At 31.9% G+C, this 72,089-nt stretch overlaps 2 long non-coding RNA genes and 3 pseudogenes across 3 annotated transcripts; 1 reads left to right on the plus strand and 4 right to left on the minus strand.

Annotated features, from left to right (window-relative positions):
• Positions 1-979: 979 nt before the first annotated feature.
• On the minus strand, positions 980-35,102 carry LOC146912633 (UDP-glucose 6-dehydrogenase 1-like; annotated as a pseudogene).
• LOC146912634 (uncharacterized) lies at positions 8,985-13,977 on the minus strand. The gene is made up of 4 exons (XR_015016815.1): positions 12,279-13,977; positions 11,260-11,345; positions 10,174-10,281; positions 8,985-9,489 (listed from the first exon to the last, which is right to left on the minus strand). It is a non-coding gene; the product is annotated as an uncharacterized LOC146912634 (long non-coding RNA).
• Positions 9,380-10,525, plus strand: LOC146912635 (uncharacterized). 2 transcript variants are annotated; one of them, XR_015016811.1, is made up of 3 exons: positions 9,380-9,515; positions 9,711-9,822; positions 10,251-10,525. It is a non-coding gene; the product is annotated as an uncharacterized LOC146912635 (long non-coding RNA). The 2 variants fall into 2 exon arrangements; XR_015016810.1 differs by having other exon boundaries at positions 9,473-9,822.
• A 2,557-nt stretch (positions 35,103-37,659) lies between the features above and the next one.
• Positions 37,660-44,430, minus strand: LOC146912636 (UDP-glucose 6-dehydrogenase 1-like; annotated as a pseudogene).
• Positions 44,431-68,045: 23,615 nt separating this feature from the next.
• On the minus strand, positions 68,046-68,654 carry LOC146912637 (UDP-glucose 6-dehydrogenase 1-like; annotated as a pseudogene).
• Between the last annotated feature and the right edge of the window lie 3,435 nt (positions 68,655-72,089).

Consider the following 72,089-nt stretch of genomic DNA (forward strand, 5'->3'; position numbering starts at 1 on the left):
TTAGTCCATGTCATCACATTTCAACCCCTTACGACAATCAAACAAAAGGTTAGGTCATATTTTTTCAATCATTTGTTGATTAACTTGTAATTTATTTTTAGTATCGTATATGTTTGGATTATAATCTGAGAAAAAATTTCAATAAATTATAATTGGTTTTAATTGGTTCGTTAGAATTTGATTGTGATTCTTGTATTTATGCACCGTTATATATTACGGTTTAGATTGCATGTTTATGCACCATTATATCTCGATCAAACTAAATGTCGACTATATGAATGCGTGAGATTGTGGCTGCGTGCAATCCGAGTCCAACATTCACTCGAGAGACAAAACAATTTGAGATATTTCTATGTCTTTAAATTGGTCCCCCTATAGGTGGATGATGTGATTGGGACTACATATTAGTTGTTCCTTGAGTTAGATACATAGTTTTCAAAAAATAACAACTTGAGATTTATTTACCCTTAAATTACACAAGATCAAAGAAACGTGGGAAATGTTAACTAGTGCCCCCGGGACACTGGTTAAGGATCCAAAATAGTAACTTTTTATAAAAGTTTGTGTAATCAGTGCATTGGAAATTGAAAACTTTTAAATTTTGAAATTACTTTATTTAGCATGCTTAAAGAGTGCCCCGGGGGCACTCGTTAACAAGATTACCATACAAGAAACATAAAACTGAAGATATACTCCATCCGTCCCTTAATGTAACCCCCCTTTACTTTTTTCACATTTCTTATGAAAAGTTGTTAGCGTAATTATTATGTCTGTTTTGTGTGTTAATATTACCATATTGTCCTTTGTTTGTATATGTATTAAATTTGACTTTTTAAATTTCAAGATAAGTTAGTAGTATTAATTAGGGGTATGTTTAGGAAAAAAATAAATGCATCTAGTAATTTGAAAAGGGGTTTAGATTTAGGGACAAAAATAAAGTCAAATGGGTGGTTAGATATAGGGACGGAGGGAGTACAAATTTTACACAAATCAATAACTACCATTCAACCATTAACATATTAAAGGATGATTCAATTATTTAAACCACCAATGAGTGATTTATCTGTTAGAGCCAAAACAGGCATATCTTTGAGCCATGAATCAAGTGGCTTATTATTTATCACAATCAACAACGTTCCTTCCATCAAACACCGTGTGCATCTTTTGCTTTTTAAAATCAAGTTTCTTAAACTCATCTCATTCAGTTAAAATACAAACACTGTGTGCATCTTTTGTTTTGAATATTCAGAGATTTCTGGTAAACCATTGGAAGTAAGATTTTGAACTTCGGTCCAATTCTTGTGTCGGTACCAGCAACATAGAAAACTTGGTTAAAATTTACTCCAGTAGCTTCACAAAGGCTGACATTGCAATGACAGGTGAAATTCTTTGAGTCAAGGAAGCATTGGAAGCTAACATTTGGTGAAAACTTGGTTAACATTTGGGCAGGTAGCTTCGCAAACTGCTGACATTGCATTGATAGATGAAATCCTTTGAGCTAGGAATCCATTGCAGCCAAAGATATTTTCCTTGCGAACTATCAAGATTGGATATGTTACGTTTTAGATATGGGTCATAATGCAGACTAATGCGGAATCACTCAATAACGAAAGACAGGCATGTATGATTCATTGATCCATATATACATAGACGCCAAATGAAATTTGGGCAACATTCTTGATATTTTTATTCGGGTTAATAGTGTTTCATCCCTGTAATATATGTTATTTCCGGTGTATCCCCTGTAATTCTTTTATTTTATTTGAGATTTCATCTTTGTAAAATAAAGGTTCTAACATGCAACATACTTAACATTCTTGACAACAAAGAACCTGTTCGAAATTTAAAATTAACTTACAAACCCTCGTGTGATTATGCCCAAATCATATACATTACGAAGCTACATTCAAAATTGACATTGTTCTTATCCTCTTTATTTTATTTTCCACATTGGCCACAAATCAAGCTATACCATTACCTAATTCTAGCCCATCGACATCAATGATCCACATGTAGTCGATATTGGTAATTTTGTTGTTACCAAGTACAACAAGCAAAACAATGAGAAAAAACTGATTTTTGAGGAAGTCACCAATGGTGTAGTTGATATTGTGAACGATGAGATAAAATACCGCCTCAGCCTTTCTGCCAACAATGGTTCAGCTTCTAACAATTATGGAGCCATTGTGTTGGAAAAACCATTGGATCATTTGAGGAGCCACACAACCTTTGCATTTATTTCCCGTTTTATATGATCATTTAGAAATAAAAGTTATGTTTTGTATTTCACAAAGGATTGTGGGTCTAAAGTATATGATATGATTGTTTGACTATATTTAAACTTTCTCGTGGTTATTGTTAGTTTTGTTACTAATTCAAGTTTAGTTTAATGATAATTGTTGTTTTTGGATTTCCAAACTGTTGTATTTGGATTTCGAAATTCTATTATCTACCGAAGTTGTTACTAGGTTGAGTCACGACCAGGTCACTCTCTTTAAGACGTTTCGTGGCACTACCCAAAATTGTGCAAGGTAGACTATCAACCACGCCGCCTCCAGGATAAAATAAGTCCAACTACAACTGTTCGATTAACTACTGCACTGTAGAAAATCGTTCGAGAATTACACCGTCAAATATGGTACTAAGACCACTCTTTAATACTGAAACCACTTTAATATGGTATCATTACCATTCTATTATGGTGCTAAGACCACTCAAATATGGTGTTTCCACCATTCTAACCTTTAAGTTCTCTAAACTATCAATATGGTACTATGACCACTCAAATATGGTGTTACCACCATTTCTCCTCAAATAAAATTATTGAATAATTTTTATATACCGTTAAGATCATTCTTGATTCCGACGGGACATTGTTTATTCCAAATAGGGACTATGATCTTAAAAGTACTCTTTATTCCGAAGGGACATATATTATCGAAGGGACTATGAACTTAAGACCATTCTTAATTCTGAAGGGACATTAAACCGAAAAGGGACTATGGTCTTAAGAACACTCTTAATTCCGAAGGGACAGAAAGGAGTAGAAAAAGGAGAAGGACTTGTTAAACAAGTCGAAGGAGGGAGAAGAGATGAAAGACTCGTCAACACAAGTCAAAAAAGGGAGAAGAGAGAAAGAGTTCCCGACAACTCAATGAAACTCTTTGGTGTGTGGAATGCACTGTGTGAGCTCTCTATTTATAGAGAAAATTCACAACTAATAAGTGAGAAACTTTGGGAACAAGTAATATGATAAACTTTGGGAACAAGTAACATATTACTTTGCGATTAAGTAATTCACATATTAGATCTAGTACAAAAATATCTTAATTGAGTACTAAAATATATTAAATATAGTACAAAAATATATTATATTATGTACCAAAATATTTTAGCAAAACTTGGGGACTAAGAAAGCACTTTCTAATAATGATTAAATTAATTATTTAATTTATCATTTCCAAATAATAAAATATATATCAATATATATTTTTCTCTAGTGCTTATGTACCCCCATTAATTAGAGGTACACCCCCACTATATAAACACTACTAATGTGTGTGTTCCATCCGATGTGGGACTTCCACTTTTTTCAATTCACACAACACTAGTTCTACCCAACATGGGAATTTGTGTTTAGTCTTTTTACTCAATTTCCACACATGTTCCAACAATCTCCCACTTGAATTTAAAAAATGGTTTCAGAAGTAACGTCAAAAACGTCTCCATAAGATTTGCTAGTAAACAAAGGTGTCACCTACAACTTGAACCTTTGCATAGCGAGTAAAATTCTGATTAACAAGAGTTGCTTACATCATTGAACTCTATCTCAGACATAGAACCCACACACAAACCTTTTCATAAGGTGTATTCTAAAAGCTCGTGCGTTTATGGCCTTGCACGTGTATCCCGGTTTAACGAACGCTCTAGGTATTCTGCCCCGAATCCCATAGGAACCGGCCCTTAGTTCCACATTCGTATAGGTGAGTCTATCAAGAGTACTCCTGTAGCTATGTACTCCACTCCAAATAGAGTATAGATCTCATTAAGAGTTTCTATTATCTCATCCTTCTGTCGCTGCAGGAATCATGCTTTCTTACTTTTAACATAGCATGTTCTATCACTTGTGACTTGTTATTACTCATTGAACCTATTTCTTGGGATCTCCAGTCATGTAGGTCGGGTTACCATCACTTATGACCTTTAGGCATTAGTCCCATCCTATTGGATGTGTTTAGGACTTTCTTTTTAGTAATTCCTTTCGTCAAAGGATTGACTAATTTTTTATCAGTACGTACATGATCTACTTTAACCGTTCCTTTTGAGAGTAGCTAGCTCTCTAATCCTTTATGTGTTCATGCCTTAATTATCGTCTCTAACGATTCTCAATTTTTGTAATAGCTGCAGACTATCACAATGATTTAACACTTCTGGAAACGGTTTTATCCACTAAGGGATCTCAATTAGCAAGCATCTTGTCAACTTGCTTCTCCACTAGTTTTCTCTAGTGTTCTGATCTCAGATTCATTCCATAGTGGACTGAGTCAATATCATTTGTTTTAACAAACAACTCCTCTAGTGATGCTCAATATACAAACACTAATCGCTAAATATTCATCTGAAAGATGTTCTATTTTATATCTTGTACCATTTAAGTACAATAGGTTACTCCTAGTGAAGTAATCTTAGAGTCATAGTTTTCTTAAGACACCTCATGACTCTTTCTATAGCATGGCAATGCTTCTCATCCGTCTACTAGTAAACTTGCACAAGAGTTTCACGACATTAGCAATGTCGGGTCTAATACATTCAGTGGTTTACCTAAGGACTGCCAATGATGCTCGCATATTCTGTTTGTTTAACTCCATCTCAAGTGTTCTTACACTTGGATCATAATATATGATTGCAAGTTTACGGTGAAATAATAATATTTCCTTAAGAACTTCTCAACTTTGTGAGATTTATCAAAAAAAAAAAAAACTTTTTTCTGATCTAGTAATCTTGAAACCAAGAATTACTTCAACTTTGTCTAGGTCTTTCTTATCAATGTTATTGATAAACAATGATTTCACATAATTCATAACATGAATCTTTAAATCAAATATGAGCAAGTCGTCTTTATAGAGACTTATGATCGTGCAAATATTATTTGTCACTTTCATTCACTTTATACTCATTCGATAGCATTAGAATGTCAAATTTTTCATGTCATTCCTTAAGAGTTTATTTTAGACCATACAAATAATTATCTAACTTACAGACCTTGTTTTCTTGTCCATGAATCGCAAAACTTTCAGGTTGTTTCATATAGATTTCTTCTTCTAGTTCACCATAAAAAGAGGCAACTTTCACATCCATTTGGAGTACTATCGAGTTATGAACGACGACTAAAGGGACTAGTACTCTTATGGATATGATTTTCGTGACTGGTGAATGAATGACGAAGAAGTCTATATTTTTCTCTGTCTAAAACCTTTGACTACAAGGAGAGCCTTGTATTCATCAACCGTTCCATCAGGTTTTAGTTCCTTTTTCCAAAATCCAAATACAACCGATTGATTTTGCAACTATGAGACAAGTCAACCAAGTGTCATGTTTTGTTAGACTCTAGAAAATTCATTTAATCGTTTATTGCTTTTTGCCATAATGCAGCATCCAATGAGGATATAACTTCTTTAAGGCTTAATGAATCTTCTTCCAATGTATAAACCAAGTTCATACTCTTTAGCAATTTTAGCTTTTATTACCTCCTTGAGGTTCTATAACATCTCGTATGATGTTTTCATAACTATTTCTAATTACATGAATGTGATTAGATATAGTGCCCCCCACTAGTTCTTAATTTTTAAAGGGGAATTTATTTTGCCCCCACTAATGTCGTGCTCCCATTAGAGCCCCCACTATTCTTTAGTTAGAGGGGTAAATATTTACATAGAAAACGACATCTTTTAAATCTATGATCACTTTAATATTTAGGTCATAAAACCCATATGCTTCGTTATTTATAACATACCTAATGAATACACATTCATAGGCTCTACTAGTGAGTTTAACTCTCTTGGGGTCCTGAAGCCAAATATAGTCCGGACAATCCCAAGTTCAAAAATAAGACAAGTTGGATTGTCTTTTCTTCAAAAATTTCTTAATTAGAATTTTTGTTCTTAGACTTGGGTACTCTATAAATTTCAATTTTCGTTATAAAAATTGAACATTCAAGCATATCAATTTTATTTTCCAAAATTCACAGTCATCGATAAATATGATAAAAACATCATTTTATCATTTCTAATTTATGTGTCATCAAATTCACACATATCATAATTTATTATGTTTAGAGATTCATATTCTCTAAATTCTGATTTATATGAACTTTTGGTTCATATATCTTGACTGCAATAAATAAAATTGTCTAATCATATAACGTTGGAATTAAGTCCAAGTTACTCAAGTTTAAAATTAAACGCTTGTTCACACAATAAATTTTGATATGTCAAATATTAAAATCACACAACTAATAAAATAGAAGGACAGTTTAATTTTGAACATACCATCAAAGGTGCAATCTTTTTGAACAAGAATGTATGGTAGACAAGTCTCTCTTTAAGTCTGAGTCAACTTAGTCTTATTCAGTAGAAATCTGAAATTAAGATTCTTTCTTATTTAACATGCAACATGTCTATATACCCAATATGCCATAAAGTTTATGGCAATTCTTGTTATTGTTTTAAACAATAACTCACGTAAGTATCAGCCAAAAAAAAAAAACTTTATCAATTCTTGTTACTGTTTAGTAACAAACGGAACCAAACATTTTCTTTTCAGCTCACATCGCTTGTTACGTGACAGCTCGCATTTTTTTATTTTCAGCTCCAAACATTTTTTTTGGCTCGTTTCGTTTCTTTTGTTTTGTAACAAAATAAACTCGTTTGGTTCTGTAACAAATAATTTGTTTTGTAACAAATTATTGTTTCACTATATGGCTTTGATTTCGAAACCATATTTCAAACAAATTCAACTTATTTGAATTTTTTAGTGTTGTTATTTAAAACAACAATCACTTCATCGTTTCAGTCAAAAGATGTATTTCTATAACATGATTTATCATTAATATATATAGGGACAACTTAACCTTAATAAGTAACTTCTTCGGTAATCATAGTAGATCGAAACGTCTTAAAATTGTTGTTTTTGGATTTCCAAACTGTTGTATTTGGATTTCCAAATTCTATTATCTACCGAAGTTGTTACTAGGTTGAGTCACGACCAGGTCGCTCTCTTTAAGACGTTTCGTGGCACTACCCAAAATTGTGCAAGGTAGACTATCAACCACGCCGCCTCCAGGATAAAACAAGCCCAGCTACAACTGTTCGATTAACTACTGCACTGTAGAAAATCGTTCGAGAATTACACCGTCAAATATGGTACTAAGACCACTCTTTAATACTGAAACCACTTTAATATGGTATCATTAACATTCTATTATGGTGCTAAGACCACTCAAATATGGTGTTTCCACCATTCTAACCTTTAAGTTCTCCAAACTATCAATATGGTACTATGACCACTCAAATATGGTGTTACCACCATTTCTCCTCAAATAAAATTATTGAATAATTTTTATATACCGTTAAGATCATTCTTGATTCCTACGGGACATTGTTTATTCCAAATAGGGACTATGATCTTAAAAGTACTCTTTATTCCGAAGGGACATATATTATCGAAGGGACTATGAACTTAAGACCATTCTTAATTCCGAAGGGACGTTAAACCGAAAAGGGACTATGGTCTTAAGAACACTCTTAATTCCGAAGGGACAGAAATGAGTAGAAAAAGGAGAAGGACTTGTTAAACAAGTCGAAGGAGGGAGAAGAGATGAAAGACTCGTCAACACAAGTCAAAAAAGGGAGAAGAGAGAAAGAGTTCCCGACAACTCAATGAAACTCTTTGGTGTGTGGAATGCACTGTGTGAGCTCTCTATTTATAGAGAAAATTCACAACTAATAAGTGAGAAACTTTGGGAACAAGTAACATATTACTTTGCGATTAAGTAATTCACATATTAGATCTAGTACAAAAATATCTTAATTGAGTACTAAAATATATTAAATATAGTACAAAAATATATTATATTATGTACCAAAATATTTTAGCAAAACTTGGGGACTAAGAAAGCACTTTCTAATAATGATTAAATTAATTATTTAATTTATCATTTCCAAATAATAAAATATATATCAATACCAAATAATAAAATATATATCAATATATATTTTTCTCTAGTGCTTATGTACCCCCATTAATTAGAGGTACACCCCCACTATATAAACACTACTAATGTGTGTGTTTCATCCGATGTGGGACTTCCACTTTTTTCAATTCACACAACACTAGTTCTACCCAACATGAGAATTTGTGTTTAGTCTTTTTACTCAATTTCCACACATGTTCCAACAATAATCATGTTTAGATGATTAATCACAGTTTGTTTTAGTTTGTTTTAAAATTTGTTACAAGTTTGTTAGAGTGTAGCCAATAAGAGGTTAGGGTTGTTACATTGTTTGTGCTTCAAGCTACCTAACTAGTTGTGTATATAAGCTACAACTCATTGTACATATTTCAGATCAATCAATAAAAACTTTACTTTCATCAATTCATAATCTTTCTCTTCTCTCTATCTGTCTCTAACAAACTCACAAAACCCTTAAAACCAGAAACTGCTTCTGGTTACTGCTTCTGAAGTAGAAAACTGCTTCTGATAGAAAACTGCTTCTGATTTTCTGATTGCTTGTTCAACAAGCTTGCTGCGCTAACAGTTATGACTTTTTGATTCGTTAATACTACTAGTTATTTTGGCACCACCTTCATTAACTTTGAAACCTAATCTTCTAAATTGCATGATTAAGAACTAGTGTCATCCACACTGTCTTTTTGCACTGTCTCCAAGTTTTCATCTAATCCTCTCTTAATATAAGAATCTCCTATGCTGGTGAAAACTCAATTTTGACCTTTAATTAATGTTTGACACGTGTCCAATTTGAGGGTAAATGTTGTCCTAAATTTGCTTTTTGCAACCAAATCATTTCTGTTTGCAGCAATTCAGTTTGTTTGCCTTTTACAACACCTTTTCCTTGAGAAGTAACTAAATATTTGTCTTTTACAAAACAAATCCACTTTGAGAGGATATGTGGTTACAAGTTTGCACGGTTACCAATATTTACAGATTGGAATAATGCTTGGCTGTCAAATTTATTTTGGCTCTCAAATTTGAAATTCAAATTTATTTTGCTCAAACATAAGTTTCCCACAAATTTCAATCTTTCTTCACACTATTTATCTTTTTCAGTTTCTTTCTCTCTCTGCATCTCTTTCATTTCAAATTGCATTTGACTCCTTCCTTTTTGCTTTCATTTTCCTCCCTCTTTTGTAATTGTAAACTTCAATATCTAATAATTTTTTTTTTGCAGATAGCTTGAAAGATATACATCTCTGCACAACAAAGAAGAAGGAAACGGGTAAGTAAAAGACAATAACACCAATTTTTTTGCCTACACATATGCATTCTTCATTATTATTTTTTATTTTGTTCATATCATCTTTAACATACTACCATGTTATTTCTTACATTTTCTTGCTTAGGTTCATTAGCACACATATTACACATAAATGATAATCTTATACATATTTTCATTCTTCCTTACATGTAAAAGAAGCTTTTGTTTTTCTTCAACTTCAATATCAAAATTGTACAAAAAGATTTGAAGAGAATCTAGAAGGAAAAAAGATGCAAGTAAACACTCCAACTCAAGAAGAAGGAAACAGGTAAGTAAAAGACAATAACCGATTTTTTGACCTACACATGCATTCTTCATTATTATTTTTTTAGTTCATATCATCTTTAACATACTACTACCATGTTATTTCTTACTTTTTCTTGCTTAGGTTCATCAGCACACATATTATTCATAAAGGATAATCTTATATATATTTTCATTCTTCCTTACATGTAAAACAAGCTTTTATTTTTCTTCAACTATAAACACTCCAACACAAAATAACATCTATACTTCGGTAAAATACATTATAATTTCATTTGTAAGGAAAAAGAAATCCAGATCAATTGATTAACAAACAACAAGCATAAATAAATGATGGGGAAGAGAGTTACCGTACCTTTATTTTCATATTCATTATTTGCACATTTCATCTTCAAATGAAGTTCTTCTGCAACAAATGTTTTTTTTTTGCAGGAAACCCGAATGATGTTGTCCCTCCAAGAAACTACAAAAAAAGACATGCCTAAATAAATGATGAGGAAACAACGGGAGAGAGTTCGAAAATAGTTTGATTATGAGAGTTTGATTTTGTGGACATTATGTATCAGTGTCTTTTATGTTGCTAATAAGATTGAAAAATATTAAATTTTGCAGGAAAGTTGAATGATGTTCTTATCACTTTAACAAACTGCAAAAAAAGGGATGCTTAAATACAAGATAAAGGAAAACCGAGAAGAGTTTGATTAGTATATTCTTGTGTGATTTTATATTATTTTGATTCTGTTCATATCATCTTTAACAAACTACCATGTTTTTTTTCTTTTGCTTAGGTTCGTCACCCCACACATACTACTTACAAATCATCTTTTATGTAACTTTTTCAATTCTTTTTCTTCTTCAATACACAAGGACAAGGATAAGTAAAGTACAAATAACACCAATTTTTTATCTACACATGCATTCATCATTCTTTTTTTTTTTTTTTAATGTTGTTCATATCATCTTTAACAAACAACCATGTTTTTTTTCTTAGGTTCATCACCACACATATACTACATAAACGATAATCTTTTATCTAAATTTTTCAATGTGTTTTTTCTTCAATAGATGTAGTATATATGTGGTGATGAACCGACAAGGACAAAGGTAAGTAAAAGACAATAACACCAATTCTTTATCTACACATATGCATTCTCCATTATTTTTCTATTTTTTTCATATCATCTTTAACAAACTACCATACCAAATTTTTCACTTGCTCTGTACTGATTCTGTTAGTATAGAATGAAAGTATTTCAACTTCAAAAAAAATAATACCACCATATTTTTTTTCTTAGGTAGAAGTAAAACAAGCTTCTATTTTTCTTCAACTTCATTTTCAAAATTCTACAAAAATATTTGAAAAGAATTTAGAAACTAAATTGAACATAAAAGAGAACAAACTACAAGAATAAATAAATGATGAGGAAAATGGTTACTTTACCTTTTTGTTGATATTATATTTGCATATCTCATAACAAATGTTATTTGTCCAGGAAACTCGAATGATGTTGTTGTCCCTCCAGAAAACTACAAAGAAAGACATTCCTAAGTAAATGATGAGGAAATAGTTTGATTATGAGAGTTTCAATATGATATGTTTTTTGTGTGATTATAATTGTTATGAAAAACAGAGATATATAAGAAAAGAGTTTAGTTGTGGTGCATACAAATAGACCACAATGGCTTGAAAACAAAATTTACAAGTTAACTATTTTTTTTTTTTGAGAATTTGAATTGATAGAAACATGGAATGGAATGAGTTGATAAATAAATATTTGATTTGTCATTGATGAGGGAGATGAATTTGGTTTGGTAGAAAAATAGAAATAAATAGTTGATTTGTATGCAATTTCAATTCAATGTCAGACCAAAAAACACAATGTGTTTGCAAAAGAGAGATGAAGAAGGAAAGGCTTTTGAACTTGCAATAACATTATCAGAGATATAAATCTATGTCATCACCAGTACAAACAATGGTGATTTTAAACATAGAAACAAAATGAAGTAAAAATTATAATTATTATTTTCTGTAAAATATTTGTTAAAATTATTATTTTTTATTTGAAAAAAAAAATACCAAATGAAATCTGGGTATACATACATACTCATTTGAAAGAAAAAAAATATAAACATAATAATAAATAACAAAATTTAAAATGAATCATTTATTTTTTCATTAATAAGTTAAAATCTGTTTTTACTATCCACATAAATCAATTAAATGATAGAAAAAAAATATTAAATACAGTTTACACATGAAATTAAAAAAAAATCTGTTTTTTCTATCATGTAAACAAACCTACTTAGTTCTTAAACAATAGTCTTCATTTCAAGGAATTTGCAATATAAAAGGTTCTTTATCAAAGATTCGGTAAAAGTATTAACAAAAGAATACCAGTAGTAATAGATCTAAATAAAATCCTAAAACAGATTCATAAATCTACAAAATAATATTCTTACATCTCTTGAAGATACAAGAAAATCGCATCAAATTTCATCTTCTGAATTTGTTGCATGTTTGATGAAGCTATTGCTGTTGTCTCCAAAAACAGTTGCTCCGTCCTTAATTTTTGTGGGTTTTGTTGTGGATGTTAAGAGTAAGTAAAGTATCAGTTTGATTTTTTACATTGGAGGCTCACGGTGGCAGCAAAATCGGTGAAATAAAAAAGGGTGTTTTATAAAGAATGGAGAGATTAGTATAGTTGTGGTGGTGGTGCATCCAAATGTTGGCCGGAAACCTCATTTTTAAAAATGAGAAATTCTCAAGCTATTTCCTTTTGAAAATCTAATTTGATAGAAAGATAGAGGAGAATGAGGTGATGAATAATATGTAAAAAAAAATTAGTAAAGGTCGCCGGAAAGATGTAGATCTGGTCAGAAGTTGCGTTGACGGTGGTTCATGGTGGAGGAGAAAAAGATACGGATGGGGAGAGAGAGTGGGAGGGACGATTGAAATGAAATGGAGAAGAAAAAGATCTGATATGTTAAAAATAAAAAATTTATTAAATAAAATTAAATAAAAAAAATTAAAAACTAGAGAGAGACGTGTGAGGATTTGAGAAAGTGAATAGAATGTGTAGAGATTTGAAGTGGGGTGGTAGGCACGTGTTGTGTGGAACAAAATTTTTAAACTAGCATTAAAACAAATTTATAATTAATTAATATTTTTTAATGGGACAATTAAATAATGAATACAACAACAACTAAATTTTATTCCACTAAGTGGGGTCGGCTACATAGATCAAATGACGTCATAGTGTTCTATCAAAAACCATATTTGGATCTAACTTATTGACCTCTAAATAAAGAATAAATTTCCAATTTAATTTATGTCTTTGTAAGTCATTCTCAGGATTTTATTAATATTTCAAAAATAATTTTTATCAAAATTTTCTCAATTAAATCTTTATCTTTGTGTTTTGTCACACAACGAGTTACTTAATTGATAAACTTTTGACAAAAGTCGAGGGTATTTTGAAATATTATTAAAAGTTCTATATGTCATTTGAATTTTCGTCCATGAAATTACTCATACCATGGATGATAAAGGCCACTGAATTTGCAATAAAAGGTCTTAAGAGATCAACTTATTTATTTCAAAGAAACCAACAAACTAGGTATATGGTACACAAGAGAAATCAAATCAGTGTTGAATTAGTACTGAATAAATAATAAATTAATAGTTGATTTGTTATTGATGTGTGGTTAAATGTTATGACATACATCCCGTGAGAGTAGTTGAGAAATCTGATGTGCGATGACCAAACTTTCTTTTTATCATTTCCATATATTAAATGAATAAAAGAGTTTTAATTTCTGACAAAAAATAAAGTGGTGAAAATTAATTTTTTTGGTATAATCTGAGTTGTGATTTCTTACCAAAAAATTGAGTGGTGATAATTATATTTTTGTGGTATAATGTGTCGAAGGAACTTTGTTTTAGATTTCAATTAAACTTCAGACCAAAAAACACATGGTAGGTACAAAAGAGAGAAAAGGAAAGAGGAGAACTTACAATAGCATTAACCGAACTTAAATTCGTGTCATTACCACCAAAAAAGAATGGTGATTTTAAACCATAATGTCTAAGCAAGATGAGAGACAAAACGAGAGGGTCGATCAGAATTTTGTTGAAATAAAGTTCAGAGTCAACCATAGTATCTGCAATGAACGGTAATAAACTATTAGCAACACAAGAAACTCAAATTTTCTCAGGAAATCGATAATCTTCGGGTATGGACTAGACAAGGAATAAGGTCTCAATGAAACACTAGAAAGACACTTAGAAAGACACATATTAAGGTCTCAACCTACTTCTTTAAATATATTGATAATATATTTAACAAATTGTACAAAAAAAATAACATTATTGTTCTTTAAATTAAGAAGATGATGAAGAAGAAACATAGATCCAAAAACATTTTTAAGAAGGAAAAAAAAAAGATAAGTTGTCATTGACCAAACTAATCTTGATCTACATGACAAGCTGTCATTTAAAAATATTGTTCATGCTAAAATGTTTAAACTATTTAGACTATCATATTGCCTAATTCTTTAAAGATATCAAATAATTATCGAACATGTGTATAAATTAAGTAATTTTATTTTTTACAATTGTGTTTTTTTAGTTCACAACCACACGTGTGAACCCCGGACACCCCACTTATTCAAAAAATTGTCAAAAAAGAAACCACACGTGTGTATAATCCCTCAAAAAAAAAAACCACACGAGCTAAGTCTCCGGTGATAAAAATTTGGAAATAATTGTTATAAACATTACAAGTTGCCACTTTCTTTATTCAAAAAAAAAAAAAGTTGCCACTTCTTAAAATTTATAATTAATTATTATACAAATTTCATTATCTCCCATATTTTAAATTTGGCAAACATATTCCAAATCTAATAAGTCGATATTTTTTTTTGGAGAAAAATTATATAAGTTGATATCATTATTATTTTTTTGGTGGTGTCCGGGATTTGAACCCCGGATTATTATACACGGGACATGTTGACATTGACAAAAAATTTAAAATAATTATTATACACGAGCTAAGTCTCCGGTGATAAAAATTTGGAAGTAAATTTTTTTTTTTTTGACAAAAGAAATAATTGTTATAAACATTACAAGTTGCCACTTCTTAAAATTTATAATTAATTATTATACAAATTTCATTATCTCCCTTATTTTAAATTTGGCAAACATATTCCAAAATCTAATAAGTCGATATTGGTTTTTGGAGAAAAATTATATAAGTTGATATCATTATTGTTTTTTTGGTGGTGTCCGGGATTCGAACCCCGGATAATTATACACGGGACATGTTGACATTGATAAAAAGTTGAAAATAATTATTATACACGAGCTAAGTCTCCGGCGATAAAAATTTGGAAATAATTGTTTTTTTTTGACAAAAAAATAATTGTTATAAACATTACAAGTTGCCACTTCTTAAAATTTATAATTAATTATTATACAAATTTCCTTATCTCCCTTATTTTAAATTTGGCAAACATATTCCAAAATCTAATAAGTCGATATTGTTTTTTGGAGAAAAATTATATAAGTTGATATCATTATTGTTTTTTTGGTGGTGTCCGGGATTCGATCCTTATCTCCCTTATTTTAAATTTGACAAACATATTCCAAAATCTAATAAGTCGATATTGTTTTTTGGAGAAAAATTATATAAGTTGATATCATTATTGTTTTTTTGGTGGTGTCCGGGATTCGAACCCTAGATTATTATACATGGGACATGTTGACATTGATAAAAAATTTAAAATAATTATTATACATGAGCTAAGTCTCCGGTGATAAAAATTTGGAAATAATTGTTATAAACATTACAGGTTGCCACTTCTTAAAATTTATAATTAATTATTATACAAATTTCCTTATCTCCCTTATTTTAAAATTGGCAAACATATTCCAAAATCTAATAAGTCGATATTGTTTTTTGGAGAAAAATTATATAAGTTGATATCATTATTGTTTTTTTGGTGGTGTCCGGGATTCAAACCCCAGATTATTATACATGGGACATGTTGACATTGATAAAAAATTTAAAATAATTATTATACACGAGCTAAGTCTCCGGTGATAAAAATTTGGAAATAATTGTTTTTTTTGACAAAAGAAATAATTGTTATAAACATTACATGTTGCCACTTCTTAAAATTTATAATTAATTATTATACAAATTTCCTTATCTCCCTTATTTTAAATTTGGCAAACATATTCCAAAATCTAATAAGTCGATATTGTTTTTTGGAGAAAAATTATATAAGTTGATATCATTATTGTTTTTTTGGTGGTGTCCGGGATTCGAACCCCAGATTATTATACATGGGACATGTTGACATTGATAAAAAATTTAAAATAATTATTATACACGAGCTAAGTCTCCGGTGATAAAAATTTGGAAATAATTGTTTTTTTTGACAAAAGAAATAATTGTTATAAACATTACATGTTGCCACTTCTTAAAATTTATAATTAATTATTATACAAATTTCCTTATCTCCCTTATTTTAAATTTGGCAAACATATTCCAAAATCTAATAAGTCGATATTGTTTTTTGGAGAAAAATTATATAAGTTGATATCATTATTGTTTTTTTGGTGGTGTCCGGGATTCGAACCCCGGATTATTATATACGGGACATGTTGACATTGATAAAAAATTTAAAATAATTATTATACAAGAGCTAAGTCTCCGGTGATAAAAATTTGGAAATAATTGTTTTTTTTGACAAAAGAAATAATTGTTATAAACATTACAAGTTGCCACTTCTTAAAATTTATAATTAATTATTATACAAATTTCCTTATCTCCCTTATTTTAAAATTGGCAAACATATTCCAAAATCTAATAAGTCGATATTGTTTTTTGGAGAAAAATTATATAAGTTGATATCATTATTGTTTTTTTGGTGGTGTCCGGGATTCGAACCCCGGATTATTATACACATGACATGTTGACATTGATAAAAAATTTAAAATAATTATTATACACGAGCTAAGTCTCCGGTGATAAAAATATGGAAATAATTGTTTTTTTTTTTGACAAAAGAAATAATTGTTATAAACATTACAAGTTGACACTTCTTAAAATTTATAATTAATTATTATACAAATTTCCTTATCTACCTTATTTTAAATTTGGCAAACATATTCCTAAATCTAATAAGTCGATATTGTTTTTTGGAGAAAAATTATATAAGTTGATATCATTATTGTTTTTTTGGTGGTGTCCGGGATTCGAACCCCGGATTATTATACACGGGACATGTTGACATTGATAAAAACTTTAAAATAATTATTATACACGAGCTAAGTCTCCGGTGATAAAAATTTAGAAATAATTGTTTTTTTTTTTGACAAAAGAAACAATTGTTATGAACATTACAAGTTGCCACTTCTTAAAATTTATAATTAATTATTATACAAATTTCCTTATCTCCCTTATTTTAAATTTGGCAAACATAATCTAATAAGTCGATATTGTTTTTTGGAGAAAATTTATATAAGTTGATATCATTATTGTTTTTTTGGTGGTGTCCGGGATTCGAACCCTGGACCTTACCAACTGAGCTAACCTCACAGGGACATATAACATTTTTTTTTGAAAGAATATAACATTATTGTTTAAACTTTTATATACATTTTTTTTTTCATTTTTTAAACAATTGGTTTTTTAATACAACTTTTTTTAATCTATTTTCTATACTTTTCAAAGTTAATAATAATTAACCTTTAAATGGTCTAAATTTAAAATGTTAACAAATGCATATTGTCAAGTTCTAACTACAAAAAATCATCCACGACCAACCAGTACCCGTGCGGATGCACGGGTATGTTACTAGTTCATGCATGATAATTAATTTATCTTATTTGTGCCTACACATTCCCTGAATCAATTCATGTTGAGATACATTTTTTTTTACAAAATAGGGCAAAACTAAAAAGAAAAGAAAAAAAAATGCTATGCGCATTTGCTTTGTCAAACAAATTTAGAAGGATATATAGTTAGTCCCACATGGAAAATTTGAGAAGCTTATAGATGTAAAACTACGTTATATATGTAAAGTTTGAGTCAATGTTGTTTTGACATCCTAATTGTTGAGAAGCTTTTGTTTAATTTTTGGATTTGGATGAATTCAAAATTATTTATGTTTCTTTTGATCAAATGCCAAATTTAATTTAAATAAATTAAATTTGGCATTTTGTTTAGGGAACATGAATAAATCAATTTAATATTAATTATTTTAAAAAATCAAATTAGATTTACGCGTTGGTTTTATAAGTCATATTTGTGCATGTACAAATATCATTGCTCTATTTTAAAATTAAAAACTTATTTCTTCATTTCTAGCCCCCCCCCCCCCCCCCCCCCCCCCCCTGTAATTTTTCCTTCGCTTTTTGTTTGAAAAAAGTCTTTCGAATTATATGCATTGAAACATGCTTATAAGAAACTTCCCCAATAATATCAACCTAAAAGCCAAAAAAAAAAAAAAAAAATCCAAACCACCCAACAATGTGTCATTGATATCATCACATTTCAAACCTTTGCGACACCCAAATAAAAGGTTAGGTCACATTTTTTCAATCATTTGTTGTTTAATTTGTAACTTTTTTTTAGTACCGTATATGCTTGGATTATATAATCTGAAACAAAATTTTAATAATTTATACTTGGTTTTGATCGGCTCTTTAGAATTTGACCATGATTCTCGCATTTATGCAATTAGAGATAAAATATGACAGTCTAGATTGCATGTTTCCATTCTATCTTGATCCAATGGAATGTCGACTATATGAATGTGTGAGATTGTGACCGCGCGCAATACAAATCCAACATTTACTCGAGAAACAAAACAATTTGAGATATCGACGACTGCTTCTTCATCAGATGGAAACTTTAATGCAATAACTGCCATTGTTGGACTGATACTCACATTCCAACTTATGTCACAAAAAGTGACTTTATACTTTTTGAGTGGGATGTATGTCACAATCTGAGTGGTGTTTTTTTAATCAGTTAACATAATTTTTTTTTAGTTATTTCAAAGAAATGTTTGAGAAAGTGTCGGAATAAGGATCAAATACATCAATTTGACCTATTTGCAATGTCTCCTCCTATCAAAAGAGCTAGAGGTCTTAACTTTGAATTGTTTTTGGAAGTTAAGGGTGGATTTTGGGGAAAAGAAATTGTTATTGGATGGGTGAGGTGAATGCAATAGGTGGCAATTAATTAATTAGTGGAAATTGAAGAAAATTTAGTTGGAATTGAAAAAGAAAGAAAACTTAAAGTCTACATTTTAGTAAGTTATAGGATTTGGCCGGTGGTGTTGTATTCAATCAAACATAATTTGAGAAGCTAGAAGATATCAATCACAATACAAGCACCATGATATATCAATCCATTGTTCTTATCCTCTGTTTTATTTGCCTCATTGGCCATAAATCAAGCCATACCATCACCTAATTCTAGCCCCGTCGACATCAATGATCCACATGTGATCGATATTGGTAATTTTGATGTTACTGAGTACAACAAGCAAAATAACAAGTCAAAATTGATTTTTGAGGAAGTCACCATTGGTGTAGTTGATGTTGTGAACGATGAGACAAAATACCGTCTCACCCTTTCGGCCAACAATGATATACAATGTAATTTCCTGTGAATATGTGCTGACTGTATTCATTGATTAATCTTAACAAAGTCGCTAAGTAGATCTAATAGTATACAACAAGTGAATAGGATGATCGCAATCAAATTTATACAAATCAGAATCAAACAAATTAATCAGCAACAACTAAATTGACTCAATCAATAAGATATGCTCTACAACAATTTTGTCGGACTTTGAGACATTGGCTGTAACAGCCCTGCAGGGTGAGTCCCACATGCACACCTTGGTGGCACCGGCCTCGCCTTACGACCCCCGACACTGTTACTCACAAGCTTAATCACTACCCCCCTATAGTAGTGTTTTTGCCTCCCGTGGGAATCGAACCTAGTACCTGGGGTTAAGTACTAGTTCAATGCATTCTCACTACCAATTGAGCTTTATGTATGCATGAAAAGATGTTTTAAGTTGCAAGTAAGCACTGCAGGGCAAACCTGGGTTCCGGTAGGATTCCAGTTAAAAGGCAAATCCTGAGTGTTCAAGTTTAAGACAAGTTACTTATATGAATGGTTTATGTTAAGCGGGTAAGATACGAGTCCGAGACAATAAGTCTATGTGTAGCAAGGAAGGTTCCAAATCACGATATACTAAGATAACTCTAAATTGTGAGAAGGATACCAAGATTAAGAAGGCTATATATGTATCTTCATTAAGATAAGACATGTTAATGCTAATGTACGAATGCGTTTATTGTATAATGTATTTATTCGAAGATTTTTATGTTGTAAATTTTTAATGTATCCAATACTAAACTAACGCACATGCTAGACTTTCTAGATACGTCTAGTATGAGTGTTACATTGGCAATCATCCAAGCCACGCTCTCCCAATACGCCAAATCTGTAGCTTTGCCTACTCATAGACCGTGAGTTTTTGTTGGTGTATTGACAACATATACACACACAATGTAAGCTTCATAGACATGTTTTTTTGACATTAGTACTGAACTGAAGAAAAGGTTCTTGCCACGACATTGCTTTACTACATTATCAAGACGTGGTTCATAAATAGGAATTTGATCGTTGTTCCATGCTACATTGCGCGATTTCAAGACATCGATGACTACCCAAACCCATATCTTCGAAGGACGGACATTTTCTTTAATGCAATGACTTCCATTATCTTGGTGAAGTGTTTCAAGTTTAACCCTTGGTCATTTATCTGAGCTAAGTGCTGCTCATATCTCCTATTTGGGGTTTGTATATTGGGGATACATTTTTTTTAATATTTTCCTAATTTCCTAGTCTCCTTATTTTTATATGGGACTCATATGATTTGGTGGGGCCATGTGAATTTTAACCAATCAAAAAGAGTGTGTTAGAATGTGTGTTACTAACATTTCTCATTATACTTATGATCGGGGGATTGATGTCATAAAGAAGGATAGTGTGGTACTCACAAAAATTGCTAACATTATAATATTAGTGTCAGTAGTAATAATTGTTTTATCACAAAAAAAAAAAAAAAGAATAAAAAAACCTATGCAGATTTACTTTGTCAAACAAGTTTAGAACGAATATATATATATATATATATATAGTTAGTCCCACGTTGAAAGTTTGAGAAGCTTATAGATGTAAACTACATTATATATATAAAGCATACAACGAATGCTAAGGAACACAGTGAGTCAACGTTGTTTGGTATCCTAATTGTTGAGGAGCCTTTGTTTAATTATTGGATTTGGATAAATTCAAAAATAATTTATGTTTCCGACATCAAATGCTAAATTTAATTTGAATCAATTAAATTTGACATTTGTTTCGGAAACATGAATAAATCAGTTTAAGAATTTGATTGTAATTCTCATATTTATGCAATTAAAATGAAATATGACAGTCTAGATTGCATGTTTATGCACCATCATATCTCAATCCAACTAAATGTCGACTATATGAATGCGTGAGATTGTGACCGTGCGCAATCCAAGTCCAACATTCACTCGAGAAAAAACAATTTGAGATATTTCTATGTCTTTAAGGTCCCCTGTTAGTGGACGATGTGGTTGGTACAACATAATAGTTGTTCCTTGAGTTAGATACAAAGTTTTCAAAAAATAACAACTTGAGATTTATTTAACATTAAATTACACAAGATCCAAGAAATTTCGAAAGGGTTTTCAAATAGAACACCCAACAAACAAAATTGAATAACTTACCATACAAAAAACATAAAACTGAAGATATATAAATTTTACACAACACAATAACTACCACTCAATCATTAACGGATGATTCAATTATTCAAACCACCTATGAGTGATTTATCTATTACAGCACCTTTGCCTTTCAGGATTCACACTTGGGGACTGTTCTGGTACCCACGACTTGGAACCGAGAGGAGGAGATTTAGTTGATGCAACTGACTAGGAATACTAAAGGAGTCTTAGTAGTAGAAGAGTTTCTTTCGTACACAACATGTCATGTAGTATCCTTTCGTAGTCATCCAATCATAATAGTGATGGATATAAGGAGAAACTAAATCATAAACTTGACAACTATATTAGAAATGTCCGCTTTAGATAGAGAATGGACTACCATATTCACTTGGCGTCAAATAAACTTTACCTTAAAGTTATAATTCAAATCTAAAATTTTCCTAATATTTGTATTAATGGTACTAAACTCAGAAATGGCTACACCTCTAGAATGGACTGCAGCAATCACATTCAAATGTCATGTTGTGCATCCCCAAACCAGGGACCTAATTCAAAGCATTCCATAATCCCAACACTCACCTTCACGAACAGCTAATTTTGGATCCATCTAACCTGATAGAACTTTAATAAAATCACCATCGGAACCATGATCCACGGATACAACAGCCATAACTAGTTATGCTCATGGACCCCGGATCAGGCCTCTGCCAATGCGTGCTGCTTCTGCTATTCACCTCGGAATTTGCTCTGTCACGACGATTCTTGGCAGATTTCCACTTCACCCACTTTTGCTGAATGTTAATAAGGATTTGTTGTGCATTGAGTTGACATAAAAACGGGATGGAGTACACAGTAATATCCTACCATTGTTGGACCCCCCACATATCCAGCAGCAATGAAGAAAATCTTCACCATTTTTCATTTCCTAAGCCATCCACAATGGTGTTCAAATGTATCGGTAAATACAATTATGCAGCAAAAGCTAATTATATAGCACGGTAAGTTATCCCACATCGGACGTTTGAGAAGCATAGAGACTTAAACTACCATTATAAATAAAGCTTTCAACAATACGTCAAGGAACACAAATGTGTGATGCATACTAGTGTATGAAAAGACTACGAAGTACCAAGTTCAGCTGTGAAAATCATACGTCCATGTTCAGCAGTGACCTTACCATTCATGAATATGCAAAATATATAAGGAACATTGAGCCAGTCAAATTGTTTGTGGAGGAGGGGTAATCTGTACTATGCCTTATTAATAGCCGAAAATTTGTGCCACGTTGTAATGTCTTAATGTGTATCTATGTATCATGAATTATGATGGAAATCTATAGTTCCTTGCAACAGACACTAATCATGATGAAAATTAAAAGCTTTTAGTTTCTACCAAATATATAGATTTCTTATTTCGACTGACCATAGAGGGGAGGCCTAAGTAACTACCGCTACCAATATTCCTTATCACTTGCAGACAATTTGATATGCTAGTGATCACATCAGTCATAGCATATCAAATATCCATATTCGAATAATCCGTGAATTTATTTATACGTTCATATATGTGGAACCAATAAGCTTTGATCTTTGACAATTGTTTCATTTATACGTTCATATATGTGGACAAGCCTCGTGCTTGGGGGCTGTGGACCGGAGAAATCCGGATAAAGGTCATGACACCCTTCACAAGGGCCAAGGTTCCCTTCATAGGGGCCAAGGAGACCATAGGCTCCCCCTACGCGGGCGCTGCCTATGAAACCTTCTAGAAGCAGCTAGAAGCCTCGATGCATATCTCGGCCCAAGTAACTTAATTCCTAAGCTAGTGGTAATTTAAGTGATTGTTATTGTACTGAATCAAGTGAAAGAAAAACATAGTTCCTCTCCGCCATCTTTCCCATAATTTACACTCATTTATAACAATTGTGAAACAAACAAAGTAATTAACCAAATTGAATTAAACTGTAAGCCTCAAATTTTGACTTAAAAACAATTAAGTATCAAGTGGCTTACCAATTGAATATACAATGATCCCAATAAAATTTATTCACCAAGAAATCCCTTTGTATCTGTTCTTCAGTAAGAGGTTCGAATATACTCAAACGCACTTTATCATTAAGTACCCCTTTAAGCAAGTTCCCTTGTATCACTGGTATCTTTTATGAACCGAAGTTTTCTTTGGTATCTTTCTTGAAAGCATCATTACCAAAGAAAACATTGTAAGAAAGCATCAGTACTAAGAAAGTTCGGTTGACCAAAGAATTGTTAATAAGATTTTTTCCTTTGAGAATAAATTTTTTCCAACGTTTGAATTGCTTTCACAGGCCTTAAATCAAAACCCTCCAATAACTTGTTCACCTTCTAAAAAAAAGAGAGGTAGTCCGATAGTAACAAATATTATTGCAGAAAAACTATATTATAAATAAGCTCACCACTATTATGGCAGAAATATATAAGAGCGTACCACTATTGATCCACCTTCAATTGGTAGTCCCACATCGGAAGATTTTGAGACTTATAGAGTAAACTATATTATAAATAAGCTCACACAACTATTGCAGGATAGTAACTGGCCTGGAGCATTTTCTACAGTGATAATCTCCACGTTAGTTTTATTTTATTTCAGTTTATGTTTTTTGGGAAAAGTCTGCAAATTAATTAATTAAAGTTAATTTATATTTAAATTAATTAATTATATTTGTAGGTTTTCTCAAAAAATATAAATAAATTAGTTTAATACAAATTTTTTAGATTTGTCTTCCCCAAATGTAATTTAAAAAATAATAAGTGGTTGTAGTTGAAAAGTAAAAAAATTATTTAGTCTACATTAATTTTTCAAGCTTTCATTGTAATATCATTTTGATTGGTTAATCCCTGTAACAAAAAAAAAAAACATCATTGTTACTTATCTTAAGATGAAATTTAATTAAATTAAAAGTATAAATTATGAAACAAAAAATTTATATGTTAAATTTTCTTTTTCTTCTTTGGCTTCAACCCTCATCTCTTTCTCTCAACCCCCATCTTCAATATCAACATTATCTTACGTTAGAACTTCATCTTTCATCAGAGCTTCATCTTCGGTCACAACCTCTTCAATACAAAAAGATGTCATAAGTGACTCTTGACACTATACATTTGTAGTACCAAATGAATCATTAATGTTACCTTTGGATTGATGGTTAGTACCAAATGAATCATTAATGTTACCTTTGGATTGATGGTTAAAATAAAACATTCACCAGTATATTCTTTTTTAACCAATATTTGATAATAACATGTTAATTAAATAACAAAATGTTAATGAAAGAGTCTCTCGTGGTGAATTAAGAACAGCCAAACCATAGTGCATCCGAATTTCCCATAATTTACACTCATTTATATCAACCACTTAGGGAAAGTACAAAATTTCAAGTAAAATTGTGAAAGAAAAAGAAAATTGAATCAAACTTGAGGCCTCATTTTTTTACTTAAGAAAATGAAGTAATGTTTTAGGCCACATCCGACATATCTTTAAGACATGAATCAAGTGGCCGACCAATTGAATAAACAATGAAACCAATCTCGGGTAATTGGTTTTTGTTTTGTCCTAAAGTATTATTCCTAATTCCTATTCTAGTACAAGCTTTTATATGTGGTCATTATAAATTCAATGTTCACTTTTATATAGAAAGAATTTTAGTGTACTTTAACATGAACATCATTCAAACGCTACGATGTTTTTGTATGGAAGTATCATAGAAAGGAAAGGAAAAAAGCACCTTCGACAAATGAGATATGTTTTGCATTAAAGATCCCGCCGATACCAACGCTTGCATTCAAGACCTTTGGTCTGATTCTTGCGTCAGAACCAACAGCGTAATATTTCTGCCAGTAGCTTCGTAAAGTGCTGACATTGCATTGACAGATGAAATTCTTTGAGCTAAGAAAGCATTAGCAGCTAATTTAGGAAATTCTGCTGATCAAAGATTTGTTGTCAAGATTTTTTCTCTATATAGCTTCAGCAGTTTTGACAGAAACAGTTGATTTATCTATGACAATATTGTCGGACTTGGGAATATCGGCCATTATCCGAGCCGCGCTCTCCCAATAAGTCAATCTGCAGCTTTATCAGCTCCAAGGCCACGAGTTTTCGTCACTGTGTTGACAGATACAAACACAATCCCAGCTTCAGAGACATGATTTTCACCATCCAGTGCTAAAGAAAAGGTTCTTGCCACGACATCGCTGTACTACATCATCAAGACCAGGCTCAAATATTTGATGTTGATCGTTGTTTCACGCTGCTACTTCAATGGATGGACATTTAATGCAATGACAGCCATTGTTGGACCTCCCACATATCTAGCACCAAAACAGCAAATCTTCACCATTATGCAGCAAAAGCTAATTTGGTCGTTTTAAATAACAGTCACAGTGAAGTTTTGATAGGTGCTTTCTAATACTGTATAGTTCTTTCTAATAAGTAATTGAAAGCTTTATTTTTTTATAATCTTTAATTGAAACATGGCTTCTGCTCCTGCACCACCTTCAAAAGCAACACCTGCCTTACCCCCCAAGAAAATGCATCAACTCAACCTCCCTTGAAATGTCCAGTTGCTGGGACCTTTTACAGGAGCCCATGACTTGGTGAACCTCCATTTGTCAAGGTATGTGAACATACACAGTGAGGTGTCAATACTCGGCGCTTGCGAAAAAATACTTGGCTAAATTTATTCATCCACAAATCCCTTTGTATTTTATTCTTTGTAACTTGGGAGCAAGAACCTCTGAAACCAATGCTTGCATTCAAGAACTTAGTCTGATTCATGTGTCGGTGCTTAGATTGCATTGATAGATGAAGTTCTTTAAACTAAGAAAGTATTGGCAGCCAACTTTGAAAATTTTGCTAACCAAAGATTTATTGTCAAGATTTTTCCATCAGGAATCCAACTTTTTGATAATGTTTGAACAGCCATTTCACTTTCCCTGATTTCCCTGACCAAGACTGTCGACGTGTTGACGAATACAAACACTATTTCAACTTTGTAGACATGTTTTTCAACTTCAATGCTGAAGAAAAAGCTCTTGCTGCGACATTGCTTTACTACATCATCAAGACCGGGCTCATAGATAGGAAGTGATTGTTGCGATTTCGAGATATCAACGACAGCTACTTCAATGGATGCATGGACATATTAATGTAATGACTGCCATTGCGGGACCACCAATATATCCAGTTCCAAAAAAATAATTATTTGTTAACTTCATTCTATTGATTTATGACAAAAAAAAAAAAATTAAATTACTTCATTCTATGAGTATTTTACGTTTAAAAGAAAAAAGTGATATGCACACACATAGAGAAGGGTAACAAAGGGAAAGATCATATAGAGTGAGATGCTTATTTGTGTGAGAAGGGTAACTTGTCCCACATCGGAAGTTTGAGATGCTGAGAGATAACTACCATTATTAATAGGGAAACTTGATAAGAAACTTAAAGTAGTAACTTTATCTTGGAAATTGTGCATTCAACTTATTGAAATAGTAAAAAGCAACTTTTTCTACATGAAATTTCACAATTATTTCCTTTTTTGATTCCTTAATCATTGCCCTAAGGACATTGGTTAGCAAAACCCTTGTAAATAAAGCTTTACAACACACATTGCTTAAACAAACATCTGATACATGGAAAGTTTACATGCTATTCGTAGTGAAACCCTCTCTTTTAAAAAGTCGATTCATTTTTTCCTTTTTAAAGTGATGGTTTCCTTCCAAATATTGTGTAGTTCTTTCTAAAGGTTATAAATGGACAAACTTTCTTTGTGGAGGTGATGTTTGGTGGAAAGATGCTTTCGTTTTTGGAGGAATGCTTCCTCCATATAGTCACAATAACAAGTATTTTTGCACATTATTGGGAGAAGATATTGGGCCTAAGTTAATGGGCTAAAGATTCTTTGGGTCAATCCAGAACATACGCCATAAATATGTTTTTTAGTTAATTTAATACTGAATTCTAAGAAATGGTAAATAAAGGTTATAAATGGACAAACTTTCTTTGTGGAGGTGATGTTTGGTGGAAAGATGCTTTCGTTTTTGGAGGAAGGCTTCCTCCATATAGTCACAATAACAAGGCTTCCTCCATATTATTGGGAGAAGATATTGGACTTTAGAAGATATTGGGCCTAAGTTAATGGGTCAAAGATCCTTTGGGTTAATCCAGAACATACGCCATAAATATGTTTTTTAGTTAATTTAATACTGAATTCCATCAAAAGAATAACCATTTGAGAGAACCGAGTAATTTAATTCTTAGACAGAATAATTTTGTCAGACTTTTTTTACCTCTTGACTGAACTGCAGATATAAGCCTTCCTCCAGAAACTAGAGGGTTAAACAAAACAAAAAAATTAACTTCATCAAGCATAATTTGCATTTTCTTTTCTACTCACAAACATAACTTCAAACCAAAAAGAAAATCAATTGATAGTTTTTTTTAATGACAAATGTTATGGCAAGATTCGAACCATGTACCTTTACTCCTTACTTGAAACCAAAAAGAAAATCAATTGATAGTTTTTTTTAATGACAAATGTTAACTCCTTACTTGAAACCAAAAAGAAAATCAATTGATAGTTTTTTTTTAATGACAAATGTTATGGCAAGATTCGAACCACGTACCTTTACTCCTTACGAACCATGTACCTTTACTCCTTACCTTTGTTAAACCCTTAGCTCAACCAAGTGAGCTACCCATATCCTTATTTGATAGTTCTTTTAAAAACCACATTCCTACCCGTCACAGGAAAAGTGATAGTCCTAATGTCGCAACAAAATTAGTAATTTTAGTACTAGTAGTAATTCTAATTGTTAACTTCATTCTAATTGTTAACTTCATTCTCTATTTATCACAACGAATTTCACTCTATTAGTATTACGTTTAAAAATTATTAGTAATATTATGTGCTTTGTGAAACATATGTAGACTGATAGCTAGTCCCACATGGGACGTTTGAGAAGCTTAGAGATGTAAACTACCATTATAAATAAATAAAGTGTAGAACACAATTTTATCGAACACGAACACAGAAGTGGGATGCGAGTAGAAAAATGCTATGCGGCATTGCGACATGCAAGTCCTTTTAGAAAGTGACTTCAGACTTTTAAAAGGGAATTGTGTGTGACAATCCGAGTGGTTTTTTCTTTAAATAGTAAGAAATTTTAACAAAGTCTTAACTTTGAAAACTAGTTTTGTTATGTAATTTCGTGTGACTATGTGCTGACTATATTCATTGATCAATCTTAACAAAGACGCTTGGTAGATCAAACATTTAATTTGGATTGGTTGCAGCCACAATCTAATATAGAATCGCAAAACATTGTTAGATTAAGATTGGATGGTGCTCAATAGTATACACACACCATATGCATGTTTAATTTGTTGCTTTCAGAAGTTGGCTGCAAGTGAATATATAGGATGATCCCAATCAAATTTATACAAATCAGAATCAAACCAATTAATCGTACCAAAAATAAAATTCATTCAATAGATCATAGTAGTTCGCCATATATAAGTAAAAACTAAAAGGAAAAAAAAATGTTATGTAGATTTGCTTTGTCAAACAAACTTAGAACGATATGTAGTTAGTCCCATATGGAAATTAAGTTTAAGAAGATGTAGACTATATATTATATGTAAAGCATGTATATAAAGCATACAACGGATGCTTAGGAACACAGTGAGTCAATGTTGTTTTGACATCTTGATTATTGAGAAGCTTTTGTTTAATTTTTTGATTTGGATGAATTCAAAAATAATTTATGTTTTTTCGATCAAATGTTGAATTTAATTTGAATAAATTAATTTGGCATTTGTTCTGATATGTAAAGCATATATATAAAGCATACAACGGATGCTTAGGAACACAGTGAGTCAATGTTGTTTTGACATCTTGATTATTGAGAAGCTTTTGTTTAATTTTTTGATTTGGATGAATTCAAAAATAATTTATGTTTTTTCGATCAAATGTTGAATTTAATTTGAATAAATTAATTTGGCATTTGTTCTGAAAACATGAATAAATCAGTTTAATATTAATTATAAAATCCTAAATTTATTTCTTCATTTCGAGTCCTTGTAAATTTTCCTTCTTTTTGTTTATTTCTTCATTTCGAGTCCTTGTAAATTTTCCTTCTTTTTGAAGGAGTGATTACTTTTTAATATTGGTTAGTTTTTTATTATATAAATAATTTAATAATATAATATGAATAATATAATATAAATAATATATATAATTAAGAGCAATTACTTTTTTTTTTTTTGAAAAATCTAAAATAATAGATGTTTTCAACAAAAACTAAAATACTAGTATAAAAATGAACAAAAATACTAGTTTGTAATAGTATAAAAAGAATAAAATCTACGTTGGCATTAGATTTTAGTCATTTTATAATATAAACTAGTATGTGTACTACCTCTGACCCTTTTGATAAAAGTATAAAAAAAAAAAAATCAAGAAAAAAAAGTTCACCATCTAATATGACATCATTAGATATTAATCTTGTACAAAATATCCATACCAGAAAGTTGCTAAGTCCATCCAATCTTGTACAAGGCTTTGATGATAAATGATTAAAAAATATTAGTATATACAGTAATGCAACAAAAGATAATTTGATCGTCACATTTTGATCCTTAGTTACACATGATCCACAAAATAGCAACATGATCCATGAAATTTCGAAAGAGTTTCCAAACAGAACACCCAACATGATAGTGTAGGCCTTTCTTTTTGAGGAGTGATATTTGTACAACCCAAATTAGACAACTTTGAAGACAACCAATTTTCTTCTCTTGTGATTGGACAAAAACAATGGAGAGAGAAAAAAGAAGAGAGAGAATAAAAAACACATGTGAGTATGAGAGAGAGGGTTGTTTAAAGAGTTGTCAAAAAATGGTTGTACAAATATCATTTCTCTTCTTTTTCATGTAGAAATTTCCCAAACATTCACCAATCTCTGATTTCACCAATCTCTGATTGTAACATGGTAATAAAATATATAAACAAAATAAAAAATAAAAAATAAAGAGTCTAGCTTGTAAATTTAGCAGTATTGAAGTTGAGCTTTGCTATATGTCGAGAAACAAATTAACCCGAAATGATCCCGAGAAACAAATCAGCCAATGATAAAACAGTGTTTTGCGGAATTCAAGGCATGTTGGTGGGAATAAGGGGGAAGTCAACAAAGAAGACCAAATGGAATACACCTCGGGATAATTTCGTGTGCCTCAGTTTCGGGATAAATAGTATTTTTCATTGAAGTTATATTCATTTACAACATCGGTGCTGCAGAAAAGGTTCTTCCCGCGATATTGCTTTACTACATCATCAAGATCTGGCTCATAGATGAAAAAATTGATTGTTGTTCCACACTGCAATATGTGATTTCGAGATAGCAATGACTACTACTTCAATGGATGAACACTTTATTGTAATGACTGTTCCACATATCCAACACCAATGCAGCAAATCTTCATTATTTTCCCTTTTCTAACCTATTGACAATGGTGTTGAAATGTATCATTAAATACAATAATGCAGCAAAAGCTAATTTGATCGTTTTCTACACCAAATATTATTTTCCCTTTTCTAACCTATTTGACAGGAACATCTTTGAGAACTCAGCATGATATTTTCTAAAATAGCACCAAATTCCGATTGATGAAGAATGAAAACTATCTACCACAAATTTGGCATCCAACTCAAATAATATTCTTGATATTTAGCTCTATCAGGGAAAAACAAACTATATAGCCCAAAAACATCCCCTTCACAAAGGGTTAGAATGGACTGCATTAATCGTATTTTTAGAATCAATTCAAATGTCACATTGTGCAACCCCAAACTATGGACCAAAATCTTAGCATTCCATAATCCAACGCTCACCATCATGAATAGCGAATTCCGAAAACATCCAACACGATAGAGCTGTAGTAAAATCACCATTGCAGATACAGCAAATTCCGAAACCATTCCATGGATTTATGGAAACTCGACCCCAGATCAGGCCTCTGCCAATGTGTGTTGCTGCTGCTATTCACCTCAGAATTCGCTCTGTCACAACGGTTCTTGGCTGATTTCCACTCCTCTCACTTTTGCTGAACCATTGATACAATCTAAAGTCATTAGCTAGTGTCCAATTTCAAATCTTACTGAAATAACCATTGACCACCAATACCACAATAGAAACCATTTGATATAAAAGTGATTCTAATTTTTATACAGATTATATTATTATTATTATTATTATTATTATTATTATTATTATTATTATTATTATTATTATTATTAGAGAAATGTTAACGAGTGCCCCGGACACTCTTTAAGCACTATAAATGGTAAGTTTTTTTTATGAAAAGTCATGTATTCAATGCATTGAAAATTGTAACAGTTGACTTTTTAATAGAATAATTGCTAAATTTGGAATCCTTAAAGAGTGCCCGGGGACGCTCTTTAACAAGATTCTTATTATTATTATTAGTATTACTCCCTCCGTCCCTTAATGTAACCTCTCTTTGCTTTTTTCACATTTTTTAAGAAAAGCTGACAGTGTAATTTATTATGTCTGTTTTGTGTGTTAATATTACCATATTATCCTTTGTTTGTCTATGTATTAAATTTGACTTTTTAAATTTCAAAACAAGTTAGTAGTATTAATTAGGGGTATATTTAGGAAAAAATAATAAATGGATCTAGTAATTTGAAAAAGGGTTTAGATTCAGGAACGAAAATAAAGTCAAATGGATAGTTAGATACAGAGACGGAGGGAGCAGTAACAATTATCTTTTCGAGTGGTAGTAATTGTTAACTTCAATCTCTATGCACATATGTTTGGTCAAACATATATGTTGAACAATTGGTAGTCCCACATCGGAAGCTTTTGAAACTTAATAGAGGTAAACTTTATTATAAATAAGCCCGCACATCAATTCTACGATGGCAGCTGGAGCACTATCTAGAGTGATAATCACAACCTTAGTTCATTGAGTTAATTTTTTTGGCAAAAGTCAAAACTAATTTATGTTTCTACTGGTGGATCTTCAAATGTAATTTGAATTAATCTGAATTAATTATATTTGAAGGTTTTCCATAGAAAACAAAAATAAAACTAGTTTCTAAATTTTAGATTAGTTTTTTGTTTTTTTGTGGATTCTAGGGTGAAGGTCCAATTAGGTCTCCATTGGTGGACCACGAGAAAAACACATTAAATAGATGGTTTAGATTTATTCAAATTAAAAGGGAGAACATGTCCAACTTTTCACATTCAATATCATTCTCAAATGAATAACACTTATCTTTACAAATCATACTCTAATTCTTTATTTAAAATGAGATACTCTCTTTACCTCCAATGATCATGCACTCAAACCTTAAAATCTGAGATCAAATTATGAACCCTAAATTAAAAAAAATTCGTATTCTTCTTCATACATCAATTCCCCCTTTACAGTCCAAAACTTATTAAAACATCAATTCCCCTTTTCATTCCAAAATCATCCGATAAAGTAGAAATCAAAGATTGGGAAATTAGAGGATGATTTGGTGCAATATTGGAGAATTGCATGGGAAATCAAATATTGGGAAATTAGAGGATGATTCGGTGCAATATTGGAGAATTGCATGGGAGATGATTTCCGTTTTTTTGTTTTAAAGGGGGATATGATTGATGGCAATTGTTGTCGTGGTGAGTTTGATGAAGGAGTGCGACAAAGCAAGAAAAATATAGGAGGATAAGATTGAATGTGAGTAGTTTGTATATGTTTCCACTTTTAATTTGAATAATTGAGGCATTTATTTTCATCTAGCAAAGCTTTTTTCGTGGTCCGCCGATGAGGGACTTAAGTGGACCCTCACCCTAGAATCCACCTAATTTTCTTGTTATTTGTGATTTTTTTCAAATTTTAATTTTTATAGGTACTCTCTTTCTATGGAATAAAAATAATCAATTTTGGAGTTGAATATATATCAAATTTCCAGGTACTCTTTTCAATTATCATTTTTGCTTTTATTACTTTGGAGTTGAATATGCGCAAAATCAAACATTACATTCACTCGAGAAACAAAACAACAACTCGAGACTTTTGCTCGGACTTTATATGGATCATCAGTTAGTAGAATGTGGAATTGGTCCCTCAGATTAGCCGTTCCTTGACCGAATATCAAATTTTTAATATTAAAAAAATAAAAAAAACTTAAGATTTATTCAACCATTGATCACACAAGATCCAAAAAATTCCAAAGGATTTCAAAATTGTAGTGGATCGTGAACAATGTGGAGGATTCCGCCAGAATCGCGACTGAATTGTAGTTTCAACAACATCAAGAACCGTTTTGTAGTCTTAGCCAATCAGGTTTTATACACACATTCCCTTCTAGGCTATTATTCCCCAATCAGGTTTTGTACATTCTAGACAGGAACATCTTTGAGAACTCACCATGATATTTTTAAAATTAAAGACTTAGCAAAACTTTGTAATATTCTAAAATAACACCAAACATGATGGATGACTAAACAATATTGTATCAATGGTGTCTATTTTGGTATTGGTGGTCAATGGCTATTTCAGTAAGATTGGAGATTAGACACTAACTAATGACTTTAGAATCTTAATTAATTGTCAAAGTAAAACTTGGTGTACGCCTTTCTTTTTTCATAATGTAGAAATTTCACAAACATTCACCAATCTCTCATTGTAACATGTTAATATAAAGAAAATAAAAAATAAAGAGTCTTTTGTAAATTCATAACAAAAAAACACATAAACATAGTGCCTCCAACTTTTCCAGAAAATTGTGAAAGAAAAAAAATTAATAAAATCGAATCAAACTTTAAGCCTCGAATTTTGACTTGAAACTATGAAGCACTGAAGTTTTATGCTTACCATGTGGCTTTTTCATTATCATCAATCTTCTTACAATCTGCATCTTTTATTGCCTCAAAATCATTCCAAACCACACTCACATCCTTCTCATTTGAAGGAATCGTTGGCTGCAATGAATAGGATGGACGCAGTCAAATTTATTCATCCTGAAATTGTTTGCATTTGATCCTCGGTTACTTGTGGATCGAATATACTCATTTACGCTTTATCACCGAGTAACCCTTGAATGCAAATCCTAAAGCAGCTACCTTTTCGTTATCAACTGCGTTGAATATCGATGCAACAACACAGTTTAGAAACCGACTCTTGTAAGAATCATTGATCTTGATAACTTGTTTCGAATATTCAGCAACTTTAGCTAAACCATTACACTCCCAAATGGAAACTAGGTTCAATATATCTTTTTGGAAGCAAGAACCTCTGAAACCAACGCTTGCATTCAAGAACTTCGGTTTGATTCTTGTCTAAGTACCAACAAACATTTGTGTCGGTAGTTCACATATTGTTGACATTGTATTGATGGACAAAAACACTTTGTCGGCTTCATAGACATGTTTTTCAACATCGGTGAAGAAAAGGTTTTATTGCTCTACTACATCATCAAGACCAGGCTCAGTTAGGAAGTTGACCGTTCCACGCTGCAATGCGCGGTTACGAGATATCGACATGCGCTACTTCAATGGATGGACACTTTTGCAATCACCGGCATTGTTGGATGCCCCCCAGGGCAGCAAATCTTCACCATTTTTAACAATGTAGTTTTGTTCCGTAATATTGTGGAAAATCTTGATCAAATGCAGATGATGCTGAATCGCGACAGCATTGTAGTTTCAATAACCTCAAAAACCGGTATATCACGGCTATCACGATCACAAACATTTATCTAAAACCCTCGAATAACTTGCTCAACTTCTTCTAGAATCTTAAAACAATTACAACAACAACAACAACAAAAACCATCATAACCCAGATGTAAAATTTGCTATAAAAAAAAAAAAATAACTCAACTGATATTTCTTTTAAAAAACCACATTCCCACAAATTATTATGATTAGCAGTAATAAGTAATAATTGCTAACTTCATTCTATGAAGTATTAATTTACGTTTGAAATAAAATAAAATAATTGTTAACCACATGTGGGCTTTGTTAAAGCAATAGCTTAGCTAGTCCCACATCGGACGTTTGAGAAGCTTAGAGAGGCAAACTACGATTATAAATAAAGCCTACAACGCTCGTCAAGGAATTGAAATGTGAAAGGCATTCTCATTCATGTAACAAAATATTACTCCTCCGGTCCTATTTATAAGAGAAATTTTGGTCAACAAAAGTATTTATGGCTGTGTAATTTTTTGGATTAAAAAAATTGAGTCAAATTCTTTTCTATAAGGAGAATGGCAATTCAATAAAACTTTTTGGCTTAATTACCTTTTTTGTCCTCTAACTATTTAATTAGCATCGGTTTGGTCCTCTAACTAAAATTTGATTTATTTTGGTCCCTTAACTTTCTCTTTTGAATTATTTTGGTCCCTTAACTTTCTCACCGTTACTACATTTGGTCCTTTCTGTTAGTTTTTGGTCCTCTAACTTTATTTATTAGTATCATTTTGGTCCTCTAACTTTATTTATTAGTATCATTTTGGTCATATACCTGATTAATTATTATGATTAAATAGTGACTGATATTATTAGTAACTGTTATGGTTCATATGTATGTGTGAAACAGGAGGTCTGGTACCCACATAACACAATCCCTAATGCTTATTTGAATAAAACTAACAGAAAGGACTAATGTAGTAACTGTGAGAAACTTAGAGGACCGAAATAAATCAAATTTTAGTTAGAGGACCAAACTGATACTAATTAAATAGTTAGAGGACGAAAAAGGTAATTAAGCCAAACTTTTTTGATCCCAAAAGTTGCACATTCATATGTATTTATTTTTAAAAAAGTAATTGAAATTTTATGTTTTTATTTTTATTTTTATTTTTCTTTTCTATAAAGAGAATGGCAATTCAATAAAACTTTTTTGATCCCAAAAGTTACACATTCATATGTATTTATTTTTAAAAAAGTAATTGAAATTTTATGTTTTTTTTTATTTTTATTTTTAGAAAAAAGCTTTTAGTTTTTAAAAGTCTAAAATAATAACAAATTATTTTTGGTTTTCTTCATCTATTTGCTACGGCGTTGAGTACGGTGGTAAAAAATTTGTGTTCAATATGTAAGAAAAATATTACTCCCTCAGTTTCAAAATACATGTCAAGTCAACCATTTCACATATGCCAATGCACAATTTTGACCGTTAATATCTTTAATTATCTAAAGTAAAAAATTATAAAAATTTAATATTTTAAAAATATTTGTCGAGACAAATCAAACAACATCTTACATGTTAATATTTGTATTTATACATTAGTAAAAAATTATGGTCAAAGTAAGTCAAGTGAATAGTGCACATTGGAAAAATTGGACATGTATTTTGAAACGGAGGGAGTACTTAGTCTTGTGATTCCATTCTCATTCATATTTGGATTTGTCTAAAAGTAACTAAAAGTAACAAGTTTTTATTGAAACCAACAATTATTTAACAAAAAATTATATATTTAATACAAAATGTTCAAGTTCCAATGCATTACTATTTTAAATTTCTTAACATGTGCAAATTTACACATGATAGAAAAACCCTTCATATTTTAAAGGGATATGGACATCTCAATATTGTGTAGTTTCTTTTTTAGAAAAAAATTAATTGAAAGCCTAGTTTTTTTTAAGTAGTCTTAAATAATTGAGTTTAATTGAGGTGCACCGACAGCGTAAAGACACTTTACACCGTCAGCATATCTTTGAGCCATGAATCAAGTGGCTTATCAATTGAGTAAACCAATTTCACTTAGCTTATCACAATTGCCGGCTTTCTCATAAACTTCTGCAAACCAAGTTTCTTAAACTCATCCTATTAAGTTAAAATCATAAATCATTTGCACCTTTTGTTTCCAATATTCAGCTACTTCTGGTAAACCATTACACTCACAAATGCAAAGGTGTTCAACCTAGTAATATTGTATTGTCAGTTGAGATATGTAAGCCTCTTGAATAAACAATGACAATCGACGACATTCCTTCTGTAGTAAATAAATGATGGCTTTCTCATATTATCATAATAAAGATTTTTAAACTCATCCAATCCAATTGAGTTAAAATACAAACACCACCTAGATTTTTGTTACACTCACATTCTTCTCATTCAAAGGACTAGTTGGCGACAAGTGAATAGCATGATCGAAACCAAATTTATTCATCCTCAACTCCCTTTGTATTTGATCCTAGACCTGAGGATCAAATGTTCTCAAACGCGCTTTATCACCTAGTAGCCCTCTACACACGTAAATAACTGCCGGCGCCTCACTTGTATCATTGGTATCTTTCTTGAATGAAAATCCTAAACTAGCTATCGTTTTGGTCACAACCGTGCTAAACATCGATTCAGCCACCTTGTTTACAATGAAATTAAAGGTCTTGAATTGAGAAGGTCTTCAATTGTAGTTCATTCAGCAATGAATTCGGGATTTGATAGAATCTGAAATTTAATACCTGTTGCATTGTGTGTCATCATTTTATCTGTAGTTTCAGCTTAGAGAAATAATTCCAATGCAGCTACAAATCATATTTATCTGATATATACTGATTCTTGAGTAGTATTTGATAACTATTATAGCTTTAGTCATTATTGGCCATAATTTTGAATGTAATCACATGAAAATAGAGCGTATTTACGAAACTAGTTTACTTGATTTTTATTTATTTCACATGTCCTTTCAGTTCTAAGAATTGAGAAAGTGAAAAGAGTACATATATGAACATGTTAGTCAATTTTCCATGTAACAGATGGAAGAATGAAACATAAAGTAAATATTTTTGGTTCCAAAGTCACTAAACCACTTTCTTTGCTGATATTGTTTAGTTATGAGTGTTCAATTTGAAATCAAAGGTCCTCCACTTGAGATATTAAGTATGGAATGTAATTACTAGCTAAGGATGAGATTACCTATGAAGTTTACAATGAGTGATGACGCGATGGATCATGAGTATGCTTAAAAATGGGAAAGGACCTTTTTGTTGCACATTTGCTTTGTCAAACAAATTTAGAACGATAGTTAGTCCCACATCGAAAGTTTGCGAAACTTATAGAGGTATACTTCATTATAAATAAGCATATATCATATTCAAAGAATTATTGCAGGGTCAATTGTTTGTGGCAGTACAGACCCCAAATGGTGAATAGTTTTGATTTTTTTTTTGGCAAAAATTGTCAATAATTATGTTTTCCCACTGAGTTAGTCAAATGTAATTTAAATATAAATTGATTATATCTGATTTTCCTTTGGGATAACATAGTAATATTAGTTTAATGTTAGTTTTTGAGCAAGAAAAAACTTAAGTCAAAAGGTGGTAGACTAATAGATGCATAATATGTCTTTTGTTACAACCAATTTTTGGGAAAAGATCGTTTTTATTTTCAAAGATGTAAATTCAACCCTCATACACATATCAATGTTAAAAATAATTGAATATATATATATATATATATAAGGCTGAGAAATAGTTAGAAAAATATAAGAATTTAAATAAGTTTTAGTTTGATGTTGTAGTTGAGTCACTTTAAAAAATTTAAATAAGCTTTAGGATTGGGATTCAACACTTGTCTTGTCTTCTCTCCTTTTGCACATCTTTCTCTTCTTGAATTTGATCTAATAGAGTTTGCCCTCAATTTCATTGATCTTGAAACCTTTTGAGTGTGTTTGGATGGGGGAATGTTTTGAGGGAATGTAATGTTATGAGGGAATTCAAATAACTTGAGGTGAATTCCATTGTTTGGATGGGGAATGTAATGTAATGTTGAGGAAATGTAATGTAATGTTATGGGGGATCTAAATCAAAGAGTTAAAAAAACAAGGGTGCAGAATTAAAAAAGAGGGGGTGTAATAACAAGCTGCATATGGAACAAAAGAAGGTGAGGGGCCCGCAGTCAACAAGGAAGGAAGGAGGTCAACTCCTTCTTCTTCCTCTAGTTCGCGTAAAACACCAACAACAACATCATTGTCACTTCAAAAATTAAAATCTCAATTCTTCACCAAATCTCACAAACTAAAATGCCATTTTGCTTGGATTTTCACGCTGATCATGAATCTAAGCTTATATTTCACAGTGAATGTTTGTATAGAGAGAAGTGAGAAAAAAGTTTTGACTGAATTTTCAAGTCTCAACGGAGTCCGTAACGGCGTTTCGCGGCCGTAATGGCGATCCGAAACGCCGTAACGGCGATTTTGCTATGATTTTTTTTCTCAACGTGAAAAGGTCCAAAAACGGTCACGGTGGCTGCCGATACCGATTTGTAACGGCCGCAACAGGTCCGTTTTTTGAAACCTTGCTAACTAGTAATAGTTGACTCGATGAGAACTCGCGTCAACATTGCATTTCAACGACTCCGGATCAGGCCTCTGCCAATGCGTGCTGCTGCTGCTACAGAATTCGCTCTGTCAGGACTGTTCGTGACAAATTTTTTTCGCATTGAGTTGAAATAAATTTCTATAATTTTTTTAAAATCGATGGTCATTTAAAAACTTGATGGGTCACTAAGTAATATTGTATCAATGGTGTCTATTTTGGTATTGGTGGTTAATGGTTATTTCAGTAAGATTGGAAATTAGACACTACAGTGTTTAGAATCTTAATTATGTGTCAAAGTACAAATTAGTGTAGGTCTTTCCTTTTTCATGTAGACATTTCCCAAAAATTCACCAATCTCTGATTGGGGCATGTTAATAAAGAATAAAAAGAGTCTCTCTAGTAAGTTCTTAAACTCATATTTATACCAACCAAGGTAGACAAAATCGAGATCCTATGCAGGATCGGGGAAGGGTTACAAGATCGTGAATCGGAGGATCGTAACACGGATCGTAAGATCCTACCAATCTTACAAATTCATGTATATTTGTATATATATGCATATAAAAACAACATAATTAAGTGTAAAAAAACTCAAATCACAATCAAAATAATATAGATTCACAAATTCATGACACATAAAATTAAAAATAAATTATATAAGTGGAAAAACACTTGAAAATACCACAATTACTTTTTTTTTAAACAATACCACAATTACTTAATCAATAAACAAATAAATTGTATTGTCAAAAAATTATTATTATATACTTATTAATTTTTTAAATCACATGAACAATTATTAATTAGTGAAAAAAAATAACTTGTACAAGAGTAGAAATCAAAACGACATAGAACTTTGAAGTATAGAAAAAGCAAACCCAAAACAACCAAGAAAAAAGAAGCAAAACGACATATTAATAAAATGGCAATTAATTTAATAAAAAAAAACTTGACAATTAATGAGATTAGTGGGTGTATTGGGAAAGTTTTCGGCAATTAATTAAAATAATTATTGAGCAAAAACGTTACAAAAAGTCAGCAATACAAATATTAAAGAAAACGTTTTTTTTTTTATTGTTTTTTAAGTAACCGGGTCGCGAACCCGACCCGCGAACCCGGAATTTTGAAGAAGGCGCACAGCCGCACAGAATCGGCCGAAACACTCGATTCCACCGCTTCCACGCATTTTCGCGGCGATTCCGGCCGCTCCCATCAGATTACGATTCCGGCGGCGTTCCGGCACGGTGGGGGGTTGCGAGATCGCAAACTCGTACGATCCTACGAGTTGGATCGCGATTCTGTCTACCATGATACCAACCACTATGGCAATCATCCGAACCGCGCTCTGCGAATACGCAAATCTGCAGCCTTGCCAACTCCTAGACCGCAAGTTTATGTCGGTGTGTTGATGAATACAAACAAAATGTCAGCTTCATTAACATGTTTTTCAACATCAGTGCTGAAGAAAAGGTTCTTACCAAGACATTGCTTTACTACATCATCAAGACCTGGTTCATAGATAGGAAGTTAAAATGTTCACCAATGCAGCAAATCTTCACCATTTTTCCTTTCCTAACCTATCCAAAGTGGTGTTCAAATGTATCATTAAATACAATTATGCAGCCAAAGCTAATTTGATCGTTTTAATTAACAACTACGCTGGAGTTTTGATCCCTAATTTGATCGTTTTAATTAACATCAAAACCGGTATATCACGGCTCATATCGTGGTCACAAACCTTTATTTAAAACCCTCAAACAACTTGTTCATCTTCTTCTAGAATCTTAAAACAATTACAACAACAAAAAAACCATCATAACCCAGATGTGTAATTTGCTAAATACAAAAATAAAATAAAAACTGAACTGATATTTCTTTTAAAAAACCACATTCCCACCAATTATTATGATTAGTAGCAGTAAGCAATAATTGTTAAACTTCATTCTATGAAGTATTAATTTACGTTTTAAATTTTTTTTTGATGAATAATAATAATTGTTAACGAAATAGAGAGGTTTGAGAAGCTTAGAGAGGCAAACTACCATTATAAATAAAGAGAATGGCAATAACTTCATTCACATTCATGTAACGAAATATTACTATGTATGGTTTTGTAACTTTTTGGATTAAAAAAGTTGAGTCAAATTCTTTTTTATAAAGAGAATGGCAATTTAATAAAACTTTTTTTGGTACCAAGGAGTTGCAAATTCATACTGTGTAATTATTTTTAAAAAAGTGATTGAAATTTTTATGTTTTTTTATTTTGAGAAGAAAGCTTATAGTTTTTAATAGTCTAAAATGTTAACAAATTATTTTTGGTTTTTACAGAATCATAAAACAAACTTAATATTATCTTCAAGCTAACTTTGCATGAAGTTTATCTTAATAATTAAATTCTCACTCATCAATTGGCTAAAGTTGCATGTTGGATTGATGGAACACACCATTTGCTTCATCTTTTTGCTACGGCGTTCAGGACGGTGGTAACAAATTTGTAGTAAGTCACACCTTTCATTCTCTATTAATCACAAAAAAAAAAAAAAAAGAATTTCATTATATTAGTATTTACGTTATGTTTAAAAACAAACTGCCATACACATGTGCTTTGTGAATATGTAGAGCAATAGCTAGCTAATCCCACATCGGGCGTTTGAGAAGCAAATTGGTGTAAAGGACCATTATAAATAAATAAAGCATACAGCACAATGTTAACAAACACGGAAGCTGTATGCATTTTGAAGTAGAAAAATGTCATATGGTTGTGACAATTCAGACTTTTTAAGGGAGAATGATGATCACAATTCCATGGTTTTTTCTTTAAATAGTTGAAAGAAATTTGTTTTAGTTATTTAAAAGTGTTATAGTAAGGATAAGGATAAAGTACATCAATTTGACCTATTTGTCTCCAATTAAAAGAACTAGAGGTATTAACTTTTAAAATTAGTTTTGTTGTTATATATGTAATTTCCTGTGACTGTGTTGACTATATTCATTGATCAATGTTAACAAAGTCTCTGAGTAGATTTAACATTTAATTTGGATTTGCTTGCAGCCACAATCTCGCAAAACTTTGTTGGAATAAGATTGGATGGTGCTCAATATGTAATACATTTTCATTCATGCAATAAAATATCTGGATTAAATAAAATTGTATCAAAGATAAAAAAATAAATTGAACTACTATACAAGAGACGTAAAATATCTGAAGATCAACAAACTTTTAGACAAATCAGAATCAAACTCGTATTGACAACAAATCAGAATCAAGTTTATTGACAGCAAGTCCCTTATTATTTGATCCAAAGTAACATGTTGGATCAAATATACTCAAACGCGCTTTATCACCCCATAGCCCTTTACACACATCAATAGCAGGCGTCTCCCTTGTATCATCGGTATCTCTCTTGAATGCAAATCCTAAAACAGCCACCTTTTTGCAACCGTGTTAAACATTGATGTGACCATAAGGATCTCAAACCGACACTTCCAATAATCAGAAACTTGATAACTTGTTTTCAATATTCAGAAACTTCTATTACACCATTACACTTATAAATGTAAATCAGGTTCAGTATATCTTTCTGGAATCATGAACCACCAAAACCAACACTCGCATTCAAGAACTTTCGTCCTATTCTTTTGTTGGTACCAACAGCATAGGAAGCTTGGTTAACAGATGTGCAGGTAGCTTCGCAAAGTGCTGAAACTGTATTGACAGATGAAATCCTTTGAGCCAAAAAGGAATTAGCAACTAACTTAGAAAGTTCTGCTGACCAAACATTTGTTGTCAAGATTTTTCCCTCAGGAATCCATTGAGAATAAACTTTTTTCAGAGATTGAATGCTCATTTGCCGGATGTTATTCTTCCTCCAATGAGAACTCTGTCCTGAATTGCAATTGTTTCAGTGAGAAATTCAGGATTCTGCAGAATCTGAAATTTTATACCTTTTATATTGTGTATATTGTGTATCATAATTTTCTCTATAGATTCCGCAGTTTTGACAGCATCAGTTGATTTCTCTACAACAATATTGTTGGACTAGACACATGATGATCATTCGAGCCATACTCTCTCAATATGTCAAATCTGCGGATTTGCAAGCTCCAAGACCGCGAGTTTTAGTCACCGTGTTGACGGATACAAATACAATGTCAGCTTTGTTGAAATGTTTTTCTACATCAATGCTTAAGAAAAGGTTTTTGTTGTGACATTGCTTTACTACATCATAAGACTTGACTCATAGATAGGAAGTTGGTCGTTGTTCAATGCTGCTATGCGCGATTTTGAGATATTGACGACTGCTACTTCAATGGATGGAAATTTTAATGCAACGACTGCCATTGTTGGACTCCGAACATATCTATCACCAATACAACAAATCCTCACCATTATTTCTTTTCTAACCTATCCACAAGAGTGTTCAAATGTTTCGGTAAAAAGATCTTCATTCTAAAAGAACAAACTGATATGCACATGTGCTTCATTGATAGTGATTTCAAAGAAACCATCTAATCATATTTCCATCTAATGCAGCTCTCTCAACATTGTATAATTACTAAACGCTATTAAAAGCTCTAAGGACCTTAAGTTAAAAACTTTCCAAGTACAACTGACACTACTTCAACATCAATACAGTTTAACTATATCTTGAACACATAATTAATCACACTGAGAAGGCTTATGTTTCATTAGAATGTCATAATTGTTGTAAATATTAGCATTAGAATGTAAATAGTATTAATTGTACATAGTCTGAGGCCCAATAAAGAAAGTTCATTAGGTTTAATTTCTCTATATTTAAGAAAGTCTTTTCACCAATGTATTTATCACCTTTTACATATCAGAAAAATCTTTTAAACAATAAGGATGAAAACTTAATCCAAAAGACTATACAAACTAGACTCTTCTGAAATTGACCAGTGTTGTTAAATAGAGGCCATGGCAGAGCCATCATACTTTGCAGTGCCGGATTTTTCGCCAAACGCTATGGCTAATTTGTGAAGAATCACAGTGCCACATAGCATTTTAAGGTGGCTAGCCTAAGTGTAAAATCTTCCACCATGATCCGTCTTCCACAATCGATAACATCGTCTTAAATGCCATGTTATTTAACATCAGGATATGCAACACATGTGCAGTGTGCACTATAAATTCCAACAACCATTATCAAATTTCAACAATATCTCAACATGATCAGTTAGTTCCTTCCTAGTTTTGCTTAATCTCACAGAAAAGAAAAGTTGCCAAATTCATTCAACACCTTAATAATGAAGATTTGTCAACTAATAAAATTAAAAGTATAATAAGACTAGTTGTGTTTTCACTTAGTTCTAAAGTTGAATTATATAGTCAATGTAAAAAAACTGAAGCAACTAATGAAAAAAATTGTTTCAAAAAGACGCAATTCATCGGAACTTGTGATATCAAAGAACTAAGAAAAATACTTGACTTCTTTAAAATCATGATTTGTAAAAACCAAGTCATCAAAAATTGATCCCAAATTGTTATTGTGAAAACTTAAATGTGCTTAAGGTATTAACCATAGCAAAATGAGGGAGCGAAAGTCATCACCCTGTGATTCGGGACAACTAACTACAATGACTACATAAAGATCAGTGCCTTATGGTTTCCACGTGACAATGATGATAACTTGTGACACCTAGGCATAACACGGTGATGTCGTCTCAATCTCTCTCTCGTTCGGCCGTGATGCAGTAAGGCTTAGGAATAGGGGTGGGAATAGGCCAGACTGACCTGCAGGGGCCTTCGGCCTGGCCTTTTAAGGCCTGGACTGGCCTAGCCTGTTTAAGCAAAAAGGCCAGGCTTAGGCTTTTTATAAGGCCTGTATAATTAAAAAGGCCAGGCTTAGGCAAATGAAATAGCCTACTAGGCCTGAAAGGCCTGCCTATTTAGTTTGACAGAATGAACTTTGGGCCTTGCATTTGCATAGTGGGCTTGAGTGCTGATCCGATACAATTATTTAACTTTGTCCATTTCAATCTAGACAAGAATGATGGAAACCCTGGAGAGAGAGGCGCGTTCGTTCTACACTCCCTGTCATTTCTCTAAGACATTTCCTCTATATTACTGTAACAGATCTACCAAAATCTCAAGTCAAAACAAGCTCCTCCATCCAATAACTTTGCATATTAATGTTACTTTACTCTTTCCCTTCGTCTTACAGCTTTTCTTTTCAATGAAATTTATGCTTGAGATCTATTTTTTCTTGGATCTAATTTTTTCCATATTTGAAATGAGACATGTTCCTTTTTACATGAAGTTTTCAGATCTGTGTCTGACTTTTTTAGAGAATCACGTATAGTTGAAAGGTTCAGCCAACCAAAACTCTACTCAAACTAACAACTATTATAGTTTCCATGATTTTTATGAAGTTTTTTATGGAATTTTTGAGAAATGGTGATAACAAATAACAACACATCCTTGGATTTCTTAGTACTTCTCAAATTGTTAGGCAACCAAAAGTCTCGTCAATTTCTCTCTTTATTTTAGTTTCTTTTTTGGTAGAATTTTTTAAATTTATTTTATTTTATGTATAATGGTCATATTGTGGAATTGAATGTTGATATCTTTTTCGATGCATAATTGTATGTAATTTTTTTTTTCTTTTTGTTTATTCATTGAGTGTTATTAGCCACGAACATAGAATTATTATGTGAGTGTTAGACTGTTCAAAGGCCTAAGCAAAATGGATTATTTAATGGTGTGAAATAGGCCTATAAACAAGCTTTCAGGCCAGGCCGGAAAAAACGGCCTATGAAAGGCCACAGGCCAGACTCAGGCCTATACATTTTTTCGTAGGCCAGGCTCAGGCCTTTCAAAGCCTGGCCTGGCCTGGCCTATTCCCAACCCTACTTAGGAACAACAACAAAGGCAAACAACCCCATCACCGAATACAGGACCATGTTGGATTGATACCATGCACATTTATGAATTTTGTAAAAATTTAGAGAAAAAAAGTATATGAAACACAATTGTTAATGAATGGTACTATTGAATCATTGAATTGAAGAATCGGTAGTTACAAATATTGTGCATTATTGAATTGATGAACTTTGCTCCTGGGAGGACCTCGAGTCGAGTATCCACTTTATGATCCTGAGCTAGTGGCGATGTCATAGAGGACATAATTGTTGTTCCTTCGTGGAGAATGAGATTGTTTCCTCTTCAAAAAGCGCAATTTCAATATAATGACTGCTATTGTTGGACACTTCAGTGCAGCAAAAGCTTGTTTGAATTTCCCACTCTTCCAAACTGATGTGCGCACAAGCTTATCTGAAGTCTGCTATATCATGATTGTTGGACTTCCCACTCTTCACAAACTGATGTGCGCATAGCTTTGTCCCACATCGAAAGTTTGAGAAGCTTTGAGAGTTAAACAACCATTATAAATAGAGCGTGCAAGACAACGTCAAGAAATACAAAACCGATATGCATTCTTACATTAAGTAAAACCATTGGTTGGTGGAGTTCCTTTCGTCCTTTCAAAAAGGTAGATTCATCTTTTCAAAGGATGGATATATTATATTCTAGTCTACTATCCATTAGTTTTTTTTTTTGTCCTTGTGCCATTTAGGGCTATACCAAAAACAAATTTGTTACAACCTACACAGTTTGGATACGTAGTATGGGTGCGGATATGATATGAGTATGTAGATATGCAAAAATTTTAAAATTAGGAAACGATGTTGTAGATATGCATTGATTATTCTTCAATATTATATAATCATAAAAGTCACAATTTACAAAAAATAATACATGTGATAAATTCAATAAATATTTTATTATTTGTGGATTATTTTAAAAAAAGAGTGTGGTCATAACATTTTTCTTTTACATGTAATAAAGAAAAGAGTATAAGTGAAAGAGAGAAAAATTGTTTTAAGTATCTTATTAAATATTGATGCATTCACGTTATCACAAATGCAAAGTGAAAAATATTAAATTTGAGTGATGCAATTTATATTAATTAAAGAGTACAATTAAAAAATAATAATTTAATATTGCATTGAAAACTGTGATATTTTTTTGAAGGACATTGAAAACTGTGATATGTAATTCATTTTGGAACAATTTTTTTACAATTGGTCACTCATTACGGGGGAGTAACTTTTTAACAAGTTTTGTTGGTATTCAATTTTGGGTGTTCACACATTTGAGGGAATCATCATGCAAAAGTGTTTGGGAAGAGATTTAATGAACTAGTCAAAAGTGGTTAATAATATTCTCGCTAAAAATGTGGTTAACAACATATTTTTATGATTAACCAATTTGTAAAACTAGTTAATGATACAACTCAAATTTTGTGCTAAGAACCTCCTCTATATATATTTATAAAAAAATTAATAAAATTGACAAAAAAAAAAGGTATTGTTCGTCGTGTTTACATGGCAAATTGTTCCCAAGTGTCACATTGTTATCGACTATTTGTATTCAAATAACATTTTTTTTAAAGAAAATAACATTTTTGTTGTTTAACCACTCATCACACAAGATCCAATAAATTTCTATTTTATTTTATTTTTGGTCAAGAGATCCAATAAATATCTAAGAGTTTCAAAACAGAACACCTAACAACATTGATTCAAAGATAAAAAATGAAAAACTTTTCTTTTTTGGAGGGGAAAAATGAACAACTTAGTATACAAGAAATATAAAATAATTTAATATCTACAAACTTTTACACAAATCAGAATCAAACAAGTTAATCAACTAGAAATAACTACACTCGATAAATAACATTATTTACACCTAAAAATAATTATCCTGTTAGTCAAACTCGCCAAATAAGTGATTCAGCGAACATATTAGGACAGTGGCGTAGCCATGATCCTAGACCAGTGGGTTCAGACTTTTCAATTTCATAAAGGTCAAATATCATATATTGTCCTTTAAGTTAGATGTTTATAACAATTTAGTAGGGCGGGAAATGAGTCGAGTTGAACTCGTCTGAGCTCGATTCGACCCGATAAGAATTGACTCAGATTGAAACCCTACTCGAGTTCGATACGAACAATTTTTTTAACTCGAGTTCGGCTCGTTTAAAGTTTACGAATAACTCGGTTCGGCTCGTTAGGTTCAACTCGTTTGCTCGAGTAACCTAATTTTTTTAACTCGAGTTCAACTCGTTTAAATTATTTTTATACATTAAAATGACATTTATTTGGAACGGAATATACATAAATTAGAGACCGAAATATCATTAAATAATGGGTTTTGTTAAAGGTACATGTTAAAGAAACTAAAACTAAACACTTTACTTCGAAAATAACATCGCTTCATTTCTAAAAAGTTTAATACACAATTTTCCAAGACACAATTTTTATATTTGTGTTCTTAAATAATAGCCTAAGAACACTTTTAACATTTTCTTCAAATAATTATGTAATATGTTAGACTTGAAGCTATTATCAAAATAACAACCTTTGCCTGGTGTTTACGTCTTGACTCTTGATTAAAATCATGCCATTATTTGGTGATTTAACTATAAATTAAAATCATCTCAAAAGGTATTATTTGGTGATTTAACTATAAATTAAAATCATCTCAAAAGGTATTTTTTCGTGATTTAACGATAAATTAAAATGTTAATAATACCTTGAAAAAGTTAAAGAAATTAAATACTTCCTCCGTCTCATATTAAGTGATACAGTTCACTCTGTCACACATACAAATGCATATTTTTTCTCTTTAATATTTTCAATTCTCTATTGATTTTTTTTTTAAAGTGTAATATTTTAAAAATATTCGTCGAGACGAATCCAACAATATCTCATGTGATATTATTTATTTTTGTATATTAATAAAAAAAGGGAAATGCTAACCATTGCCCTTGGGGCATTGGATAAATGAACAAAAATAGAAATTTTGTGTTGGAAAGTGATAAAAAGTGGTCAAGTCAACTTGTAAAAAGTTTACAAATTGTTTTTTTTTGAAAGAAAAAAGTTTACAAATTGTTGTTTCCAATGTAAAACTATTAATTTTGATTTCCTTAACCATTGCTCTGAGGGGAATGGTTAGCAAGACCCTAAAAAAAATATGGTCAAAATATCAGTGCTAAAGAAAATGTCCTTGCCAAGACATTGCTTAAATACATCATCAAGACCTGGTCATAGATAGGAAGTTGATAGTTGTTCCATGCAACAATCCATGATTTCCAGATATTGACAACTGCTACTTCAACGGATGGACGCTTTAGTGCAATGACTGCCATTGTTGTCCCTCGACATATCCAGCCACAATCGTTATCAAAAACTGGTACATCACGACTCATATCGTGGTCACAAACCTTTATTTAAAACCCTCCAACAACTTGCTCATTTTCTTCTAGAATCATGAAACAGTTACAACAAAAAACCTTCATAACCCAGATGTATAATTTGCTAAAAAACCACATTCCTACAAATTATTATGATTAGTAGTAGTAAGTAATAATTGTTAACTTCATTCTATGAAGTATTAATTTACGTTTCAAAAAAATAAATAATAATTGTTAACCATATGTGGGCTTTGTTAAAGCAATAGCTAGTCCCACATTGGACGTTTGAGAAGCTTAAAGAGGCAAACTATCGTTATAAATAAAGCCTACAAGTTTCTTCAAATAATAGAAAAGAGTGTGGCCTTCTCATTCATGGGAGTGGATGGATTATCTCGGTCGGGAATCATGCTGAAAAAGTAATGTCGAGACCTTAATCGTGACCATTATTTTCTCAATTTGATTCTCAATTGAGACTATCCCTCATTTGGAAGAAAAAAAAAGTGAGTCACTATTTTTTACTACCTCTGTTCTTGTCTCTATTTACAAGACCTTTTTGCAAAAATAATTGAAGGATAATCCTGAAAATTAAAGAGATGTACATTGTTACAAATTTAATTCTTGTGCTTTTATAAGAGAACTTATATATAAGAACGGAGGTAGTAGTTAGTATTTAAACTTAAAACCTAAAGAGAAGCACACTCCCTAGTAGGTCCTAAGCATAAACTATCAAACTAACATATTGGGGTTCAATTAATTTGATTAATGTTTTTTCATTTAAAAATAATAAAAAAATTAAAAGTTAACAATTTTTAAATTACTTAAAAAATGATAATTTAAGTAAATTCCATCATATTTAACTCCATCATAAATACTCAAACATTACTTAAAAAATTAATAATATTTAACTAGATGTCCTTTTTACCCAGGTTTTATTATTTTTCTCTCTAGTATAAACTTAAATTATAAATTCAGGTGACGTTTAGCATCGGAAAATTGTGATCTTTCCCCACCTTAGGTCAATTTAATATGAGCCTTTGATTTAATACTAACAAATATTAATGGATAAGATTGTTCTAAAACTTTACCTTAAATTTGGATGAATTTTAATAATAAAGTATTAATATAAATTTTTTTAAAAATTGTACCAAGTCACCTCACTTAAATATATTTATATATTTGGAACGAATAAAACACTATGTTATAATTTATATTTCTCAACAAAAAAAAACTATGTTATTTGTTTTCCAAAACCAGATTTGAATATTTTTTTTTTACTTTCATGAAAAAAAAAACTCGACTTTTTTATTATATATATATAGACACACATGTTGTCTATAATTTATAGTTCAACTGATAAATTTTTTAAAGTTGTTAGATCGAATGTTGTAACGTGTTCGAACTCCGACTCTTTTGCTTATGTTTATTAGTATCTAATGATTGTCATTTTGTTTATTTATAAAAAATAAATACATATATGTTAAAAAAATTGTAGTCCACTATAATTAATGACATTAAAAATTTATTGTAATGGCAATAAGGAAAACATGAGAGGGTAACAAAAAAAAAAATCATCTTTAAAGGAATAAGGAAAACAATATGGATCATGTTTTTGAATGAGGGTATGGATTGGAATATAGCAAAACAAGTAGCATAAGTAATAATAGATAAGACAAAAATTTTGTAAAAAAAAAAATAGATAAGACAAAATTGATCAAAGATGTGGAAATTTATCCATTGCCCCATGCTAAAACCCGCCATAAATTCAATCAATGTTGCAACTCATCGTGGTTGTCTTAAGTAAACTCCATCATGTGACATCATTTCAAAATAATTCAATCATTTTGTTATGAAAAATGATATTTATACAATCACATAATTATAGAATATTGAATAAAATACATAATGTGAGAAAATGGAGTGTCTAGTTTTTACCTGCAAGGGGAGATAAAAAACCTATGACTTATAGAGAGAGGAAGAAATAAATCAATTAATAAAATACATAGTTTTTACTTTGCAATTAAGTAAAAGGTTGTTGCCACCTTTTTTTATGACTAAAATTGTTCTCACTTGTTTTTAACATCTATGCTGCAATCACATGACCATTTTTTTAGATACTTTGTTTATGTTAGAACATGCATTGTCTTCTTTTTATTCCACGAACAATATACAGGGAGAAATTTGTCGAAATAAACTATGTTAGTTGCAATTAATTATTAATAATGTGTGTTCAGTTATTGAATAATCGAAGTATTACATTAGACATTATTGGTATACACTCTCAGTGTAAAGATTCTTTTCATCGTCAATCAATTTTAATTGTCGGATCACTGTAAATATTTGACTTTATTTACAACTATTTTAAAAGTCACATGTACAATTGATTGTGACTTGTGATTGTTTAGCAGTATAAAAATGTTTACTTTGATAGTGTAAATTAAACTTGTTATTTATCATTATATTTCCATGGCTAGACTTGTGGATTCAGGAGATATTGTGGAGCTACAACTACAACTAAAGCAATCTGATTATGAACTCGTGATAAGAAGAAAAAGAAGCTTTGCAGCCTTTACCAGTCACGGCTGTGCTGCAATCAACACCACCATTGTATTATCCAATACTTCCTTCGTCGCAACCCCCTCCATCGGCAGCTGCTTGTGCTCCTGCTATCACCACCTTCAAAAGCACCTGCCTTACTTGCCCCAAGAAATGCCCGATGGCAGGAAACTTTTACCAGAGCTAGGAATTCAGGATTTAACATAATTGGATCCTTTTCTCTATACCTTGAGCAGTTTTGATAAGAACAATTGATTTCTCTACAACAATTTTGTCAGATTTTGAGACATCGGTGATATATCATCCGAGCCATGCTCTTCAAATACGTCAAATTTGCTGCACTGCCAGCTCCAAAACCGCGAGTTATATTCGGCGTGTTGACGGATACAAAACCTATCTCAGATTCATGAACATGTTACTCAACATCAGCTGTCAGTGCTGAAAAAAAGGTTCTTATAGCGACATTGCTTTAATACATCATCAAGATCAGGCTCATAGATAGGAAGCTGATCGTTGTTCCACGCTGAAATGTGCGATTTCGAGTTATCAACGACGTTGACTTCAATGGATAGACACTTAAATGCAATGACTTCCATTGCTGGACCCTCACATATGCAACACCAATCCACAGTGGTGTTGAAGTCTATCAGTAAGTAGTTTTTCTTAAGAATCACATTCCATGAAGTCACAAGAAAGGTAGTAGTAGTAGAAGTAGAAGTAATAATTGTTAACTTCAATCTCTAGGCACATGTGCTTTGTGAAACATATGTTGAACAAATGGTAGTCCCACATCGGAAGCTTTTGAAGTCTATAGAGGTAAACTATATTATAAATAAAGGAGCACAACCATTGTGCGATTGAATCTGGATCACTTTAGAGTGATAATCTCCGCCTTGGTGATAATTTGTGAATTTTTTGTGTATTTTTTTAAGAAGAATGTGCCAAGTATAATTAAAATCAATTAATTATATTTGGGCTAAAACATAAATAAAAGTAGTTTAATTTAATTGAATCAATTAGTTGTTTTCTTGTTTGTGATTTTTTTATACTTTATTTGTTATAAAAGTAAGGGTTTGTCTATTGTGTAAAAGTAACTAAAAATAGCAACTATTTATTGAATATAACAATTTTTTATTAAAAAGTTATATATTTTAATAATAATGCACAAGTTCCAATATCAACATATTATTTTAAACTTGGGTTTTGCTAATCAGTTCTCTCAGAGCAATGGTTAAAAATCCTACAAATAAAATTTTTGTCTTGTAAACATAAATGTTACTTTTGATAAAGTAATAATTACACATCTTTTTCATTAAACCTTACTTGTTTTAGATGCTTAATCATTGTCTTGGGGCACTGGTTAGCATTCTCCTTTAAACTTTTTAACATGTGCAAATAAACATGTGCAATTTGCACGTGTTAGAAAAACCCAAAAAATAATATATGGTTGTAATTGAAAAGTAAAGAATTTATTTAGTCTACTTAAATTAATTTTACATACATTAATTTGTTTTAAGGGTTAATAAGTGTTTGTCTCCATGGTAAGGTAGAGAGTCCATGATAAGTAAAACCGAAAAATAGGATGCTGCCAATGCATGCTGCTGCTGCTATAAAATTTGCTCTGTCAGGATGGTTCTGGACAGATTTTTTGCGCATTATGTGGACATAAATTTCTATTATTTTTTAAAGTCGATGGTCATTTAAAAACTTGATGGATCACTAAGTAGTATTGTATCAATGGTATTTTGGTATTGGTGGTTAATGGATAATTAAGTAAGATTAGAAATTAGACACTACAGAGTTTAGAATCTTAATTACGTGTCAAAGTACAAGCTAGTGTGGGCCTTTCTTTTTTCATGTAAAAATATCCCAAAAATTCACCAATCTCTGATTTGTGCATGTTAATAAAATATATAAACAAAATAAAGAATAAAAAGAGTCTCTCTGGTAAGTTTTTACACTTGTATTTATACCAACTACTATGGCAATCATCCGAGCCGTGCTCTTCAAATTCACAAATCTGCGGCCTTGCCAACTCCTAGACCGCAAGTTTATGTCGGTGTGTTGATGGATACAAACACAATGTCAGCTTCATTGACATGTTTTTCAACATCGGTGCTAATGTAATATCCCGCCAGTCAGTATCGGAATATTACCAGTCGATCGTGCAGAGGATTAAAGTTTAAGGAAAGTCAGCGTAATGGAAATATTCATATTAAGATGTCAGTTTTTTTCAGGTAAAGTATCAGTGTCGGATTTAATACGCTTAAGATAAGGGTATTTTGGTAATTTCACTTGGGAAGGATATTTATTTGGTTGTGGCCCAAAATATCCCATTTTTCTATCTTCTTTCTCTCTCTAGGTTAGAGAAAGAGTTTGGCTCTCCCTTCTCTCTAACCCCATCGCCCTCTTCCTCTCTTCCTCCCCATCAATCCTTTTCAAATCTTCTTCCTCAATTGGTAAGGTTTTAACCTATGTTTCCTCAAGGTCAAAGAGAAGTATGGAGGCTTGGTTTTTGTTTGAATTTCTCCTTCACTTCTCTAGAAACTCCTTTTATCTTTTCCTCTCCATAAGATCAATTCTTTTAAGTTGTTAAGTGATGAACCAAGCTTGGGTGCTAGCAATTTTGTAAGGAAGAAACTATTATGAATTGAAGTGAAGCTTTGAGGTTGATTTCATCTTGAAGTCAAGGGTTAGGGTTTGGATGGTTTGAGTGAAGATGATGTTAGAAGCTTGAGCAAGAACATGTTATGGTGTCATCTTGATCAAAGAAGTGATAAGAAGGTATTATATGGATTGTTTTCATTACTTTTCCTCCTCAAGAGAAGTTCATGGAGAATTAAAGTTTTGGTGGAAAAAGCTAGGGTTTTGAGCTTGGGATTTGATGATGCTTCAAGAACTTGATTAGGTGAGTTCCTTAGATAGCTTACCACCCTTGGTTTATGTGTTTCATTCATGTAAGGAAACTATATGAAATCTAGGGTTTAAAGTATAAGTTAGTTGCCCCTTTTCTTACCATGCTTGTTATACTTGTGTACACTTGTTCCATGACTGTTTTTACGGGTTTCTAATGATCCTAAGGGTCACATAGCATTTGGAGATGCTTGGTTTGAGGTTTTTAAGTCAAAAATATCAATTTTGAGGTTGCAGGACTGTCACAGCTCGCCACGGCGAGCAAATGGCTCGCGAGGCGAGTTAGGAGGTCGAACAGGGGGTCCTGCTCGCCCCCAACTCGCCATGGCGAGTAGGAGCTCGCCTCCCACACCAATTTACTCGCCTAGGCGAGCTACACAGTGGGGAAACCCATTGTTTTGCTCGCCTCAGGTCGTTTCGGCGTTTCGCGAGCGGTTTTTCTTGTGCAGTCGTTTTTTTAGAGAAATAAACCCCTCAAACCAAGGTCCTAATTGTTAAGCTTTGAAAGGAGACTTTATTTTAAATGAACCAAGTGTTTGGCAAGTATGGTAAAGCATGGTAAGCGAGAGTATGATGGTTGATTCGGGTAGCAAGATAATCTTTAAGGAAAGGGAAGAACTAGAGCCTCGGTATAGTTATCGAGAACTAGAATAGTTAGTAAAGAATAGAATGTTATGCATTAGAGATATGCTTGATAAGATGCGAGGTAATAAAGATTATTATCTTTGCCTAGACGCAAGTGTCATACGAGTATGGCAAGACGTGAATCGATATCATATCCATTCACAAAGTAAGTTAAGCAAGCCTTTAGTTTACCTCTAGTGGGATCGTTCAAGGATCCGAGGCAAAAGAGATAGTATGATTAGGTTTAACCTTCATACATGCATAAGACCAAGATTATAATAAGAGTGTCATGTCTCTTGAATTCCTTCCAAGGTTGGGTTCAAGGGGTTCCCCTAGGGGAATGGTTAAGCCGAAAGGGAGCCGCATTTCACTAAGTTAAAGTGTCGTGTCTTTTATATACCTTCCAAGGTTGGATATAAAAGGTTCTCCTAGGGGAATGGGGCAAGCCGTAAGGGACCCGCACGTTCACTAAGGGAGTCCGGTGCGCTCTTGCTAAGCATTTCACCGGTAGTAAGGGATTATCTTCCGGGGTTACTCCACTCGGGACTAATCCATAAAAAGAATTCAAGATAATTGTTTGTTACACGCTAACATAATCAATGAAGCTAACTATGCATATTGTTCATATATTTATATGTTATGTCATAGAGCCTTGACGTAGATCGTCAAGAACAAGTAGAGACTTGGCGTAGATCGTCAAGAAGTAGTAAGTTAGCAAGAATCACTTTTGTGATAAGAGATGATACGTTGTTAGATACAACATATTAAGCAAGTAGAAGCAAGAAAAGAAAGATATGCCGACGACGATCTTAGGTTACCCCTAATCGTCCGGTTTAGAATCGTGTCATGATAGAGATATAAGAGAGCCTTGATGCTTAGAGTGTACTCTTGGCAATGCGGTTTTAGTTCCCCCTTCACCGCCATGACACGTATAGTAGTAAAGCCTATAACAAGTTAAGAATATTAAGACGGCCCTAGCAAGCACCGTCGTCTAAGAAAGCAAGTCCCCACACACGTATAATCAACCGGCAGGTTGTATTGTAGACACGTGGTGACCGTAGGTTTCCCCCGTGGTTGCCTATAGCCTAGGGTTAGGTGGAACTCACTGAGACATTATGTCTCATCCCAATCCTTATTTGTTTCAGATATCAGGATGGTTTAGCAAGCTAGTAGCCGGATGGATGTTTCAGCAAGTGTTCGTTCGTACCAGCTGCAGCATGGCATGGATGTTTAAGGATGCATATAGCATATTTTAGAAAAGTTGAGTTGTAATCTATTGTACGAACGCATTTGTTGTATATGATATTCATTCGAACTTTTATGTTGTAAATTTTTAATGTATCCAGTACTAAACTAATACACATGCTAGACTTTCTAGATACGTCTAGTATAGGTGTTACAGCTAATCTAAAGGTTCTTACCAAGACATTGCTTTACTGCGTCATCAAGACCTGGTTCATAGATAGGAAGTTGATAGTTGTTCCATGCAGCAATCCATGATTTCGAGATATTGACAACTACTACTTCAACTGATGGACACTTTAATGCAAAATTGTTGGCCATCGACATATCTAGCCCCAATGCAGTAAATCTTCACCATTTTTTCTTTCCTAACCTATCCAGGGTGGTGTTCAAATGTACCATTAAATACAATTATGCAGCAAAGGCTAATTTGATCGTTTTAATTAACAGTTAGAGTGGAGTTTTGATCCCTAATATTGTGGAGAATCGTGATCAAATGCAGTTGATGCCGCCTGAATCGCGACTGCATTGTGGTTTCAACAACATCAAAAACCATTATATAGTTTCAAAAACCGGTATATCACGGCTCATATCGTCGTCACAGACCTTTATTTAAAACCCTCCAACAACTTGTTCATCTTCTAGAATCTTAAGCCAGATGTATAATTTGCAAAAAATAAAATAAAAAAAAAACTCAACTGATAGTTCTTTTAAAAAACCACATTCCCACAAATTATTATGATTACTAGTAGTAAGTAATAATTGTTAACTTCATTTGATGAAGCATTAATTTAGGTTTGGTCTCTGTTAAAGCAACAGCTAGTCCCACATCGGAGGTTTGAGAAGCTTAGAGGCAAACTACCATTATAAATACAGCCTACAAGTTTCTTCAAACAATAGAAAAGCGCGTGGCCTTCTCATTTATGGGAGTGGATTGTCTTGATGGGGAATCAAATAGAGTAAATAATGTTTGAGATTTCGACCCTAAATTGTGAGTCGTGACCATTATTTTGTCTCTGTGTTTCTCAATTGAGGCTGTCCATTTTGAAAGAAAAAAAGTGAGTCAATCCTTTTCATTTAAAGGTAACGGGAATTCACTGTTTTTTTTAGGGTTAATTATGTTTTTGGTCCTTACAAAATTACGACCTTGTAAGTTTAATCCTTACTTAATTTTAATAGCATTTTTAATCCCTACAAAAAATTTCTGCACTCAATATTAGTCATTCCTCAATTCAAATTTGTTTAATTTATGCTTAAACTCTTAAGTTTTTCAACAATTTTTTACAGGCGTGTTAAGAACGTTATTACAAGGTCCTCCGAAAAAAATCTCGCAAAAATTTGATTTCTACGTCCATATTTTTGTTACTTATATCTTAAACTTTTGTTGTTTTAAAAAATTCATATTTTATTTATTTCATGTTAAAAAATTATAGATTTTAGTAAATGAACCTTTCATAGTGTTCTAAACTTGTATAAAAAGAATCGTTAAAAAATTTAAGAGTTTAAGGATAATTAAACAAAATTTATTTTAACAGGGATTAAAATTATAAGTATTTTTTTTTTTTGTAGGGATTAAAAAAGCTATTAAAATTAAGTAAGGACTAAACTTAGAAGATCGCCATTTTATAGGGACCAAAAACATATTTAACCCATTTTTTTACCACCTCCGTCCCTGTACCTATTATTTATAAGACTTTTTAGCAAAATTTATGGTCTTTCTTCAAAAATCAAAGTGTATTGGTTAATTTTTTTTACAAAAATACCCTAATTCTAGGGAATTAAAGATCAACCATTTATCTCATCAAAGTGTATTGGTTAATTTTTTTTTTACAAAAATACCCTTTTAAATTCTAGGGAAAGATCAACCAGTTATCTCTCTTGATAATTTAAGGATAATCTTTGAAAGAGAAGTACATTGTTGACAAATTTTAGGTAAAAATAAATTATTTTTTTTTTGAACAAACAAAAATGGTGTATTATAAACAACAATGGAGCACCCCGCACAAGACGTGCAAAGGGAGAAGCATCTACGAATTTACAACGTTAAGGTGCTAAAAGCCAAGGCACCGAGAAAAAAACAGACAAAAGATTACAAGCGAGCACCCATACAAGTCATGATAATTATACATAAAATTCATCTGTTTTGCTTTAAGCCAAAAGAAAGAATTCAGTTTCACCTTCTCAAAAAGTTCAGAAGAAGAGCAAACCGCATTTTGGAAAACATAATTATTCCTCTCCTTCCACAACACCCAAACAGTAGCAAACCAAATAATTCTTAAAAACAAATGAGTCTCACGCGGTAGTCCTGCCATATTTGTAAATTGACTGAAATGATGTCGAATATCACCAGGAATTACCGAGGATATGCCCAACCAATGCCACACCTGATACCAAAGAGAACTAAAAGTGTTACAATCCAAAAACAAGTGTTTGGTCGATTCTGGATGACTGCACCCCGAAGCACATGCAGCGTTGTCTGGATGAATGACTCGCCGATACACCAAGTTGTCTTTACTAGGTAACCTGTTACGAAAGAGACGCCATACAAACAGAGACACCTTCAAAGGAATTTGCTTGTGCCAAATGTCGACAACATGACTTCTATCCATAGGTTCCCCGGAGGTAGTGATGAAACTGTATGCGCTACTCACTGTATAAACTTTGGTAGTGTCAAGTAGCCATCTCCAGGTATCATTAGAATTTTCCTGCAAAACAATGTTAGAAAATAACGCAATACATTCCTTCACACTCTCCTCTTCCCAGGCCAACAAACGGCGACGCCACCTCCACGCCTCTCCTCCTTCCCCCCACCCTAACCTCCACATCTCTTCCACCGAACACTCCTTAAACACCGCAAGATCAAAAAGGCGGGGAAATTTATGTTTCAAAGGTATTTCCCCCACCCAAGTATCATACCAAAACAAAGTATCTCTGCCATCCCCCATCACCCGCTTAATGTTATTATCAAACCACATACCGACACCCTCGCCTACACCCTCCCGGAGCCTACATAACATTCGCCACCATGAGGAACTATGTCTACCCCCTTCTTGCACCCGCCCCCTACCTCCCCGTAGCGAGCTTTCAAAACTCTATACCACAACCTCTCCTTATCAGTCAACATCCTCCACCACCACTTTCCTAACAACGCTAAATTAAACGCTCCAATCCTCCTCACCCCCAATCCTCCATCTTCCTTTGGAGTACAAATGGACTCCCAATTTATCCAAGCAATTTTCCTATTAACCTCACAACCCCCCCAAAAGAAATTTTTAAAAATAGATTCAATAGAAGAAATTATACCTGCAGAGGCTTTGAATAAGGAAAGAAAGTAAACCGGTAAGGAGGATAAGACCGACTTTAGGAGCACCAGACGACCACCATAGGAGAGAAACTTATTGTTCCACTGCGAAAGGCGATAGACAATGCGATCGACAACATGTTTCCAAAAACAGAGCTTCGTTGAGTCACCACCGATAGGCAAGCCCAAGTACACAAACGGAATAGTTCCCCTACGACAATTCATCACCAATGCAGCCTCTGATAACCAAGAGTCAGAAATATTGATACCAGTCAACATACTTTTGTTAAAGTTTACCTTCAGCCCCGACACTTCTTCAAACAACAGCAACACTGCCCTCATAGTGCGAACATTCAGCCAACTCTTCTTAGCAATAATAAAATTTCTTAATTCTTGTGCTTTTATCAAAAGGGTCTTATATATAAGAGAAGGTAGTAGTTAGTATTCAAACCTAAAGAAGCACACTCCCTCAGAGGTCCTAAGCATACACTACCATATTAATAATATTTCACTAAATGTCCTTTTTACCCAGTTTTATTGGTACAAACTTAAATTAGAAATCCAATCAATGTTGCAACTCATCGTGGTTATCTTAAGTAAACTCCATCCATGTATCATGAGTTATGATGGAAATCCAGTTCCTTGCAACAGAAATTTTTTATGATGCCTAACCACCTTCCTAACTAATAATACATGAAATTTCAAGGAAGAGTGTACCTCAACAAGAAGAGTGTATCCCTACATTTTTCGTCGTGGACAAAACTCTGTGCTTCAAGCCTTAACCTCTTGGATGGTGGTGGCAGAGGTTTGCTTTCCACTAAGGACTAATCTCAAAGTACAACCGACACTACTTCAACATAAATACAATTAAACTAAAAATCGATAAAAAAAATTCAAGAACTACGAAATTAAGGAATCTAAGTTTAATATTTGGAATATCAAGGTATATAGTAGTTTTCTACATTTATAGATAACTCTGAAATGTATATTAAATTATAAATTTGATAAAAAAAAAATTGCGATGACCTGAGTTGTGTATGTATTGAGACTTTATCAACATGTTTTGGTTGAGACAAAACTGATTTTTGAGGAAGTCACCAATGTTGTAGTTGATACTGGGAACGATGAGACAAAATACCGGCTCACCCTTTCGGCCAACAATGGTTCAGCTTCTAACAATTATGAAGTCCTTGGCATTGAAGTGGTGTCAATTATCTTTAATATGCATGGTAGTATTCATATCATTGCTAAAAGTGTTCATTTCACTTTTTAAAATGATAGGAATCACTTCAATACTTATAATTAAGAGCAATGTATTTTTTTCGAAAAAGCCTAATATTGCAGGTATTCCATTTCCATCAAAAGAGTCACGTGTATGATTGGTTGTGACTTGTGATTGTTTGACAGTATAAAAAATTTACTCCGACAATGCTTCAAAATTAAACCGTTTAATATTATATTTCCATGGCTAGATTTCTGTATTCAAGAGATACTATGGAGCTACTACTAAAGCAATCAGATAAGTTGCAATCAGCATCACTATTGTACTATCCCACACTTAACTTGTCGCCGCCACCACTACCATCGGCAGCTCCTTCTGCTCCTGCACCACCTTCAAAAGCAACACCTACCTTTCCTGCCCCAAGAAAAGGGCATCATATACTGCCACTGAAATGTCCGATGGCAGGAATGGCAGGAACCTATTACCAGAGCTTGGAATCCAGGATTTGACAGAATGTGATCCTTTCCATAGCTTCAGCAGTTTTGATATGAACAGTTGATTTCTCTACAACAATTGTCAGATTTTGAGACATGGGCAATATATCATCCAAGCCACGCTCTTCAAATACATCAAATCTGGGGCGCTGCCAGCTCCAAGACTGCAAGTTATAGTCGGCGTGTTGACGGATACAAAACCTGTCAGAATCATAAACATGTTTTTCAACATCAATTCCAAAGAAAAGGTTCTTATAGCGACATTGCTTTAATACATCATCAAGATTGGGCTCATAGATCGTTGTTCCACAGTGAAATGCGTGGTTTCGAGCTATCAACGACATTGACTTCAATGGATGGACACTTAAATGCAATGACTTACATATACAACACCAATGCAGCAAATCTTCACCATTTTTCCTTGCCTAACCTATCCACAGTGGTGTTGAAGTGTATCAGTAAATAATTTTTTTGAAGAATCACATTCCATCAACTCACAACATTCCGACATTCAGAATAATTGCTAATATTATATTATTAGTAGTAGTAATTGTTAACTTCAATCTCTATGCACATGTGCTTTGTGAAACATACGTGGAACATATGGTAGTCCCACATCGGAAGATTTTGAAGCTTTTAGTGGTAAACTATATTATAAATAATCAACTCACAACAAATGTTGTGGAATAGTACCAGTTGATATCAATGTGGCTGCAGCACTCTCTGGTGTGATAATTTCCACCTTAGTTTTCTTTTAGTGATTTTTTTTTTTTTTTTTTTGGCTTTCGCATCTGTTTCCTACCCGTCCACCAAAGTCCACCTTTGGTGGGTCGGAAACCGGAGCGAAATCTAAAAAAAAATAAAAATTGATGAGGTCAAAAATAATTTATATTTTTCTTTAAACAATCCTCTAAATATAATTAAATAATAATAAATAATTAATTATGTTTTGAGGATTTTGTTTTCAGAAAAACATAAATAAAATTAGTTTAATTCTTATGTTATTAGATTATTTTGTTGTTTCAGATTTTTTATATTTGGAATAATAATAATCAATGGTTGTAGTTGAATAAAAAGTAAAAAACTTATTTGATCTACTTACATTAATTTTACATTTAAAAACTTGATGCAGTACTAAGTAATATTGAATCATTTGTTTTTTTAAAAAGACTACATTTATCGTGTCTATTTTGGTGTTGGTGGTTATTTCGGTAAGTTTAGAGATTAGACAATTAACAGACTTTAGAATCTTAATTATGCCTCAAAGTACAAGTTAGTGTAGGCCAAATTTTTCTTCATATGTGTACTTCCATAACATTCACAATCTCTGATAGTAGCATGTTAATATTTTTAGACGAAGTTTCACACACTGTCTCAAACTCATTCAAACTTGTGAGGTTTTAGATTCGAATTCAAGTAAAGGTGTTCAACCTTGTAATATCATATTGTCACTTGAGATATGTAAACCACTTGAATAAACAATGACAGTCGACGACATTCCTTCTGTAAAAAAATAAATGATGGCTTTCTCATATTATATCATAATGAAGATTCTTAAACTCATCCCATTGAGTTAAAATACAAACACCATTTACATTTCTGCTACACTCACATTTTCTCATTCAAAGGACTAGTTGGCGACAAAATGAATAGGATGATCCAAACCAAAATTTATTGGCTTAAATATGGTATTGGTCCCTGCAAAATAGGCTAGTTTTGGTTTTAGTCCCTGCAAAAAAATTTTATAGTTTTTGGTCCCTGCAAAAATAGGCCAGTTTTGGTTTTAGTCCCTGCAAAATTTTTGTTTTTGGAAATAGTCCCTGACCCCAGTTATGTAATAAAAAAATATTAAAAAATTCTGGAAAAATGAAAAATTAATAAAAAAAATTGAAAAAAATATATTAAAAAATTATGGAAAAATGAAAAATTAATAAAAAAATTGAAAAAAATATTAAAAATTTTATAAAATTCTGGAAAAATGAAAAATTAATAAAAAATTGAAAAAAAAAATTAAAAAATTCTGGAAAATTGAAAAATTAATAAAAATGAAAAAAAATAAGAAAAAATTAAAAAATTCTGGAAAAATTAATAAAAATAAAAAATGATTAAAAAAAATAAAATAATCTAATAAAATGAAAAATAATGATAAATTCTGAAAAAAATAAAAAAGATTATAAAATTCTGAAAAAAAAATTCGAAATTAAAATTCTGGAAAAATGAAATTTTCGAAATTTTAATAAATTTTGGAAAATTTAATTAGTATATATGTCGAGCTTAAGTTTTTTCAGTGTATTTATTTCCAAAAAAATTTCCGGGAATTTTGTGTATTTATAAACCGAGAATAAGGGAAAAAATATGTGTATTTATAAACCGAGCTTAGGTTTTTTGTGTATTTTTCGAAATTTCGAAATTTTCATTAGTATTTTTTCCAGGAATTTTTGTGTATTTATAAACCGGGAACTTTTGTGTATTTATAAATCGAGAATAAGGGAAATTTCGAATATATACTAATCAAAATTCCGAAAAATACTAATGAAAATTTCAAAAATTTCATTTTTTTTAAAAATAATTAATCTTTTTAATTTTTTTCGAAATTTTTTAGATATTTTCCAGAATTTTTTCAGAATTTTTATTTTTCATTAAAATTTTATTTAGAATTTTTCCAGAATTTTTATTAAAATTTCGAAAATTTAATTTTTCCAGAATTTTAATTTTTTTTAGAAAATTTCAAAATTTTATTTTTTCAGAATTTTTTAATCTTTTTAATTTTTCAGAATTTAGCATTATTTTTCATTTTATTAGATTATTTTATTTTTTTAATCGTTTTTTATTTTTATTAATTTTTGCAGAATTTTTAATTTTTTTCCGTATTTTTTTAAATTTTTTCCATTTTTATTAATTTTCAATTTTCCAGAATTTTTTAATATTTTTTACAATTTTTTTATTAATTTTTTATTTTTCCAGAATTTTTTAATTTTTTATTAATTTTTCAATTTTCTAGAATTTTTTTATATTTTTTTCAATTTTTTATTAATTTATCATTTTTCCAGAATTTTTTAATATTTTTTAATTTTTTTATTACTTTTTCAATTTTCCAGAATTTTTTAATATTTTTTTCAATTTTTTTATTAATTTTTCATTTTTCCAGAATTTTTTAAAAAAATTTTAGTTTTTTTATTAATTTTTCATTTTTCCAGAATTTTTGCAGGGACCAAAAACTATAAAAAAAAAAATTTTGCAGGGACTAAAACCAAAACTGATCTATTTTTGCATGGATCAAAAACTATAAAAAAAATTTGCAGGGACTAAAACCAAAACTGACCTATTTTTGCAGGGACCAAAAACTATAAAAAAAATTTGCAGGGACTAAAACCAAAACTGGCCTATTTTGCAGGGACCAATACCATATTTAAGCCAAATTTATTCAACCTCAACTCCCTTTGTATTTGATCCTAGACATGAGGATCAAATATATGCAAACATGCTTTATCACCCAGTAGCCCTCTACACGCGTCAGTAACTACCGGCACCTCACTTGTATTATCGGTATCTTTCTTAAATGCAAATCCTAACATAGCTATCGTTTTGGTTACGACTGTGCTAAACATCGACTCAACCACTCGATTTACAATGAAACGGTCTTCAATTGAGAAGGTCTTCAATTGTAGTTCCTTCAACAAGGAATTCAGGATTTGATAGAATCTGAAATTTGATGCCTATTGCATTGCGTGTCATAACTTTCTCTATAGTCTCAGCTTAGAGAAATAATTTCAACGCAGCTACAATCTCCACCTGATCAAGAAACTTACTAGTTTAGAGTTAAAAAAAATGATCAAAATCTGTTTGATTTTTGCACAATTATATCTCAATACAACAACCATTGAAATGTTGACGGCAAAAATGCATGAAATTGTGACAAAACAACTTATGATCACATAAGATCCAATGAATTCCGTTGGACTTCAAAACAGAACACACAACAACATTGAACCAAAGATAAAAAAGTGAACAACTTAATATACAAGAAACAGAAAATAGTTGTAGATCTACAAACCTTTACACAAATCAAAATTAAAAGAAGGGTTAGTTAATGTGAGGAAGAAATTAATAAAATACGTAGATTTTACTTTGCAATTAAGTAAAAGGTTGTTGTCACTTTATTTTATGACTTAAGTTGTTCTCACCTGTTCTTAATCTCTATGTACGTGTGATTTTACTATTGATCACCTTCATATGCTAGTCCCACATCGGTAGCTTTTGAAACTTATAGAGGTAAACTTTATTATAAAATAAAGCGCGCACAACTTTTGTTTTAGAAACCAGCCTGCAGTGATAATCTCCACCTTAATTAGTTTTATTTAATGTTAGCTATTTTTTTGACAAAAGTCAAAAATAATTTATGTTTTTGTTAAGAACTTCCAGGGTGTAATTTTATTTAAATTACATAAGTAAAACTAGTTTAATTCTGTTTTTTTAGATTAGTTTTTTATTTGTGATTTTTTAATTCTCTTAATGTATTGAAATTTCAAAATAATTCATTATTGTATACTTCGTTAGTCAAAATAGTCACTCAAATTGAAATGCTTCGTTAATATTGTCACATTAGCTCTTCAATATACCTACTTATTATCATATTAGTCCTTATAAATATTCCCTTATCGTCATTTCAATCCCAATATAAAAGAGTTATTGCGGTATTGAGAGATTATTTTACCATCAAAGACTATTTTCAATAATCAAGTCCACAATCATGGACTATTTTAAAATTTTGATACATTGAAGAACTATTGTTACTATTCGGTACACATTCAGGAACCAAAATGACTATTTTTCCTTAATTTTTCAAGGGTTATTAAGTGTTTGCCTTCATTGTAATATTCATTAATTTTGATTGGTTTACCCCTGTAACAAATTAAAGAAAAACCATCATTGTCACTTATCTAAGATGAAATTTAATTAAATTAAAAGTGTAAAAGATTAAACAAAAAATGTATATGTTGAATTTTCTTTTTCTTTGCTTCAACCCTCCTATCTTTCTCTCAACAGGAACAGTCGATGGGAAATCCCGCCATGCCTCCACCTTCAATATCAACGTGGGCTTCAAAACAAAACAATCAGCAACATTGAGTCAAAGATAATTTTTTTGGATAACTTAGGACACAAGAAACATAATATAACTAAAGACCTACAAACTTTTATTCAAATCAGAATCAATCTCATTATGGGTTTTAGGGTTTTTAGTATTTGAAAACTATTATAGCTCATAATTTTGAATATAATCCCATGAAAATGGAGCTTATTTACCAAACTAGTTTACTTGGCTAGAGTATGCTTAAAAATGGGCTAGAAAAGGTTGACACCATCACATTTTTGGCTAAATCATTTCATAAACTTTGCAAATGAGTGAATCCATTGAGAATAGACTTTTTTCAATGTTTGAATCACTTTTTCACCTTTTGAGGTTTCTCTGACTCCAATGAGAACTCTGTCTAGATTGAAAATGTCTTAAATTGCAGTTCATTCAGCAAGAAATTCAGGATTTGACAGAATCTGAAAGTTGATACCTTTTGCATTTTTCTCTATAGCCTCAGCAGTTTTAACAGGCACAGTTGATTTCTCTACAACAATTTTGTCAGACTTGACACATCTGCAATCACCCGAGCAACGCTCACCCAATACGTCAAATCTGCTGCTTTTCCAGGCCCGAGACCGCGAGTTTTTGTCGGTGTATTGACAGATACAAACACTATGCAAGCTCACATACATGTTTTTTAACATCAGAGCTGAAGAAAAGTTCTTGCCGCGACATTGCTTTACAACATCATCAAGACAGGGCTCATAGATTGGAAGTTGATCGTTGTTCCACGGTGCAATGCTCGATTACGATATATCAACGACTGCAACTTCAGTGGATGGACACTTCAAGGCAATGACTGTCATTGTTGGACGACCCCCAAGATATCCGTCACCAATACAACAAATCTTCATAATTTTTCCTTTCCTAACCTATGCACAGTGGCGCTCAAATGTATGAGTAAATACAATTATGTATCAGTGAAGTTTTGGTCACATTCAGATTAGGGGAGTGTTTGTAAGGAGTGTTATAAGGTGTTACTTGTAGCACAAGCCTTCTAATATGGCTATATATAGCCAAGTACTTTGAGTAATAAGACAATGACACATTTACCAAATTAGCAGAAATTGCTAGATGACATATAATTTAGAACAGAGGGAGTACTATATATTTCTATATTAAAAAAGACATTTTCATCTTGAGTGAAACCGAGAGGAGATTTGAAACAAACATTTTTGTCGGATATAAAAATTAGAGGAAATGTCGAATTAATAGAGATAAAGAAAAAGGTACTGATGCAAGTTTATCCTATTTATTTATATAGGCAGAGCCTCAAAATCTGACTATTTTGTTACAGATGTAAACTATGGAGATTCAATCTCCTCTCCGTTTTATTTTACTCTTGATGTAAACGATAAACTATTTGTCACAGATGCAAAATGGCTGATTACAAGGAGAAAATATGGGATCATGACGCTGGATGGATCAAATAATTCCCATTTGTATGTTGTGAATTATGTTTGTAACTGTGAAATTTAAATTAAGTTTAGATGGTTGAAAATCAAGGGATATGTTGTAATTTTACGAAGGAATTGGAATAGAATCTTAACTTTTAGTTTTTTTATTAAGAGTTGTTTGTGTTTGAAATTTTGGACTAAACTTATTGACAGCATCTGCACTTTTTGTTAACAATATTCAGCAACTTCTGGTAAAGCATTGCACTCTCAAATGTAACCAGGTTCAATATATCTTTTTGGAAGCAAGATTTTGAACTTCGGTTCAATTTTTATGTTGGTACCGACAACATAGGAAACATGGTTAATATTTGCGTCGGTAGCTTCACAAAGTGCTGACATTGCAATCACAGTAGAAATTCTCTAAGTGATGAAAGTCGTTTTTAGCATCAAACAAGATAAGTATTTGTGTATCGTCTCCACATGGAATAGTGCGTTATCAAGGACAGTTTAACATCAATTATCATTCCAAGTATTAAGAGTACTTGTTTGTTTGAATTGAAATGTAACTAGCTAAACTAATTGCAAAAAGTAAAAGTTGAGATAAATAAGGATTGAAACTTGTTAGGAGTAGCGTTCCTTAACCAAGCGTCACACGTAACCTAATGATCCATACGAATTCTAGCTTTATAAACAACATTATCACAATCAATTCTAAACTATCCTTCATGTCCAAAGTGATATAATTAACTCTAAGGTATCGTTTAAACATTCGTGTCCAAATCCCTTAAACGTTAACAAAGTCGATCGGATAACGTAATCAACCGTGTCCAGCCTGATTAAGTATCTGAAAGCATTTAACTCTTGATTATGGTGATTATCACAAGATTAACAAAGATGTCAAGTAAGTTAACCTAAGATATATTGCTACTCTAGCTCTAGATTCAAGAGTTTGTGTCCAAAGCATCTTGAATCTCATTGAAAGCATTAACACAAGAATAACAACAATATTGAATATAAATTGCTAGAACCATATATTGCAAGATCAAAAGATTACATGTTTAGCAAGGATCAAGTACCTCTCATCCCAACAAAGGGTATCTAGCTACACATCATCATGGAAGCCTTGCAAGGATGGATTGAAAAGGAAAGATTCATTACACCTTGTGATGTCTCAACAAAGGAATAAAGATCCAACTTCCAAAACCACTCTCACTCTATATGATCTACCTTACTTCTCTCTATAAAATTACAAGTTAAAAGCTATGAAAAACTAAGAGAAAAGGATCCTAAAAATATCTAAGAAGATCCCAACATAATATCTTCAAGGAATAGTAAGTGGGCTATTTATAGAGGTCTGCCCTGCCTGAGGTCGCAGCTGCGAGCTACACCACTCGCAGATGCGAGTTGAGAAAATACAAAGGATTCCAGAGAGATACGCTATTGGCGTATCTGGGCAAACCGCCCTTACTCGCAGTTGCGAGTAAATGAGCTCGCAGATGCGAGCACACATTTCCTCATGCTGATGAACTTTTGCCATTTGCACTTTTCGTGATTTTTGGTCTTCGCTCAGTGTCTTGGGGCTAATTCCTGCACAAAAGGATAGAGTAATGATAAGTAAAGCGTAATAAGGCATTTAACGCTTATTTCTCGGCTTTTCCTTCAATTACTTGCAAAGCAAGCAACAAAAAGTGCTTAAAATATAACATGAATTTAACACTTCTTGGCATTTATCACTAAGCTATGAAATCGTTAGCATCTAACTTTTGGTTAACATTTGTTGTCAATTTTCTTCCTTGAGGAATCCATTGAGAACAAACTTCTTCAATGTTTGAATTGCTTTTTCGCCTTCCAGGGTTTCTCTGCCTCAATGAGAACTGAGTTTGGATTGAAAAGGTCTTGAGTTGCAGTTCTATCAGCAAGGATTCAGGATTATGACAGAATATGAAATTTCATACCCTTTGCATTGTGTATCATAATTTTATCTATAGCTTTAGCAGTTTTGACAGGAACAGTTTGTTTCTCAACCACAATTTTGTCGGACGTAGATACATTGGCGATTATCCGAGCCACGCTCACCCAATACGTTAAATCGGCTGTTTTGCCAGCTCATGGACCTCGAGTTTTCGTTGGTGTATTGACAGATAAAAACACTATTTCAGCTTAGTAGTCATGCTTTTCAACATCAGTGCTGCAGAGAAGGTTCCTGCCGCGACATTGCTTTACTACATCATGAAGACTTGACTCATATATAGATAGGAAGTTTGTCGCTGTTCCGGGCTGCAATGAGTGCTATTGTTGGACCCCTACATATCCAGCACCGATGCAGCAAATCTTCATTTTTTTTTTCTTTTCTAAGCTGCAGCATCAATTTTTTTATTTGCTAATATTTTATTAATTTTATTAGTAGTAATAATTGTTAACTTCATTAATCACAGAAAGAACTTCATTCTGAAAACAAACAGATATGCACATCTGCTTTGTCAAAGTAATAGGTTGTCCCACATCGGACGATTGAGAAGTTTGATAGATAAACTGCCAATATAAATAAAGCCTACAACTCATTGTCATGAAATTGTATAGTGGTTCTTCATTAAAAAGGCTTTAGGCATTGTCTTGCCTTTTTTTCTTCATCAAAAAGTGGTTCTATGTAAATATTTTGCTCGATCTTTTTGAAGAAAGAAGGATAATTCAATATCTATTGGTCTTTTTTATATGTAAGTTTAAATAATTGAGAACAATTTAATTCTTTGGAAGATACTTTAAGCATGCTACGCTTGAATGCATTTTTGGATTTTCTAATTATTATTTTTATTAGTAATAGTAATTGTTAAATCCATTCTGTCTTTATCGCAAAGAAAGAACTTCATTTTATTAGCAATACTAATTTTGTTG

The sequence above is a fragment of the Medicago sativa genome, chromosome 6, assembly GCF_051527215.1.
Source record: "Medicago sativa cultivar Bolivia chromosome 6, Bolivia_mono, whole genome shotgun sequence".
Taxonomy (NCBI): domain Eukaryota; kingdom Viridiplantae; phylum Streptophyta; class Magnoliopsida; order Fabales; family Fabaceae; genus Medicago; species Medicago sativa.